Source organism: Lotus japonicus, chromosome 1, assembly GCF_012489685.1.
Source record: "Lotus japonicus ecotype B-129 chromosome 1, LjGifu_v1.2".
In the NCBI taxonomy this organism is placed as follows: domain Eukaryota; kingdom Viridiplantae; phylum Streptophyta; class Magnoliopsida; order Fabales; family Fabaceae; genus Lotus; species Lotus japonicus.
In genome coordinates, this window is record NC_080041.1 from 91,158,526 (window position 1) to 91,219,674 (window position 61,149).

At 35.7% G+C, this 61,149-nt stretch overlaps 11 protein-coding genes and 1 non-coding gene across 22 annotated transcripts in view; 2 read left to right on the forward strand and 10 right to left on the reverse strand.

The window, feature by feature from the left end:
• LOC130727714 (uncharacterized) overlaps nt 1–1,975 on the reverse strand; it is an 8,987-nt gene extending 7,012 nt beyond the window's left edge. Inside the window, exons 1-4 of the mRNA XM_057578939.1 lie at nt 1,469–1,975; nt 608–961; nt 353–493; nt 51–183 (exon numbers count right to left, since the gene is read on the reverse strand). Of these exons, the coding sequence (XP_057434922.1) occupies nt 51–183; nt 353–493; nt 608–961; nt 1,469–1,540 (700 nt within the window). The 5' untranslated portion in view covers nt 1,541–1,975. The remainder of the gene's footprint in view (nt 1–50; nt 184–352; nt 494–607; nt 962–1,468) is intronic.
• A 3,678-nt stretch (nt 1,976–5,653) lies between these two features.
• LOC130711785 (extensin-like) lies at nt 5,654–5,941 on the reverse strand. Its single transcript, XM_057561526.1, has one exon. The coding sequence runs from the start codon at nt 5,939–5,941 to the stop codon at nt 5,654–5,656; it is 288 nt and encodes a 95-aa protein (XP_057417509.1).
• Nucleotides 5,942–10,055: 4,114 nt separating this feature from the next.
• Nucleotides 10,056–13,435, reverse strand: LOC130727715 (uncharacterized). 2 transcript variants are annotated; one of them, XM_057578941.1, is made up of 6 exons: nt 13,005–13,435; nt 11,824–11,950; nt 11,273–11,412; nt 11,081–11,140; nt 10,912–10,980; nt 10,056–10,462 (listed from the first exon to the last, which is right to left on the reverse strand). In XM_057578941.1, the coding sequence occupies exons 1-6, from the start codon at nt 13,218–13,220 to the stop codon at nt 10,385–10,387; spliced, it is 690 nt and encodes a 229-aa protein (XP_057434924.1). In that variant the 5' UTR covers nt 13,221–13,435; the 3' UTR covers nt 10,056–10,384. The 2 variants fall into 2 exon arrangements, with proteins under 2 accessions (XP_057434924.1, XP_057434923.1); XM_057578940.1 differs by having other exon boundaries at nt 11,081–11,143; nt 13,005–13,433.
• Nucleotides 13,436–17,934: 4,499 nt separating this feature from the next.
• Nucleotides 17,935–19,870, forward strand: LOC130727717 (protein BRASSINAZOLE-RESISTANT 1). The gene is made up of 2 exons (XM_057578942.1): nt 17,935–18,317; nt 18,833–19,870. The coding sequence occupies exons 1-2, from the start codon at nt 18,078–18,080 to the stop codon at nt 19,550–19,552; spliced, it is 960 nt and encodes a 319-aa protein (XP_057434925.1). The 5' UTR covers nt 17,935–18,077; the 3' UTR covers nt 19,553–19,870.
• Nucleotides 19,871–21,074: 1,204 nt separating this feature from the next.
• Nucleotides 21,075–23,954, reverse strand: LOC130727718 (uncharacterized). 2 transcript variants are annotated; one of them, XM_057578944.1, is made up of 4 exons: nt 23,294–23,954; nt 22,149–22,297; nt 21,924–22,061; nt 21,075–21,652 (listed from the first exon to the last, which is right to left on the reverse strand). In XM_057578944.1, exons 1-4 carry the CDS (start codon nt 23,709–23,711, stop codon nt 21,320–21,322), a joined length of 1,038 nt encoding a protein of 345 aa, XP_057434927.1. In that variant the 5' UTR covers nt 23,712–23,954; the 3' UTR covers nt 21,075–21,319. The 2 variants fall into 2 exon arrangements, with proteins under 2 accessions (XP_057434927.1, XP_057434926.1); XM_057578943.1 differs by having other exon boundaries at nt 21,924–22,065; nt 22,153–22,297; nt 23,294–23,945.
• Nucleotides 23,955–25,801: 1,847 nt separating this feature from the next.
• Nucleotides 25,802–31,433, forward strand: LOC130727720 (lysophospholipid acyltransferase LPEAT1). 2 transcript variants are annotated; one of them, XM_057578949.1, is made up of 9 exons: nt 25,802–26,444; nt 26,923–27,042; nt 27,157–27,194; nt 27,482–27,546; nt 28,897–28,965; nt 29,085–29,218; nt 29,769–29,909; nt 30,554–30,617; nt 30,957–31,433. In XM_057578949.1, exons 1-9 carry the CDS (start codon nt 25,971–25,973, stop codon nt 30,974–30,976), a joined length of 1,125 nt encoding a protein of 374 aa, XP_057434932.1. In that variant the 5' UTR covers nt 25,802–25,970; the 3' UTR covers nt 30,977–31,433. The 2 variants fall into 2 exon arrangements, with proteins under 2 accessions (XP_057434932.1, XP_057434931.1); XM_057578948.1 differs by lacking the exon at nt 30,957–31,433 and having other exon boundaries at nt 30,554–30,955.
• Nucleotides 31,434–31,911: 478 nt separating this feature from the next.
• LOC130727719 (J domain-containing protein required for chloroplast accumulation response 1) lies at nt 31,912–37,098 on the reverse strand. Of its 2 annotated transcripts, XM_057578946.1 has the most exons (9): nt 36,462–37,093; nt 34,606–35,342; nt 34,164–34,489; nt 33,903–34,005; nt 33,346–33,410; nt 33,189–33,251; nt 33,026–33,103; nt 32,655–32,831; nt 31,912–32,262 (listed from the first exon to the last, which is right to left on the reverse strand). In XM_057578946.1, exons 1-9 carry the CDS (start codon nt 36,860–36,862, stop codon nt 32,224–32,226), a joined length of 1,989 nt encoding a protein of 662 aa, XP_057434929.1. In that variant the 5' UTR covers nt 36,863–37,093; the 3' UTR covers nt 31,912–32,223. The 2 variants fall into 2 exon arrangements, with proteins under 2 accessions (XP_057434929.1, XP_057434930.1); XM_057578947.1 differs by lacking the exon at nt 31,912–32,262 and having other exon boundaries at nt 32,829–32,903; nt 36,462–37,098.
• Nucleotides 37,099–38,308: 1,210 nt separating this feature from the next.
• Nucleotides 38,309–46,250, reverse strand: LOC130727721 (uncharacterized). Of its 2 annotated transcripts, XM_057578950.1 has the most exons (16): nt 46,083–46,249; nt 45,341–45,549; nt 44,352–44,488; nt 44,157–44,267; nt 43,952–44,053; nt 43,766–43,874; nt 43,472–43,672; nt 42,987–43,155; nt 42,814–42,895; nt 42,630–42,723; nt 42,072–42,168; nt 41,129–41,222; nt 39,851–39,923; nt 39,410–39,583; nt 39,174–39,296; nt 38,309–38,924 (listed from the first exon to the last, which is right to left on the reverse strand). In XM_057578950.1, exons 1-16 carry the CDS (start codon nt 46,093–46,095, stop codon nt 38,763–38,765), a joined length of 1,950 nt encoding a protein of 649 aa, XP_057434933.1. In that variant the 5' UTR covers nt 46,096–46,249; the 3' UTR covers nt 38,309–38,762. The 2 variants fall into 2 exon arrangements, with proteins under 2 accessions (XP_057434933.1, XP_057434934.1); XM_057578951.1 differs by lacking the exons at nt 38,309–38,924; nt 39,174–39,296 and having other exon boundaries at nt 39,856–39,923; nt 46,083–46,250.
• Nucleotides 46,251–46,813: 563 nt separating this feature from the next.
• On the reverse strand, nt 46,814–48,894 carry LOC130727722 (uncharacterized). Of its 6 annotated transcripts, none has more exons than XM_057578953.1 (2): nt 48,790–48,894; nt 46,814–47,718 (listed from the first exon to the last, which is right to left on the reverse strand). In XM_057578953.1, exon 2 carries the CDS (start codon nt 47,704–47,706, stop codon nt 47,431–47,433), a length of 276 nt encoding a protein of 91 aa, XP_057434936.1. In that variant the 5' UTR covers nt 47,707–47,718; nt 48,790–48,894; the 3' UTR covers nt 46,814–47,430. The 6 variants fall into 6 exon arrangements, with proteins under 6 accessions (XP_057434936.1, XP_057434940.1, XP_057434939.1 ...); XM_057578957.1 differs by having other exon boundaries at nt 46,814–47,707; nt 48,790–48,872; XM_057578956.1 differs by having other exon boundaries at nt 46,814–47,707; nt 48,568–48,838.
• LOC130734921 (small nucleolar RNA R32/R81/Z41) lies at nt 47,778–47,881 on the reverse strand. The gene has a single exon (XR_009018255.1). It is a non-coding gene; the product is annotated as a small nucleolar RNA R32/R81/Z41 (small nucleolar RNA).
• Nucleotides 48,895–50,266: 1,372 nt separating the features above from the next.
• LOC130727724 (uncharacterized) lies at nt 50,267–54,383 on the reverse strand. Its single transcript, XM_057578959.1, has 11 exons — nt 53,816–54,383; nt 53,689–53,743; nt 53,509–53,608; nt 53,201–53,426; nt 52,786–52,839; nt 52,560–52,702; nt 51,646–52,222; nt 51,385–51,502; nt 51,211–51,260; nt 50,876–51,019; nt 50,267–50,660 (listed from the first exon to the last, which is right to left on the reverse strand). Exons 1-11 carry the CDS (start codon nt 54,293–54,295, stop codon nt 50,433–50,435), a joined length of 2,175 nt encoding a protein of 724 aa, XP_057434942.1. The 5' UTR covers nt 54,296–54,383; the 3' UTR covers nt 50,267–50,432.
• Nucleotides 54,384–56,242: 1,859 nt separating this feature from the next.
• On the reverse strand, nt 56,243–57,296 carry LOC130732215 (transcription repressor OFP7-like). The gene has a single exon (XM_057584319.1). It carries the CDS (start codon nt 57,251–57,253, stop codon nt 56,438–56,440), a length of 816 nt encoding a protein of 271 aa, XP_057440302.1. The 5' UTR covers nt 57,254–57,296; the 3' UTR covers nt 56,243–56,437.
• Between the last annotated feature and the right edge of the window lie 3,853 nt (nt 57,297–61,149).

A 61,149-nucleotide genomic window follows, 5' to 3' on the forward strand; every position in this document is an offset into this window, starting at 1 on the left:
TTCATTTAAGTCTTACAAGAACTATAATGCATGCAACAAATAAAATGTACCCTCAATATATGCACGAGGAAGCTGCACGCCTCCATCTTGTCCACATGCAGAATACCCACTTAACCGCAAGTTCCCCTTGACAGGCTCTACAGCCAATGCTTGCCTAAACCAGCCAGCAGTCTGACCTAATGCCTGCAATCAGCCATCAAGGGTAAATATTTCCATCCAATCCTTGTGCAAATGACAATTTTAATATTATTAAAGTTCTAACAACACAACACTGTCCATTACCCAAAGAGAGCAACAGATGCAGAAAAGCAGTGTCAGCTTAGTAAATTATCAAAAGGATAAAATACTTGACCTTACGAAGGCGATTCTCTTTATCCTCTCTTGAGATATCTTCAAAAGTGCAGTTATACCAACAATCACCTAAGATTGGGGGGTTACCATGAGGATCACAAGAAGGGGAACCATGAAGAGAAGTCATGGGAGGCTCTCCCAGCTGTTATAGAAAATTATAGATTTAATTTTCATAAAATAATGGACAAATAGAATGCCAATGTTATGGCTAGATAATATAATTTTAAAAATTTATTTATTGATGTAAAACACTCACTTTGACAATATCACCAACTTTTTTACAATCTCTTTCAGTAGAGTGGCCAACAGCATCATAATTTAGATATATCCTAATAGGTTCCTTTGAATCCTTTTGAGGCCCTGATGATGTCGACGCTTCAAGTAATGCCCTGCCTTTAGGTTGAAGGGGCTTCAAGAGACCAGGCTCATAAGCCTGCGGGGTAATTGAATACACCTTGCGACCAGGTCGCTTCCTATGTTCAATAATCTGGTCATGGATGCAAGAGTGTGAGACAATATTCTCACTATTCCTTTCCAACCCTACCCGTTGAAGTTGGCCTCCGTAGGGCGTTGCAATGTGAGCTTTCACCAATGCCAAAACCAATAAAATCTGCAGCACAATGAAGAAATTTGGAACGGATCCAAATCGAGCAACCATAGTGTCTATAACCACATATGTAACGCATTCAACAAAACTTGAGAAACAACCCTCTACTTTTCCCCCACAAAGCAAGCAACATGTAAATCAAACACTGTTACTAAAATACTTCACTTGATAAGATATAAACAAATAGAAACACGTGAACCCTGCACCTATCTTTCTAAGAAAATACTAAATCTTTTTCCTAATTTATGGATATCAAATTTACTTAAATCTTAGCTCAGTAGATTGTCACCACTAAAAAAAGGGTAAAATATATATATCAAGTTCAAATATTTACTATCTTCATTAAATATTTTTCACTATCTTCAACTACAAATTATGAGAAACCAATCAATTATGAACATTTAATTGAGAAAATGACTAAACCCTAAACGAAAGAGTAAAACTTGAAGTACTAAAAGTAAGAAAGAAACAAGTAAGAAAAGGAAACCTATATGAAAGCAGAGAGTTTACCTCAAGAACAATTAAGGCAAATCGAAGCTTGCAATGAAATCCGGACAGCGTGCACCAAAACATTAGCTCCATGAAACACTGACGGCGCCGATTCCATCAAATTGCCGCCGCCGCCGGCGAGTTTTGTACCAGCTGAAAAACGCTGGAAAAACTTCGTGACCAGTGCATTTTGGAGGGAGAAAGAAGCAGCCTTTTAGGGTAACACTGGTTTTGATTTCAAAAGGGGTAGTAAATAAACAATGTTCAATGAGAAAGGTGAGAAAATTGAGGACTTCGATTTCTGAGAAGAAGCAGAAAAAGAGGTCTTGTGTTACTGTAAAGAGAGATTCAGAAAGAGGAAGAGAAGCTTTGGCAGCGGTTTCCGATGTCTGGAATGGAATGGAGAAGAAGAAGAAGAAGAAGAAGAGAGGAGAGAACAGTGAAATGGTGTCTGTGTGACAGTGAAGGGAAGAAGAGAAGAGAAAATATCAGAGAGAGAGAGAGAGAGAGATTGGTTGGGTGGTGAAGTGGGTGGACAACAACATGTCTTTTTAACCATTTTTGGTTTTTTTTTCTTCAATATGCAGAAAAAATAATATATAGTATTTATTATTTGTACAAAAAGTCTATTGAAGATTTTATCATCCTTTGAAGTACTTTTGGTTTAGCCTTTATTAGGAAATAAATTTTGTACAGATTTTGCTGGATATCATCATATAATAATAATTACAAATAATAATTACAAAGAGAGTATCTTATTCTTAAATAAAATCTTTAATCAAACCAAAAATTTCTTCAGTACAATCAATTTTAACTACTTTTTAAAAAGATATTGAATCAATCAAAATTATTAGTATCAATTACTTTTTAAATGAGTATTCCACTAATAAATGCTTAAAAAATTTTCACGGATCAATATTCAATAAATTGAGAGATTTATTATTTATAGATTATAATTGAATGAATTCTCTCTTTTTTTTAATCAGATGTACCCTCATCAGATAATCAAATCTAATTTGATTTGGTGTGGTAAAGGCTTAAGGCATTCTTATAGTGCGTAATCTTAAGGATTGAACTTTCGACCTCAGATGTTCAAACCATCATTTTTTACCGCTGCGACCAACACCATTAGATATTAAATCAATTTTGACCTAAAAAATAGATATTAAATCAATTCTCTACAAATAAAAATAATTTAAAAAATTTACATTTATTTTTTAAAATTTACATCTTCAAGTTAATTTTTATATCTACAAGATTGAAGTACCGTGCATGGAAAACTTGCTAGTTATCTTTATTGATATGTTTATGATAATTAATTATGCTACTTTTGATTATTATTTAATTTATAAAATTTAGCTTTTATTTTTGTCTCTATTTTTCCAACCTACTTGTACCAGACCATATTATTAGTGTCGATGTCCACAGGTTTGTCAACTATTCTCTATCAGTAATGATAATATACTACCCAATTTGCAAAACTTTTTTAATTGGCACCTAACACATGTATGCGTCTAATAATTATCTTTTCTTTAAAACACATTATCTTGATTAACATATGATTTTCAAAATTCTAACCAAATATGGAGGTAAAAAAATGCTTTTAAACAACAAAAGTTCAGAGAAGAGTCCAAAATTTCAACTCAATGAGAAAGCACCATAAACAAAAAAGGAAAAATGTGGGATTTCATATTCAAAACAAGATACCGTGACTGCAAATCTGCAATCCTTGTTAGACAAACTTGTAGTAAGTATCAATGACATTAATATTTCTCCGTGCTTTTACTTTTTCAAACTTTGGTGGCTTATCTTGCAAACAATATGAGATGATGACAGTTGGTCAGTTAATTAAACTATTATTTTGTCATGGGCAATTATCAGAACCAACAAACACAAAAACTAATACCTATAGAGTAGTTTAGCAGCAACATACACAATTTGCAAATATGAAAAGGACATTTATTTCAAAATATAGAACACTCATCAATTGCTTTGAGCCTTTGAAAATTGAAATAATTGATCCTCCTTATCCTTATTATTGAGAGTACTGATTAGTGTACATCATTATATTCGTGACACCGGCGACACATGAGATTTGTGTCACCGAGCTTGTAATTCTGAAGCTTGTATATATCTCTTCTTTAACTAATTTAATGATTGAAAACGAGTGAATTGGTAGGTTTTTTCCATCTTTTAAAAATGGAAAATGCTTTGTAGTATTACGATGGAAAGAAAAAACATTTGGCGTTGCAGCGAAGGGAAGTGTTGTTTTACTTCTATGGATATTTAAACTAGAGACTCCATAGCTGCCATTTTCAACGATAACATTAATAATGCATGACTATATTTTCACATGCAGGCGGCTCCAAAAATATTATGGTTCATGGTTTATCTAAATCCGACCCAACACAATATACAATGATTCAGTACATTGACTATATAAAATATTATGCGTACGAAACAATTAAGACATACAATACAAAGAGATATGCGACATGTTTTGGACCATTCAAGTCATTAACACATATAACTAAACATGATTATATATATATATATATGTATAAAAAACTCAAGATATATATATTTAATTGATTCCTACAACCCCATAATGTTGATTAGTGATGATGAAATTCTAAACAAGACAAACAAGATGGTCAAGTTGTGATATCTGGTGGGAGTTTACCTAGAACACAAATAGATCCAGGGTAGGAACGTGGATTTTACTCCTTAGTTAACAAGGTTTTCGATGCGACCAAATTAAAGTGAGAGATTGGACCTACCTAACTACTAGTAACATGTACCAAATCTTTGGAAGGATAATCGATAATGTTGACCCACATTTTTCCATAGATATATTATCTAACCAAAATTTGACCCCGGTAAAATAGGAATGTGCTGGCCTGATTAGGATTTTATTTTATTTTTTTACAAAAATGTGTCAAATGGTATAGGAAAATTATCTGCACAAACTAGGTATGGATATGCACTTCGTAATCGATTAATCCATTCACATACATTCTTGTCAAAAATTGATTTGTTGAATGCTGCTCTTTCTTTTTTTACAAATTAAATCTATCATACTAGTACCAATTAGGTGCTCTTTAGTTTTATGTATGCCATATTCAAGCATAATTTGATTCCTCCACCTAGTATTTTTTTCTTAAATCATAACTTATGATATATTATGTATTTTTTAACAAATTATTTTTTAGTAAATTATTATGTACACCCCTTATATTCTTTTTTGTTTTGTCGAAGTATAACCACTTGTTTTTGGCCAAGTATAACCACTTAAATTCTTCAATACCGCTAAGACGAGCTTGGCCCATGTGTAAACTTTTCATGGCTAATGGAAAGGATATTGTTTATTTTTAGGCCCATATCAATAGCGTGCACAATAACTTCTTTTTTTGTGCTTACAAGCATTTTTTTACGGGAGATCATCATGTTTGAATTGGAAACATCCACATTATGATACTGTTAACTCTCTTAGGGGAGTTTTTCTCATCCACAATACACGAACACAATGACTTGAGAACAAATAACAAATAGGGTGCACAAAAAACAAAAAGAAAAAAAAATAAATATACAAAAGTAATCACGGAATTTTCACCACCATATGTTTTATCATGCCCTCTTGGGCCAGACTGAGAATTTATATGTAAATGGGGGGCATTAATTAAGTGGACCAAGATATGGATTCAATAATTGGCAAACACCTTTGGCCCTTAATTAGCTGTTTTATTTGCTGTGGACCATTTAAGCTTCTATGAAAAAAAATCAATTGTTTTAAAAAAGGTCCACTTATTTAGGGAAAACGTTTGTCAAACATGCATATATCCTCACAAGTCACAACATACATTAGACATATACTATATAACTATATTAGTGCGGATATTTGAGGTGTTAATTTCAAAAAAAAAAAAAACGTTTGTCCACTACATTTAGGGTGTGGCAAAATCGATAGATACATAACAAAAACAAAACACTTTGAGGGAAAAAAGGACAAACCAATAACAATTAGCACCACATTACTGGGTAATGTTTTTGCTAGTACGTACAGAAAAGGTTACTCTGAGAAGAGTGGCAGTGGAAGAGAAAAATAGTACAGGTTACTCTCAACACATTACAAAATGCAAAATAATCTGAATTCTGAAGTGCTTTGAGCTATTCATTTGCCTGTTGAGAATGAGTAAGCGATATTAATCACCTTGGTGGTGGTGTTCGGAGCAAAGACCTTGGAGTTTTAGGAGAATAAGGAGGACTAGGTGGTGGTGGAGAGAAGAAGTAGAACGCCGATGAAAAAGACGGTGGTGGTGGAGCCTTAACATGCCTATGTTTTGGAGGTGCATGCTGGTGGCACCCAGGTGGTGGTGGTGGTGTCCACCGCTTAGAAGAAGAGCTCGTGGTGGGGTTGGAGGAGTAGACAAGAGCACATGAATTGGAGAATAACAATGCCAACAGAAACACAATCCACATTTGAAACCTACTCATCTTTTTTTGTTCACAAATTGTTACACCACACTTACAATGAATTACAGACGAAGATGATACTTCATACTTATAGAGATCAAAAGTGGTGATTAACAGTGCATTCCTTTCAAGTTTCAACTATAACTCAATTAACTAACCTATATTAAAGTGGATTGGGTTAGTTAATAATGCACTTACTCTGTTTTTGGCTTTGTTGGTGCCAAGGAGAAAGAAAAACAGAGTAATGATGAATGTCAAAGAAAGTAGTACCAACCCACCACCAAACTTTTTTGGCGTGTCTTGCTTCTTTCTCTTTTTGAGCAGGAAGTTGTTGAATTTTTCACCGGAGATTTACTGTGTCTAAGTGCTTCCACCGCTCCCTGTCCCCACTTACACACAGACCTTGGTCCTCTTTCTGCTCAACTTTCTAACCTGCTTCCACAATTTTAGGACAAATTATTTACTATTAAAGACTATTTTATTTCCATTCTTGATTAAACCATTGACTTTTGGACTTTAGACACTCATTAGCATTGACTTCGATGTTAGTATGTTTGGTGGGTAAACACTTAAAGGGTGAGTGTAGACCACTAGAGAGATAGGGCAAGATGAGACATAAGTGATAAATGTGATGGAATTGGAAGAAAGAGATAGAGAGATAAAAAAGGGTGTCCATATGTGTCTGTATATACTATTTGGATGTACATCAATCGTCACCTTAATTGAAAGTCTGACTTATATGATAAGAGTTTAATAGCAACCAAAAATCAATTAGTACTTGACTCGTCTTATTAATTTGGTTTAAGGTACCACATTAAACACCAAAGTCTATTAGTATTTGAATCGCTCATGATATTACCAACTACTTTAGAATACTATCAATAAATTACCAACGAGTTTAACTATCATTACATTACTGATAGTTTAAACAACCACTGCTTTACTAACGGTTTTTACTAACGCTAAGGCTGTCGATAATATAATTAGTATATATTTAATAAGAAGTTGGACCTATTCTCCTAAAGTGGGAGATCTAGTCAATCATCATTGTTCTAGGAGTGGACTCAATCAACCCTCTGACAACCTCACCTTAAGTGATCGTGTTTATCACGACCACAACCTCGTTAATTACCAAGACCCTCTCTAGGACGAACACCCTCTCTGATCATTGTTACCATCAAAGGGGCTTGTAGGACCATTTCCCCTATGATTTCTATAAGCATTCAAGGCTCCTATGTCACTTTACCGTGTGCCATCACGAGCTCCTCAACTCAGCAACATGCGTAGTCGTGGAGCTTAAGACCCAAGTCTCATTCACGAGAAACCCTCAACCATCAAATATTTGAGGATAGCCGGAAGCTCCACAAATATAATTCACCTTAATACCAGACACTAATTGCAATCCTCGAGACCCCTCCAATACTCTCACAAGTATAAAAGACTAGACTCAAACATGAAATAGGTACACACTTCTTATCACAAGTCTTAGAGAAATTTCCAAACTTTACAAGCCACTAACTTAGGCATCAAAGTGTCTTTGTAGGGACCCCTCACGAGCTTGACAACGATGGACGACCTTAGAACCCTTCACCCTTCCTCTCAAAGCTCACCCCAACCACTTCCTCGTCGAAGTTCGATTGTTCCTCTTCAATCAACACCCTCTTGGGCGATTTGACCAGATTAGTCCGATTAATGAGCAATTTACGTCAACATGAATGGCTTATTTGTCATGTGGGTTGCCGAAGACTATTGTAGCTTAGATATTTTGTATCTTTGAATAATTCAAGGCGTGAAAGTGCATTCCCCATGCACCCGACACTTGTAGCCACGTGGAACGGAGCAGTTACGCGATAGGCTAGGGTTACCATTGTATATAGGGGTGAATCTTTTCGCAAATGCGAGGGTTCAAACAGTCAGCACATGGATTAAGAAACATGCAACATAACATCATTGTATGTTACGAACATGTAAGTATTTCAAAAGTTCATAGTCACACATTGCCTAAGTGTTGAGTTTTATAGATTTATATACTAAACTTTATTTTGAAAGAGCCTAATAAAGGAAGCGATCATAGGCGGATGAAATTGGGCTTTTGACCCAAATGCATTACAAATCCTTCGATTATGGGCCTCACGAGACTCATGTTGTCATCTACGGTTAGCATCGGTTAGATGCATTAGTGCTGAAGTAGCTGTTGAGAAAAAAAAATAGTTGAAGTATTGATCTTTCCAATAGAAAAAGGAAAAGCAGTACATATTAATTTAAACTTATTTTAACAAGTTTAAAATAAATTTATAAATATGTGCTTATTAATATAATCACTTCATTTACCCAAACACATTTTACTATTGTCTTTTTGGTACATCAAATAGATAAATTGCACCCGTCAGAAATTGATTTGTGGACCTCCCCCACCCAACCTACATGCCTCATAGCTCTTACCACTTGAGCTAGCATTCGGGGACTTTATTATTGTCTTTCAAGGTTATCAATTTGATTCAATAACAAAATAACTTTTGTTTTTCTATTATAACAAAATAACTATAGTAGTTTTTTGTTCAAAAAAACTATAGTAGTTACTAACTTACTATAGTAGTTGTTTACTTCTTTTTTGTAATGGCAAAATAATTATTTCATCAAGCCTTGTATTTTAGCTCCACCACTGTGTGCGGAAACTGGAGTGAGTTCAAGCATGTTCAAACAAGTCTATGGCTACTTGTCTTTGCATATTTCAATGGGCCCCGTTTTGATCCGAAAATCCTTCGATATTGACTCAGTTGGGGTTGATGAGTGTGACCAATCAGGGATGGATATTTTTCATTAAGAAGGAGGAAGAAGATCAGATAATGTGTCAGCTTACTAGTCCCACCACTCATCCCTACCACCAGATTGAACTAGCTCGCATGAATTTGAATTCTTTCTACCCTATTTACATTCATTCAACTTGCTTATAAAAAAAAAAAAATCATTCAACTTCATAGCTGATTATTATGTTAAGCAGTAGTATATTCCAGTAACAACCAAGTCCACCATAATTGGTAGTTAATTATGTCTTTTAAACATGCGGACAAGTGTCCAATTCTCAATGCATTTGTCTCCTCTAAAATGTGAATGTGCATTTTAGAGGATAAAATACAAGAATAAGATTCCAATAGAAAGTGAGTGTCTGAGTTTGTAATGCAATGCATACATATTTGTGATAAATTATAAGGTTATTAAAATCTCCACAATTAATTTTTTAATCAACACATTAAAATCTCCACAACATATTTTATAATCATACATTTTTTAGTAGAACTAAATCATCTATAGAAAAAAAAACATTAATTGTCATAGATAAGACTGACTTTGGTAGTGTTGACATACTATTAGTTCTGAGTTCTAACTCTCACCTGATGTACAAGAAAAATAAAGTGTCATTTGTTTCCATCAACATTTTTAAAATTTGAATTTAAAATCATGTGAAGGCTGACACAGAGGCTTTGCATTTAGTACAAATCTGTAAATGCAAATTTAGAGGAAGCTATCTTCTCAATTCGTGCTCTGGCCATTGCATTTGGATATCACTTGTCCTTGTCTGTATTTTCTCCACAACGCTCTTTTTTGGGCAAAAGAAGAATCAGCTTTGTTGGATTAGATGAGGCTGAAGAGTGAAGAGAAAGATTTAAAAAAAAAAAAACTATTGAAAAAAAACGGAGAGAAAAACTGAATTTTTTTTGTAAAAAGTAGAAAGAAAATATGAGCTTAAAAAAGTAGGGCAGATTCTCTCCCAAATGAAAAAAAGGAGTGAAAGTACAAGTGCTTTATTAAATTTAAAGATCCGTTGATGTTCATTGTCAGATTGGTTATCCATTTCCAGTTTTGAAACAAAAGGGTATTTTGATCGAACAAAAGAAAAAGAGTATTTCACACAGGACATGTTCACATTTAAATTGCTCCAAACGTTTATTTAGAAACAAACCAAACAAGTTATATGGATTACGTGTATGCTATTATCCTATAAAAGAGTGAAAATATAAAAACAAATACAGAGAAGTAAAAAATCAACTGCTAAAAGTCTTGACCGGTCTCTGTAAGATGATTTAGAAATCAGAACTAACCCATTCACTTAATGGGGTGGTGGTAGAAACTAAAATTGGGAGAAACTAAAATATATATACACATTAAGACTAAGGTCTCTGAAAACCCACTTCCCGGGTCAGTGATACTTGAATGATCAAGCTTAGAAAAGAAAGCCATGGAGACTTCTTCCCTAACGTTCCAGTCACAAGGTCACATATATCTACAAAAGAGTAAGGAGCTCTATAGTCTATAACCTCCAACAACTAACCTACTACTATATCAGGAAGATACAAATCACTGATAGTTATGTTACATATACTAAGGGAAGTGGATACTAGATACATTATCTTGGTTAGCATAGAAAATATAACAAAATATCATCATTTTTAGCTTCACTCCATCTCATTTGCATACAGTCGTACTCTTGAGCCTCTTTGCAGCTTGGACAAACCCCATGATGACCTGCAACTCGTCGATTTGCTTCACGAGACACAATTTCAGATGATATTAGTAATAGCCAAATAAATTTTCCAAGTTCCACATCAAACTTCTTTAAGCTATTGAGCATATATACACACACACATACATCACTATTCACATTTAAAAGCAATGCCTCATCATTTAGGCAGATTTTAGTGCTTTGCCATGAACATAGTATAGAGAGTCTGATAAATAAGTTTACTTAGCAGAAGAGATTGGGACCAGATATAATAAGGTTCACCACTACAGAAAACTTCATGTATTTCAATGGAACAATTATAGCATGACAACAACACTAATACACTAATGAAACATAGATATATTAAGATAACAACTAAAGAAGACAACAGAATCATTCCTTAAATTACTTTAATGTTATTATAACAAATTCGTGTGCTCGCACAAAAATTGCTCCATTTCAACAATAACTAGTTGAGACAAACAAATACCTGAGACATGAAATGCCTCTGAACACCGTCTACTAGCTGCTCTTTTGATGGATTTGGGATGGCATCCACCTACAAACACATTTTAGAAATAAGTACAACTTTCAACACACTCACATACTGCTATAAGCATCTTAAAATTGTAACCAAACGATAAGTTTTAGGAATTTACTAGATTAAAATGTCGCCAATATCTCCACAAAGCAGCCATTTCAAGTTTGCTCAAGTCAACCTTCTACACAATATTTTAAAAATAATGTAAATAATTAAAATATCTATCAATAAGGAATAAATTATTGTCAGTGGGATGGGGAAATAAATTACAAAAAAGAAAAGAACAAAAACAAGAGTAAAGTTGATATACCATGGACCCATGAGTCATAGTAACGGACCCCTTAGACTGTGAATCACCAGAGAAGGACCTACTCATGGTCTTGTGAGATGATCCCAATGATCTATTCATTCTGTGCCTCGATTTATGGGTCTTCTGTGTGTCGTCCGATGCTGAGAAATCAAAGATAACACACAAAATAAGCAAAAGATTGAAATAGTGGTGGGGTCAATAAACATTAAAGAAGTAAGACACCAAAACTTTTAGAGATATGGTGGCAAAAGCAAAAGGGGAAGAAGACACAATGGATCCAATGTTACCAACTTCTATCACTTTGGAAACCCACGGACATGGAAGCCAAAACAAAAATTAATTAAATAATAGTAAAATATCTCAGTATTCCAATATATCCCTACCTTCCCAGCAACAATTACACAATCATATATAAAATTCCAGGAGAAAACAAAATAGTAAACCAGTTTGCCAGTCTTTATTGAGATTGTATGAAGATAAAACACAGGATCACACAATATCAATGTCAGTTAGTATTCAGGAAAGTTCGAAGCGGTGAAGTGTAGGCTCACCCATATCTGATCCATTCCATTGCACATTTTCAAATTCAAGATCATCATCTTCCTCATTGCCAGTGGGTGCTTCAATCACACTAAGAGCATTCCTCTGCAGCTTCACTTCAATTCCATTCGTAAGAACCTGCATTTTTTAATACCAATAACATTTATAAATAATGGTCTATCCAACAACAAATTCAAACCTAGTTTCAAGTAATCAAAGTTCATTAGCAAAACATAATTCAAATCCAAATCTCCCAAAAGAAAACCCCCAAACAAGTTTGTATAATAATTAATAAATAATTTCAGAATACACAGATTAAAAAAATGGTAGACAGGAGAATTGGTTGGAAAATAAAAGACATATCATAATTAAACCTTTAAAACTTGAATATTACAGATTCTGATTGAAGTAACACAAAGATAAGCTTCTTATCCACAACAGGAGTGAAATTCTATGCAATTCAATTACAGTATCAATACACATATCATTAAAACCTAAACATAATCAAAACATGCATGTAATTTATCACTGGAGAGGAAAACATGCAACAATCCCAAAAGAAATCTGGGTTGTTACAAAGAAATCAGCTTTAGTCAAAATAGGAAACAATGCCAAAAAGGGCATAAAACACTCAATTCAGAGCTCAAACAAAAAATTACCAGCACCAACCCATAGCAAAGATCATTCTAATTTGCTTCCATCGATGATTGAAACCAAACAACAAACAATGCTCTTCACAGAGCACCTAATGAAACACCAGATCCAGAAATGAAGCAAGACATGCAATGGGTAAAAGTAAAACCACAAGTAGTGATACAAAATTGAAACCCAAAACCCATTTAAAGCAACAAAATCTATTGAAACCACAACATTGATTTCAGAATCCAAATTAATAATGAATGATTATGGATAAGAAATCATGAAGTAGGGTTTAGAACACAGATTAAAAGTAAAACCCTGGTTCGAAAATTGGAAACCCTGAATCGATAGGGGCTTCAAAGCAATTAAATTTGATTAATAAAAACAGAAATAAATAAAATAAAATAAAATACCAAAATTGACATTGCTTTGAAATTTGAATCACTTGATTTCATGAAAATGCAAATTCAAAAAAAATAAAAACCCAAAATTAGAATGAGCAGAATTGAATTGAGAATTAGCAGAGGCATTTTGATGGCGGAGAGGAAATTACCAGCCAATGCCAACCACCGAGTCCAACGGCTTTCTTAACGACTCCTTGGAGACCAACGAGGACCGATTTGGTACGGTTATTGCCGGTAACAACCACCTTGGTGTGGCGAGGGAGGACGGAAAGCTCCTCCTCGCTGCTATCTCCGCAGCTCTGGTGTAACTGGGAGAAGGCACCACCACCATTGACGGAACTTTCCATTGCTGCTTCAACAAGCATTTTTCGAATTCAGAATGAACCGAAGCTGTAAAATCAAATGATGAAATTGCATTCGTCTTGAAGATCGTGCATTGCTGGTGATGAATGTGGGGGTTTGAGAGGGAAATTGAGAGAGGAGAGTGGAGAGAATTGGGGAATTCTGCGGGGAGAAAACACACACAGAGATGGAGAGAGAAGGGGAAGAGGGAGATGAGTGTGAGAGTGACTGGTTTCGTTTATTGGTGTGTTGGTATGAATCCCGACGAGAGGGAATGGGCCAATGAGGGAGTGACACGTCAGTGAGAGAGGGTGGGGCTGTTTCATCATGTAACTCTGTTTTCTTTCGTGTTTTCTTAATTATAAAGAAAATTGAAATAGTGTGTGCTGTCTACCATATTTCCGCCAAAATAAATAATATATGTGAAATTTTGAAATCATTTATTATGGTAGTACTGTGAACATGATGTAATAGTAATACCACCTGCGGGTCTGGTTTTCAGTTTTGAACTCTCCCCTCCAATTCTATTAGCCAAACAATTCACAATTCAAAAATTATTACATCAAATTCAAAAAAAAAAATTAAAAAATTATTACATCAAATGTAAATTAATTATTCACACCCATAATCATTGTAAATTAAATATTTTTTGCATCAACCACCATCCATCATACAGCCATGTGAAGTGGACATGTATATTTTGTCTCAACGGGAGCTTGTGTTGGGGAGACACCTATGTACTGAAGCGAACTATCCATAGCCTCCCCTCGAGTGATACTCGATAGTGAGAAAAGCGACCCACACCATCTAGCTAGTGTGATTGTCATCTCACTGAAGGGCATGTAGAAGGATGAAATCATTGAGTGCAAATCCACGAATGCAGACAAAATACCATTGTCCCCCATGGAGGAATCCAATCTATCAATAAGGTGAGTTCGGATCTCTCAACCACTTGTTGTATTTAGGGGTGCTCGTACTCAATGTCCTCCAACTTCTTTCCACGACTCATGCATTTAATAATCATTTGACCCACCGATATTTTATCATTTGGGTATAGCGTCAAGTGTCATATGACAACCACAATGTGACCATAATAGGATTTTGGCACCAACAGGTCGTAAGGCCCTCCAAAGAAGGACACAAATGGCGCTAGCAGCTCCTTCTGTGAAACTTCCACATTTGGCGGCGAATGTTGCTGATGCTCTTGCTACTTATGACGATGTGGGTGTTAATATATTTTTTAAAAAATTATTTCAAAAATTTCACTTTAATTCAAATTATCTAAAAATAGCTCATTTTTATTTGTTTTTTTCTTTTTCTCTTTCTAACTCCGGGTATATCCAAACAAAACACTCTTATCTTCCTTCCAATTGACACTGTCAATGTCAAGCAAATATATTTAAGGAAGTAGATAATTATATTTTATTCATTCAATAATAAAGTTAGTTGCATATTGTTTTTCTTTCTCCTCCTTCCATCTCCCGCCTTATCACATTGACTATATTATTTTCCCGCCATAAAGGAGTAACATGAGCCATGGATCACAAGATAAACCTTGTCGGTTGTGGCTAATCCAGCCTTTTGATTTTGTGAGACATGAACATGAAATGTCAACAACAAAGAGCATATAAAGTAGAAACTCAAGGAGATCGAGCACATATGTCCTGCTACTTGGTATTATATTGATCATGATCGTAATGAAATTGAAAATGAGGGCAACATAACCTTTTAGCCACCCATTACAATACATATCAATACAGAATTAGAGACCGAATCAGAGCAACAGCAAGATCTCAAGAAAGACCAATTAACCTCAATTTAACGGAATAAAATTACTTAATTATGCATGAACTATTTCATTACTAATATAAATGTAAATTTAACTAATTGTACCATGCTTCTTGCAATAAAATGTCGAGTTTTGTTTCATTTCAATTATCATTAGTAATTTTTTTGTTTTGAACAGTTATCATTAGTCATTAGTTGCCTATTGATATAACTTGGAAAATGTTATTTTCTATTAATGAGCTAATTAATTAGTATTTATTAAGGGATAAATTATTAGCAGTAGTTTACTTAATTATGCATTAGTAGTAAGTATGAGGTTTTAATGATGCATTTTTCTATTGTCGGTCATCCATTGAGGTGGAGTGATTTATCAGTATTGTCCCCGCTTGTTCTACTATACTTGTATTGGGTTGAAATACCCATTGTATTTCTTATCAATATACATTGCCTATAAAAAAATTAGTAGTAAGTATGAGGGTTAAATTAATTAATGATCAATTGATAACCTATATAAGTTATTATTCGTATATATTCAAAATTGTTGCGTAAATTAATTACTAATTGCATGTAAGTGGTTGAATATTTTTTTTTTGTCTTTAAGAATGAAAAAATGTTAGAAAAACCAAGGTTGTCAATCTCTAGAGATTACCTACTCTCGTGGAGGGAAGATAATCTCGTAACATAATATCGTAACGTAATCTCATAAGATTACCTCAGGTAAAAATAATACTTTTAATGCCATAATAATGATGAATTCACACCAATAGTACTAAAAATTATCTAAATCATCCAACAATGACAATTAAAGCTATACATAAAATTATCAAATATCAAAATCTAAGGTACGTAAGTCATAACAAATTAACAAAATATCAATAAAAATTATGATAAATGTAAGACAAGAACAAATTGGCCACTAAAAGTCATGTGAGTGGAATGAACAGTAGCGGTGAATGCAAGAATGAGGATTGATTTTGGTAAAAACCTTAAATTGGTGGGTAAATGTATGAAATGCCATTGTACTACTCATTTTTTTATATTTCAGACCAAGTAAGCTAATCTCGTAATCTCGTGGTAATGTCACGATATTACAAGAGATTAAAATATATCTACAGAGATCACTTGAGATATGAAAAAATTGTTATTACCCATTGCTAGCCTCATTTTTAGTACCTGATATCGTAATCTCGTAAGAGGTTAAGAAATATCTCTAGAGATTGACAACAATGAGAAAAATTGTGTGGCTGTTGTCCTCTTGAACATATGATTTTTCTAGGATTTGATCTTATAACCTCACCTTTAGAGGATCTAATTTGCTTGCTACAAGACCAACACTTCAAGTTAATTTTTTTCCAATAAACTATTTTTTATTTCAATTAAAAGTGTTTCAAAATGTGTTATTTTCTTATTTTCATACTTCAAAAGGTAAATCAATCAATATATAAATTTTCTACGCCACTAAATTATACATTTTCCAAAGACTTATAGTCCATAATAACAGCGGCGAAGTTAAGATTTTGTCAAGGGATAATCGAGATTAAATAAATGATGTGCGTGTTTGGATATACAATAGGAATTAAGTCGAATGTCGAAATTACATTGAACAAAAATTAAGAAAAATTGTTTCTATTAATTTGTTACTATATCCAAACATGAACTAAAATTATAAGATTTTGCTAGTAGGGGCTTGGCCATTCCATGTAAAAAAAGAAAAACTGATCTTGCTAGTAGCTTAGAGATATGTAGTGTGTGTTTGTTTTTCCGTTCAAACCATGTTAGCACACGTTCCAAGATAAAAACACACATTCCTAAGCATCAAACGTGAAAGGAGGGTAGGAGTTCAGTTGGGTGAAAGCTGGTTGAGGTTGGGTATCCAAACAGGCACGTACATGGTTCAAGCAATAATCAGAACAGCAACTAATTTTTGGCAAAAACTTCCAAAATCTTGGGGTGACCATGGCCCCACCCCCGTTCATAGCAAGCACCGATTTTTTTTCTTGAACATCACAAAGTATGTGAGTTATAGTGACATCCAATCACAGCTAATTAACGAATTTCTATTTACACAAGGCTTTAGGTTGAGTAATTTACTGTATTTGCTTAAGTAAGGCACTTCATTTTCTTTTTTAAAACTCACATTTTCCTAAGATGTTGTGTTGTGTATTAAGTATGAAACGGTACCAGTTTTAGTGGACATCAATCACATCATCATATTCATGCCTATGGCCAAACTCGTTCACGCGGAACCCGGTTCGGGTCTCCCCCACCATCCATCACCCTGCATTGCATTACAGTCTGAAACATAACGTGACACCTGATGGCGCGTATTCAATTTGTCCGCAAACGCAACCAACACCTTTTCAGCTTGAAATTTTTGACTCATTATTAAAGCTTTGAAAAAAAAAAGAGAAGCTGTAAAAAGATAAAGCTCCCAAACCAAACAAAACACAAAGCAAAAGCGTTTCCTCCCTCCATATATATTCCTCCACCCCATCGAAAATCGCGTTCTCTTTTTCCCCATGAATAATTACTAAACATTTTGGATGAATTTCGGTTTCATGACATGCCACCGAAACCATAGGTCGATGATCACAGAGATACTGACAAATCATTCACCAACACAATATTCATCAAACACGCAACCTTTCGAGAGTAAGACATATGTCCTTACCAACAGAGCGAACATGCGTTGTCAAGGCGAGTGGACACATGGGGCCCACACAGACTAATAATTAGGTGATCAGAAGGCAGTCCACATGTTATGCAAGGTCACCACGCGGCAAATCCCACTCTCCATGCTTTCTCTCATACCACACTCGCTTCCTTGATGAATCAACCACACACGTTACCATATCAACGGTGATGATGATGAGTGTCCACTGAAGATTCTGTCAGGCTGATCACATGTTATAACAACCGTAAAACCAGCTCTCATCTATTTCTTCTGCTAATTCAATTCTGAATCCTCTAGAAGAAAAAGTGAGGACTAAAACAGAACAGAGAACAGAGAAGCAGAACCAGAAGAGGACGAAGTAGAAGAAGAAGAAGCGCATTTCTCGTGTTTCGATCAGGTGCGACGCGCGCACACCGTAATGCCTTCGGACGGAGCAACTTCGGCGGCGACGAATCGGCGGAAGCCGTCGTGGAGGGAGAGGGAGAATAACCGGAGGAGGGAGCGGCGTCGGAGAGCCATCGCGGCGAAGATTTACACCGGGCTTAGGGCTCAGGGGAATTACAACTTGCCTAAGCACTGTGACAACAACGAGGTTCTGAAGGCTCTCTGTGCTGAAGCTGGTTGGACTGTTGAAGAAGATGGCACCACCTATCGCAAGGTACCTTTCTTCTTCCTTCAAACTTGTGTGTTGTTTGATGTTCGTGGAGATCTCGTTTTGCATTTTGATTAGCATTCACTGTTCGATTCAAATCTTCCTATAATTGTGTAGTTTCTGTTTTCACTGGATCGATCTGGTTTCTTGATTCTAGCTCCAATTAGCTTAATTAGTTGATTTCTTACATGATTAATCGTTGTTTCTTGTGTTGATTCTGTTCAAGAGAGAGATGAGAAGAAAGGACTGAATCAATTGTTGTTTAGTCCAATTAATGCTGCTACATGCAATTTGAGCATGATTAACATGTTTGAATCAATTTTGTTTTCAATCAATTCTGGAATTTTGAAGCAGAAGTTTCTACTCATAATTGCTTTTGGCTCAGAATCAATTGTAATCTCCAAAGATGCTAGAAATGTTGGAATCAGGAAGTGAAACTTGCTAAGAATTGATTAAGCATCTTTGATGATTGTTGTATATGTTTTAGGGTTTTGATCTGATGATTGATTATTTGTGAATAGGGATCTAATGCAGCAGCAGGAGGAGGTGCAGGTGACGGTGCAGGAACCTCCACCAGAAACACCCCATTCTCTTCACAAAATCCAAGTCCTCTTTCATCATCATTTCCCAGCCCAATCCCTTCCTACCAAGTTAGCCCCACCTCTTCGTCATTTCCAAGCCCTTCTCGTTTGGATGCCAGCAACCTCTATCCATACATGAGGAATGTGTTTCCGGCGTCTCTACCTCCTTTGAGAATATCAAACAGTGCCCCTGTGACGCCACCCCTGTCTTCCCCGACCTCGAGGAACAATCCGAAACCAATTCCTACATGGGACTCAATTGCCAAGGCATCCATGGCAGCAGCATCCTTCAATCATCCTCTGTTTGCTGCTTCTGCTCCTGCTAGCCCCTCGCACCGACACCTTTATACCCCGCCTACTATACCCGAATGTGATGAGTCTGACTCCTCCACTGTTGAGTCTGGTCAGTGGTTGAACTTCCAAGCGTTCGCGCCCTTCGCACCTTCTCCTCCATCTGGGATGCAAATGTCTCCAACTTTTAACTTTATTAAACCTGTGATGAGGCAGCAGCAAAACATGCCTGATAGCAGGGATCAAGAGATGAGAAGTTCAGAGGCAGATTTTGGGGTACAGGTGAAGCCTTGGGTTGGGGAGAGGATTCATGAGGTGGGGTTGGATGATTTGGAGCTCACTCTTGGAAGCGGGAAGGCGCCTAGTTAGGTAGCCTGCTTCCAGAATCTCTCCATGGGAGTTATGTGTGAGTGAGTTTGATGCCCGAAGATTGTCCATTCAATTGAAGGGTTCAAACACTCCACAGCGTAACGGATACCTTCGTTCAGCTCTCTGGGTTGAAGCAGCTAGTATTTATAATTCGAATGGAGATATATCAGATGTGATGAGAATTTTATGTTCAAAATTATGTCCAAACTCTCATTTATCTCTTTTTTCTTTCTTATATATTAAAATTACTTCAAATTGGAAGGATTTTAAACATCTAAAAAAATGACTGAGATTGTTATTATTTGATCATTAGAATTACTTCCATTGACTTTGTTATTTTTGTTGCTTCCTTTCCATTTGTTCACACAAAGGTTTCACAAGAACAAGCTAGTATGATTCAATCATAGGCTAATTTTAGAGAGGGCAGTGATGAGGATCCCTGAATTCTGGGTTTGGGCAGCCTTTATGCCGCCAACTTGAACTATGATCCTTGCTCCTTGATTGCCTAATTATGAGTGTAGTGATAGTGACAGTGGTGATCCAGGGAGGAGGAGTACTAATAGCTGGGGATTGTACAATCATCTGGGTTATTAACCATGATTGTTTTAATCCAGGTTTCGTTGGCTGTCATGATTCATGATAGGGCAGTCCTAGGTAAGGTTAGTGCCTTAGTGGGTCTGAAAACTAACCTCACCCTAGTATAGCAAAGCTGTGCTAGTCTTCTGAGAATGACTGATCGGCCAATAGCTCAATTGTACATTAAATGCACATGTTCAGTGTTGAGCTTGGCTTGGTAGTGACATTGGCAGGTTGAGAATTTACACAACTCAACCCCAAGCTTTGAGGCAGGGTAAGGTCACAAACCCTCAAAGCTGCTAGGGTGAAGAAGCTTTGATGATAATTGATAAGGTCTACCAGCTTAAAGTGCTTAATAATGATAAGATTGAACTGTGGGGGTTGGGTAGCAAAATGTCCCTGAATATTTCAAAATGTTCTGGAATGTAAAATGCCTACTAGTTGAAACAGACCAATTTAAAATGTTCAGGAATTTCTGTTTAGTAAAACAATGCAGTCGGATCCTGTCTGCAATAATGGATTCCAATAGAATTTTTCTGTCAGAAGCACAAAGCCCAATTTCCAAATAGTATAATTTTAGATAGAATTATGACAAGTCATCACTACTGACCATTTCTGGATTTTGCAGTATTTTATTTAACTTATCTTAGAATAAAAAAAGATTATATTTTAAAGCAATTTATTCTCAGCCTTTGTATGGGACGTGGAGAGGCTAGAAAATTGGCTGAGGAAAGCCATGAAAAGCATCAAGAAAAGACAAAGGACACTAGGCACATGTCCAAAAAAACCCTCTTGAATATGGAGGCTCCAACAGCCCTCCTCTCTTATTGAATAGGCTATGAACTCGTCATACTAACACTAGTATCATGTTCATGCTACTCTTCCAAAAAAAGTGTAACATCATAAAAACAATGGGACATGGAAGCATTAACAATTGTACATGATGTATGATAAAGTGGGAAATGTATTACAGAATAGAGAAACAGCAACTTAACAATAAGTGTCCCAAAAGAAACATGCAGCTTCACGTGGGAGCTTCAAAGAACAAGATAAGACCTATTATTTTATGGTTAGGTTAGGTGGCATTAACATACACACAGATTAAGAAACAATGAGCTTGTAGCCTAAAGTATATTAAGAGATAGTAGCACAATGGAGACCCCATGTCTTGGAACCTCTCCTCCAGTTGAGTCACTGAATCTTTGTCAAATTCACAGTTTCATTTTCTACCTTTTTCTCCTTAACCTCTGTTTTGAATTCGTTTTTGAGAGTCACATTGCTGCATTCATGGAACCTGAAACATGTTACTAGGTGATCATTTACGAGTCCTGCTACTTGCATGAATGAATAAACTACCGTTGGTCCCACACATTGGAAACCCCTCCGCATCATGTCCTTGCTAATGAGTTCTGCTTTTGGAGTCTTCACAGGTACTTGTCGTCCATACCGAAATTCATTTCTTATTGGTTTGTGGCTAACAAATCTCCAGCAATAATTGCTGAATGAACCAAACTCCTGCTGGACCTGTAAAAGGAAAAATCATGGCCATGTGAGTTTGGAATGCATTTATGTTGGCGGTTGACCCAATCAAGGTTATTTTCAATTTTTTCCTATCTTCAAATTTCAACTCACATAAATTTAAACATATTATTAGCATGTTTGGATCATATTTTCTTTCATCATAATCAATTATGAGACTCGTGAGAAGCTATTTATAGAAGCTTCTCCCGAGAATTGATTCCGGTCTCAAAATTAATTGTAAAGGGTTTCAACACAGCATTAGTTTTGAAGCTACCTTAAGTAATTGTTTAGCATTTTCGACAATGGCGCGGAGCTTTGGTTCTGATAACAATGGCTTGCCGTTTATTTTCGGTGTTAGCAACTCCTTCTCAGTAAACTGAGCAATTGACGATGGAGCAAAGTTTTCAAAAAGCTTCCTATAAGATATCAAATAATCATAGTCAAATAACATGTTAAGTGTCATGCTTTTAAAAAACTATTAGTAGATTTAGAGATGGACATGCCTGAACATGTCTCTGTGGCTAAGAATTGATGGCCAAGTGTGTTCTGCTAATGCTTGTGAGAAGACTAGAAGCTCAAATAGCTTTCTATCATCATGGACGACTGGAACACCCCATTCTTCATCATGGAAAGCACTATACAGTGGGTCTGTAAAGAATGAAATAGCATTTCTCAGTGAGGCAATCCTATCCAGTGGGGTAATATGCACATTGGCAGCATCCTTTGCCAAAAATGAAGTTTCCAATCCCATCCCATAAATAGAGTATATTACTATATTGGAAATTACGAACCAAAAAAATCTAGATATATGCATTTGGCTAAACTGGTTAATTGAGCATTTATGTCAATAAACATACCCATTATTTTTAAGCTAAGTTAAGAAACTAATTGAAATGAGAAGAAAATAGCATATGCATAAGCTCAAAACAATTTATAAGTATTATAAGCTATTTATATAACTTTTTATGTTATGATGTGAGATAAGCTCGCCTAATGGAAAAATAGCTTAATTAAGCGCTTATGGTCGCGCTTATAACATAAGCGCTTATTCATAAGCTATTTTAAATTTTTTATTGAAATAAATCGAAAATAAGCTAAGCTCAAAACAACTTATGGCCACCAAACACTCACATAAGCGCTTATGCTATCAGATAAGCTCAAATAAGCTTTTTCAAACGATGATCTCTTATGACATAAGCGTTTGTTCATAAGCTATTTGTTGAATAAGCTCAAAACAACTTATGGTAAATTTTTTACATAAGCTCAAAACAATTTATGATAAGTTGTTTACATAAGCTCTCCCAAACATTGACATAAGCGCTTATACGATCAGGATCAAATAAGCTTTTCTAAACAGGACCATACGCTGAGCTAGTGACTTTGAGATACCTTTAGTCAATATGAAAATAAGCTCCTCCAATAGGGCCATGAACACCAAACCAAAAGCCAAAATGTAAATTCATGAAAAAGGCACAAAGTGTAATTTAATAAAAGAAAAATACCTAAGATTAAATAGTATTTAATAGTACAATTTTTTAGAGGCATCGATTCACATTAAAAAATCATGGCAGCGGTGAGAGGTGAGTGGTTTAGACTTCAGAGTTCAGACATAAAAAAAAAAAGATACGGTGCAGGCCCAATTACCGGAATTAGGTGTGATCCAATCACACTTCTTGGGCGGTGCTGAGGCGTTGGAAGGCGGAGACACTGCAGCTGCATCCGGCACAACCCTCGCCGGCTTAAACCCAGTGCACCTCGCGTTCCTCCTCCTACTAGTTGCACTTGCATTTGAGGTCTTTGTTGTTGAGTTGACTTTTTTGACCGACATGGACTTACTGGAACATGAATCCGAGGAGCACGTGCTGTCCAAAGACACGTTGTTACATCGTACAACAATGGAGTCAGAGATTTCCTGCACTACCTGCTTTCTCAGACGTTGTTGTTGTTGTTGTTGTTGCGGATTTTTCTGCAGGTTCTCCTTCTCCTTCTTGCGTTTCGCGGCCTCTTCGATTCCGGTTCGCGGTTCAGCAGCCGGTTTAGAGAAAGAGTGAACTGCGGGCATTTTCGGTATTTGAAATGCAAGTTTTAGTTCACTGTCTTTGTTTTCGGTGTTTGGTTTGGCTGAAATATAGGGAAGGAAAATGGGGTAGGAGAAAAGAAAGCGTAGGCAAAGGGTCAGAGTCAGAGGCACACACACTTGTTGATGTGTTGTGTTGGGTAAACGTTAAGAATTGGGTGTGTGTGAGTGAATGTTGTGTTGGTGTGTTTGGAGAGTTGGTTACCGTTAAGGAAAAGAATCCAAAGACAAAAGCAAAGGCCACCACCATGTAATGGTGTTCGGTAACCAACGGCTATGTCACCATTCTACCCATCAACGACCATGTCCATCTACATCATTCCAGAATTCTCGCTCCAACATATGGGCCGGGCCTTCCCTTTTAATCCTTCTGGACGGCCCAAAATAAAAACAAAAAACCCTTCAAGTCATTGTCTTGTTATTGACCAAAAACAAAGTCATTGTCATGTTGTGAAGACTAGTTTCATGAGCATCCATTCAATGCCTATATACATATTAGAAGAAATGGTCCATAATTTTTTGTAAAACATGATGATTAGTTGACTATGAGCATTGACATGTAAGCTAAATAAAAATGTAACATTTTGATTAGACGATCGGACTCACGATAATAACATAAGTTTTCTTAACGTGCTTTTTTTTTTCTTCACCAATAAGCATTATAAGGAGATTATCTTTGAATCAATTACTCTTCGCCTCGCTGCCACAAATGTTATACAAGGGAGCTAACGAATTAAAGGTCAGCTATAATTTAGGTATGTAAATGGCATAAAGGCATTACTTAACAATGTAAATCACATAAAGGCATGCCAATCTTGGATAAAAAGTTAGTGATGTTACTATTCAAGTGAGATTTGGAATTAAAAGTATGGTCCATCAAGTCTTCAAAAAGACAACCTTTATTAGTAAATAACAACATGAAAGCTCACAAGAGGAACTACTAAACATATCCATAGTGAACCACTAAGAATCTCACAGAGAAAGAAGCTTTCTCAGTGATCTGAATATGAGATGTCAAGTAATTTTGTTATGATAATTAGGGGTGGGAATAGGCTAGGCCTAGGTAGGCTTTGCTTAAATAGGCTTAGCCTGTTTAAAAATCTTAAGGCCTGAGCCTGGCCTATGGCCTATCAAAGGCTTTTTTTTCGAGCCTGGTCTGGGCCTTCCGAAAGCCTGGCTTGGCCTGGCAGCCTGTTTAAAGACCCGTTTCACAACAAGAGTTTTACGTTTGTTAATAAATTTATCTGTAAAGAAGTTATCAAACTTATAAGCTAACGGGTTAAATTATACTAAAATAATATTTTCAACAATCAGACTTATAATATTATCAGCTAATAGGTCGTGATGAAACTAAACGAGATTATGTTGGTTTCTTAGAGTTGAAGAGTCAATTTAAAATCACACGCCATATTAAGATATTTAAATACGTCATATATTTATTTTTAAAAAGACTTATAACTTTGAATCGTTATATAAGTCAATTTGCTTAAATATACTAAAATCTCAATAAGTATATAATATCAAGATATTATTATAAATTTTTAATATATAGACATCATCAAGGGTAAAATATATTTATACTTATCATATTTACAATTTACCAAAAAATACTAATCATATTTACTTAAATAGGCTAGCCTGTAAGGCTTACAAGGCTTGTTGAATGGCCTGAGCCTGGCCTTTTTAACTAAATAGGCTTTTCAAAAAGCCTAAGCCTTGGCTATTTACCAATTTGGTCTGGCCTGGCCTGGGCCTGTGGTAGGCTAGGCCATAGGCCCCTACGAACGACCTGGCCTATTCCCACCCCTAATGATAATTGATAAAGACAAGATATGTTTTATTTTATGGTAAAGATCGATTTGTTTTATTATGATAATTAAGATGGTAGTATTTGTTACGTTAAGTATATCATGTACTGATTAATTTTATCCATAACGTTAGTAGATAATTTTATAGATAATGACACTTATGTATATTATATCAGTGTAAAAGTCAAATGTAAAACACATAAAATCAAACTATCCAAATATCAAAATGTTTCAAATTTAAAAATAATATTTATAAAATGAGATTTGAGAAGCATCTTTGAGATCTCATCTGCATAATCAAAAGCAAAACCAAGCTTTCGTGTTCCCAATCTCAGTTCTCTCTTTCTCTCTCTCTAATCAAAAACCCTAAATCTATCTCCACCATGAAAACGAAGACTAACCAGTAATCAACGCAATCATCCATCTACAATCAACTATGGAGTCAGAACTCAAAGACCTCAATTCCAAACCACCCAAACCCAACGGCAACGCCACCGTCCGCGACGATCGTCCTCTACTCAAGTCCGATTCGGTGTCGTCGGTGTCCTCCACCTCCGAGAGCGTGGAGGAGCTGGAGAAGAAATTCGCCGCGTACGTGAGGCACGATGTGTACGGAACCATGGGGCGAGGGGAGTTGGCGACCAAGGAGAAGCTCTTGCTGGGTTTCGCATTGGTTACTCTGCTTCCAATCAGAGTCATTCTCGCTTTCACTGTGTTGTGCTGTTATTACTTGATTTGTAGGGTTTGCACCATGTTTTCAGCTCCTAATCGTGAGGATGAGCAGCAAGAAGATTACGCTCACTTGGGTGGGTGGAGGAGGGCTGTTATTGTTGCCTGTGGAAGAGCACTCTCTAGGGTTATGCTTTTCATTTTCGGCTTTTATTGGATCACCCATTCTCACACCACTATGGTACTACTAACACCTTTAACATTCATTTGCTGCAATGCACTGTGTTTAAAATGATGCAACAAACTGAAATTGAATGCTATGCAATGTCATTCACTTCAGAATAGTAGCTTTGTCTATGATATAAATGAATAGGAACAAAATGTCATTATTTGCTTAGGATTGGATGGAATTTAGTGTGTGCTTCTCATTTTAATCGGTTAATAGCATGTTCGCTTTCACAGCGAAATGCTGAAGAATCACTTCAATTTAGAGTAGATTGACTAATAGTATCTTAGCTTTTTGATTAAACTGTGTATTGAATTTAATATACAAGTGGAGAGACAGTGTTGCTGTTTAGGATTGGATGGATTTTAGCAGTTACTAGATAACAAGCTGCTAGCCAGCTTATTTGAATATATTATTTTGCTATCAAAATGTTTTGTGTGTCTTGGCATTTGATTTTAGTTTTGCTTATTTCTTTTGCGTGCTTCAATTTAAGGAGGAAGACAAACGTCAGCCTGAAGAGGCGAGGAGACCGGGCGTAATAATATCTAATCACGTCTCATACTTGGATATTTTGTATCATATGTCTAATTCGTTCCCAAGTTTTGTTGCCAAGGTTTGTCATGTGACAATTTTTTTTCCCCAAAAAATAAATGGATCCAGTTCATATGTATGTTGCTGACTTTTTCTTTTTAATTTTTTGCTTCAATCTTGGATTTCATTGATGAAGAGATCAGTGGCTAAACTTCCTCTCGTTGGTCTCATCAGGTGTGTTGGATTTTGATTATTATGGGTTTCTCTTGTGGATTATTTGGATCATTGCAAACTTAAATCTTATTGATTCGTCCTAAGTTCTTTTGATCCTGAGGTGTTCTGCTCTTTATTGTTTTCTTAAATCTCATTTCAAAATTGAACCTTCGTATGAGTAGTGATTGACTTGTAGTTCATAAAATGATAATGTTGCATTTTATATGATTCAATGTGCAGTACCTTTCCATTATAAGGGATTATTCAAAACCTAAAGCTTATATATTTGGCATGTTTTTGTGTAACAGCAAGTGCCTTGGCTGTGTCTATGTTCAGCGGGAATCAAAGTCATCGGACTTCAAGGGTGTTTCAGGTGTGTAGATAATTGGTTTATGTGCACTCTGTATTAATTATGAAGCTGTACACAATATAAATAAAGTAAAAAAATGCTAAATCCCTTGTTTGCACCCTATTCCTCTGCCTTGTGTGGTTCTTCGGGTTATTTTTAGTTGCGTACTAAATGCATGAGGTCTTTTGCATCTTGTGTTTCTAAATTTTCTGTGGTTTAAGTGTTACCTCTAGATTGTTTATTGCAAGGTATGAATTGGATTACTCACTGTAAAATTTTGTACACCATTTGTAAAAAGAGAACGCCCAATCATTGGTGGTAATATATGAAGCACTAACGACACGGACACCGCGACAGCTAATATCCAAAAAATAGGATACCGGCACACCACATATTTATATATTAAAAAAAATTATTAATATAATGAATCTAAATTAAGAATTAAGAATTAAGATATATATATATATATATATATGTATGTATATATATATCCACTCTCTCAAATTCAATACAAGTTAATATTTATAACTTTCTCATGATGGTGAGCCTCCAAAAAATAACACTAGGATAGAGGCATTATTTCACAATGTACACTCTATTTCTTCACAAAAGAAAATCTTAAGAGAAGTTGATGATCCATATTTTTTAAAACAACTTAAGAGATTTGAAAATATATTTTATATGTTTGATTTTTGAATGAGTTTTATAATTTAAAATATATAAATGAGTTTGGTTTAAAATTTAAAACCAATATTTTATATGAAATGAATGTACTAGATGTGTCTAGCCAAGAAGAGGTGTTGGCTCAGTCTCTCGAGAAGTGTCTGAGCTGTGTCCAAGGAGTGTTCGAGTAAGAAAAAAACATTTTTAATAAGGACACTGTAAAAAAGGTTTCCAACACATGTGAAACAGGTCAGACGAGTGTTGGTGTTGGATGACTTCAATGTCCATAGGTGTCAGTGCTTCTTAGGTACTGGTAGTTAAGGAATTTAACTTGAGAAAAGTATCATTCAATCTGTTTGCTGATTGACATTGTTAATTCTCTGCATTGGTAACAGGCCAAAGTAAATAATCTTCATTTTTTTGCTAATTTTAATTGATTTCTTTTGGAAGTATTTGAATTTCCTTTTTGGCTTGTAGATATATTCATGCTATTTGTTGCCATTTAGAGATGCCCTGACGGTCTTCCTGTTATGCATATTCACATGTGTTAAGTCAGTTATACTAGGATCTTGATACCCTGTATAATAGAAATGATATTTTCTTAATGTTTGAACCAGTAGCTAGGTTTGACATTTATTCCATCTTTAACTCTGGGACTTAAAGGTTGGCGAAATCTCTGGGTAAGCTAACATGTGAGCTTTCTTTGTGCAGCTGTTGTCACTGAAAGAATTCGAGAAGCTTATCAAAATAAATCTGCTCCGCTAATGATGTTATTTCCAGGTTATTGTCTTTTATTTTGTTGTTTTCGTTTGCCCCAGGGGGTGGATCAGATCCATCTTTTTGTTATTAAATCGATGTTCTTGTGATCATTTAATTTAATGCTATTGTGTGTTCCACAGAAGGTACAACCACAAATGGAGATTACCTCCTTCCATTCAAGACTGGTGGTTTTTTGGCAAAGGCGCCAGTACTTCCTGTAATTATAAAATACCCTTACCAAAGATTTAGCCCTGCCTGGGATTCCATATCTGGGGTAAGTACTTGTATAGTAATCATGTTTCATGTTTTTTTATGAATTCTGATTATAAAAGCTACTCCCGCACCCATCATCTAAGCTGCACTGTTTTGTTAAATATTTTATATTTTGAGCCTAGAGTTGTACCTTAGATGCTAAAATTACTTGATTGTTATTGAATTGAGGTTTGATTTCATATTTGAAAATTGAGAAGAAAGCTAGTGGGCGGAACTCTTTACACTCGTGTTGGCTGCATTTGGCAGCTGGAACTTTTTAGTCATTACTGCAGTCTGCAAATGAATAGTACTAAAAAGCATTTCCTTCCCGCTTTTGTAAATCATAAAAGATTGTTGGTCCATTCCAGGAAAATGGAGACTAGCTTGCTTCAAAGTATACTGTCCTAACCATTTAAGTGAAGCAAGTTATTTCTGCTGTTGTCCTTTTTTTTGTGTAAAATGCTAATGGAGTTTATTTCCTCAAATCCTTTTGCTTATCTAATTTGGAGATATTGTCATCTTTAGCATTGTTTGTTTTTATCCTTAGTTTAATTTCACATTTATGTTGGCAGGTACGCCATGTGATATTTCTCTTATGCCAGTTTGTAAATAATATCGAGGTGATACGATTACCTGTATACTATCCCTCGCAGCAGGAAATGGATGATCCCAAAATATATGCCGATAATGTAAGAAGGTTGATGGCTACTGAGGTATTTATTCTGGCTTCTTAGTGGAAATTGACCCCATGATGTTTACTTACTGGAGAGTTAATTACATAGTTAGGAAGGATATGGGGGGTTAGCCTGTTCTATAGCTTGGGTTGATTCTTACTCGTATAAATTGAAACCGTGTAGGACTTGGCACAGATACACTACTCAATAATTCTACAAGAAAGTTATTTTTTATCATTCATTAAAGTTTTATGTTCATTTGAAACTGTTTATTTTCTACAACTTAAGAATTCTTACCTTATACTACTTTTCAAACAGAGAAAAATATGAAACTTTTTGTGTGGGTACTTGCGTGCATACATTACATACACATATACGCACTGATGTTTTGTTCAATTATTTAATTTTATCCCTTTTTTCATTTCCATCTTGCATAGCTGAATGGGGATAAATCTTGTACTTTGCCTTTTGGTGAATTTCAAAATCTTCAATTTGACTTTGCATTCTTTATTTTTATTCCATACCTGTATATAGCCTAAGTTACTTTGCCCCCATTTTATGTATTGACTATTATTTTGTGGAGGCAGTGCTTCCTTGAAGCAAAGGGGAGTAACATTTATCGTATTGGTAGCTGTCATTTCATTTCTGCTGCTGATACCAGCTTGATTATGTTCTGGTTGCAGGGTAATTTGACACTCTCCGATATTGGACTAGCGGAAAAACGAATATATCATGCTGCTCTCAATGGTAATAATAGCCTGCCTAGTGTTTTGCATCAGAAAGACGATTGATAATTTCATGGCCCCGGTCTCAAATGACATGTAGTTCAAGTCGAGTTTTAGATTCATGGCTCGCATGAGGGGTGTTTATAGCTAATGTTACAATCACCTAAACATCTGGATGCTACTTGTGTAATTTTATTGTGAATAGTGTGAACAATAATGTGTTTTAATTGCTGGTGAACTTTAATTGAGGCACACAACTCAAGAGTCAAAAGTTTTATTGTTTGTTGATTATGATAAATAACCTGACTCATTTGAGAAAAGCCATGTAACAATAGATCTGAATCTTCTGTTTCGTGTGCAGGTTTGTTTTCCCAATGCTAGTTCTTCGGATTCGTGGTCTGTATATTCATTGTGTGGTTCTATTTTTATCACGAAAAGGAAAAAGAAATTAATATAGGAAATTCTGTGCAGAACAAATGTTCACATTTGGAAGTGATGTATCTATGACTTCTGGAGCATTAATGTGTTTCAGAGTAGTGGTTCAATGTATCTACCCTTGTAGGATTAGTAGGATCCTCTCAAATATAGGGTGTTCTAAAATAACTTGCTGTTATTATTATTATTATTTCATGATGTTCATTAGTTAGAAGTAGAACAGGGTTAGGGCTGTGTTTGTTTTTCTTGTGGTGAGAAGGGCCAAAGCTCATCCGAAGTAAGCCAGTAACACTTCTTTTATAATGAACAGTACCACTCATTTAACTGTGTATTGTAGAGATAGTCTCACTTCAGAGAACATTATGAAAGAAGAAATAGAAGGGAAAAACTTCTTTCCTTTTTATCTTTGCTTGTCACAGAAATTAGAAAATCTACACCCCAGTGTTCTCTTTTGATTTGGATTGGTGTTGCTTTTGATGATGTAGGTGTCTCAGTTTGGATTTTTGGGCAGGTTAGGTTCTTTATGCAATTTCCTTGTTTTTTTTTTGGATTTTATCTCTACTTGCGAATGCCTTCCCTAATTTTCTGCCTGAACTTACAAATGTTACCCTGTAGTGAGTGGGAGTAGGGGTTTGGACTCTTTGGACGAAATTAGGAATAAGGGTTAACAATGTGAGTTGTATTTATAATCTTGTTAATTTATTCGTCTTGCCATGTGGCAAAACATAAATTTTGATACGATGATAAGATGATTTCACGACTTTGAATGGAAAAAGAGTTGCTATTTGGATCTAAATTTGCTAATAATGCATATTTAACCCGTATTTTACAATGTACATTCGTTCAAGAAAAAAAACAATGTACATCAAGAATGAACAATATATAGAATCACAAATCACAAATATAAAGAAAATGAGAGATAAAGCGGATACAAAGACTACAGCGTGAACTCAGTTTCTTGGCGTTCCCTGTACATGATATTTACTGTGCTTTATATGTTTAAAAGAAAGAAAGAATACTTGTGTATGCACACCTGAGAGGAAAATTACATATCTGTGGAATCAGTCATCTGTATTCTATTGCAACGAAATTTGCTACAGCTATATAAAGTAAACCTCACACTTCCAGTCCTCAAGATGGTATTGCACTTCCTCAACAAGAGCTTTTCCTTAATATTGGTTACTTGACAGAAATTATAGAGCACCGACATTATTGAATTGTGTCCAAGCTTCCTGCATAGAAAAATATAGACTAAGCAATTGGGTTTATGTAAAGAAAAGTATGGACTCCTTCCATCAAATGTGCTATAATATGATCGAAAAACGGTCTTTTAAATTCAATGTTTATTTTGTTGCTTGTGAACTTATTAGATGTCTGAAGCTTTTTATTCCTAAGAGGAGTGTGCTGTTATCTCATCAACTGCAACTAGATTTGGCGCATGGGAGTTTTTGGCATAGAAATCATCAAGCAAAAAGTTCATATTAGTGCTTCAGTATATTAGTTCATACTTGAAAAGTTACTTCAGTACTGAATAAAGAATTGTTTAGAAAGATTGTAGACTAGAGATAGCCAATGACATAGATAAAATGATTGCAATGCTAATAAGTTTCCACAAACATGTTACCTGTAAAATATCAAAAACTTTTTCTGCAGTGTATTTTTGGTCTGAAGTAGCACCCTTTTGCTGCAACTTATCTGGATGCAGACAGAGTAAAGCTCTTTGATAAGATCTTTTCACCGCATTCCCTTCAATTATATCAACAAGTGGCACAGGCTTCCAGCCAGACCCCGGCCAAAGCACCTTTATTCAAGATGAACATCATTTCAACAAGAGCAAGTACTTAGCATGGAGCCATGGACCTCAAAAGCTTAACTATATATATGGTTTTGAGTCATGAAAATGCTTTATATTTGTTGACAAGTAAGAAGAAGAAATGGAATTTTCAATCAAGTGGAGTAGGAATAGGGAGTAAATAACAATTTCCTTTTCCTTACGTGTTGTAATGTTGATAGCAGCGAGCGCATGTTTCCTTCCTTCCCTTTAGACCATTGTTGTATCTTGTTGTCAATCACCTAAATTGTATGGAGAAATATAAAAATCTTTTTTCTTCTATAACCTTGAAACAAAGAGAGCATGTGCAGGTAAGTTAAAAATTACTTGGAGTTGTTGTTTTTCTTGGTTTTGTAAGGCCTCGCCATCATCTTGGTCTAATACTTGTATCTGCAAAATCCATTCAGGAGGTTATCAACAATAGGCAAATTAAAGGCAAAAATTGAACACTTATGAACTTAATCATTTTAATAATGGAACATACCGTGAAATTATCATGGAAGGACTCGTCTTTATCTCCGATAACAGTGAATGAAATGTCTGGAATAGCTGATAACAAAATCAAGTTGTTCCATCACATATAATCAACTATTGAGCCTAAATCTTGTTAACGAAGCATTTAAAGTTGAACAATGATCAGACCAAATGTAAAGCCTTTTACAAGTGCCACATATGTATAATAATTAAGGTTTTCTACTTGGGATGAATAGCGGCCATATTCTTTATTGTATAAAACGGTTTCCCTTGTACCAAAATCAAATCCTTCCATATGTTGGACGTCACTATATGGTAAAGACAACTTTTTGAGGACAGATTCAAAAGATAATTGAGATCACATTATAAAAGTAATGGATGACCAGAGAAGAATTTTAAATAAAACATGCTGCATGATGCTTGCTATGTAACTATATTCTTATTCTTAGACGCAAGCCATGTATTACAGTTTACAAATAAAGAAGAACATCTTCATAATTCCAACTATGCCCAAGTTAAGTCAATTTTCAACTGATAGATACTGGAATTGGGTAACTAAGCAAATACCTGACGCTGAGATATCATCCTGCTGAGAGAAATTATTAGCAGAAACATTGGCGGTATCTGTGGCAGACTTCTCCGTCGTAGACTGTTCAGGATCATCTTCCACCTGGGAGAATTGAAAGAAATCTTAAACACCTTAGGTAAACTGTAGTGAAACTAGAATCAATGAAAATTCCCACTAAGGCGTATTCAAACTACAGGATATCCTTTTTTAAATGTGAGTTTTCTCTTCTAGTCATCATCTTCAGCTGTGACAACACTTACATTATTGTTTGTCCGAGAAGCTCGTCTCTGCTTGTATGAAGAACTCTGAAATCGAGATTTGGATTCAACTTTGGGTTTTGTTACAGGTTCTTGGTTGAAAATCTGAACAAAGTCTTTGACCTTTCCTTTAACTCGGCCTTTACCCATATTCTCACCTAAGCTTGATGAAACTTGGGAAGTAGCTTTACTATGTCCTCCATCTCTCAAGGAGAAACTCTTTCTTAATGGTTTCTTTGGATTCATGGTAACATCAAAAGTTGAAGACAACTTTTTTGTGCTTTTCGTCACGTGTTCTTCTCTTTCCCTGCTAGTCTTCTCACCATAATCTGATGCATGAAATTAAGCACAGAATCAAGGAACAATGAAGTAGTATATGTAGGTGAATACATAAATACAAAACAAAATTGATTCAGAGAGAGCAAAACGCTGAAGTTGGCTTTACCTTCCCTTTGATTGATCAGAGAATGTAAAGATTTGGATCCAAGCTTCTGAGTTCCAATTCCTGCTTCAGTTTTTCCATTGTAGTTCATCTCACTCATAGAATGAGTACTTGATTCTGCTTCAGTGACATTTTTACTAATAGTTTGAGCACTGCTTAATGTATCCGGTTGAGCATTGGAAGATACTATCTGTTCCACAATCTGGTCTGAATCAGTTGCAGAAGTAGTTGACACATTTTGTTTTCCGTTTTCTGTCAAAGAGGAACCATTATGTGGTACAGGATTATCATTTTCTGTGGTAATGTCACTGACCACCCAATCCTCAGTGCTTGAGCATCTCTCATGTTTAACCTTATCTTTCATCCTTGAGATTCTTTCTGTTCTAAGAGGCATAACCACCGGCACTACCCCTTTACTTGCCCATTTGTATATTGAGAAATGGAAGGTATTAGGAGAAACTTCAGTAACAGATGTTTCTTGTTTCATGTTGCTAATTCCTTTGTCTGCTTTATCAGATGTGCTCAGATTTGAAAACTCCTGTGATAGAATACTTTGCCTGTAAGGTGGTTTTATATCATTTTTCAACTCCTTGCGTTGGGGTGCCACGGTTGAAACTCTAGAGGAATGAGAATCTGGAGAAACTAATAGATTTGAAGCAGTGATACCATCGTTGATGTTTCTACTAGTTGGAGAGCCCAATCTTCGAAGATCCACCCCTTTTGTCAATTTGGCAGGAAGGCTGATGATCAGTTGAATTTGGTAGAGGTAAGGTAAGCATCAATGGCGAAGTGAAGATGAACAAGATTTTAAAGCAAAAAGAACAAAAAAACTCATCTTGCTGGGAAATAGATAAGAAGTTCTCAGTAATTAATAAGGAAAGAGACACCTTAATATGACTTTCATAAATAAAAAACTCATCACATCTCTAACTTAACCCATAAGATTATAACTCAATCTAGCTAGGTCAACAAATAAGATTATAAATCACTAGTCCACTTAAGTTAAACACGATTGACCGAAGTTAGTTAGGCAATTCTTTTTACTAAGGGTATGTTTTAGAGTTTTTAGGGAGGGAAGGGAAAATGAAAGCTTTCAGGGGAATGAAAAGAGAGGGGAAGTGGGGAACAGAGGGGAAAGGGAAGGTAAACGAGCCCTTGTTTGTCTGGAAGCTCAAAATTTGACCAAAACTCTCAAAATTTAGGGCAATTCCACAAAATAACTAGGATCTTGGAGGGCTGTAAATTTTTTATCAAACTCTTACCCCTTTTAAGAAAAACTCTCAAACAAGGGGAGAGCCTCCCATTTTCCTTCCAAAACTCAACTCTCAAACAAAATGAATTACCAAATTTGTCATTGAAAATGTAAGTGACAAACGAGTTAATCTTTAGAAAAACAAAATACCCCTGTTATCCCTAAATGTGTGAATTGTCGGTCAAATTAGTCAAAATACTCATGATGTACAATCAGATAAAACATTAACCGACATTTCACATAATTAGAGACTTTTGAATAAACATACAATCATCTTGTATGAAGATTGAAAAGTAATTTATAGCTTGGGCATAAATATTCAGTTGGAAAAGATATTTACTTTTTTCCTTTTCCCTGTATTTAACATTTTCGTATAATTTGTTTCATGCAAGATACTCGATAGACCAATTATTTATAAATTATTTTCTCATAAAATAATTAACATAATTTTATAAATAAAAATCTTTCAAAACAAATTATATATCCTAAAATTGCTTTTGTGTAACCAAAAAAATTGCTTTTGTAAATAATCTTCAAAGCTGAAATATGTGGAAGAGGGAAAAGCTATTTGGATAAGATGAAGAAGAAGAAGAAGAAGATGGAAAACCTGAAAACTGGAGGGAGAGAAAAAGCAAGAGGTTCAAGTGCGGCGGGGCTCAACACTGCGGCGGAACTGAACGGGTCAGCACCAGCAGAATCGCGCCTCTTCGGCGTTGAACACGCACTCCGACACTCATCTCCTCCGAATATATCGTCATAGAAATCATCGCTCTTGCTCGCGTAGTATCGCCTCCGGTTACTGCTTCCGTTATCCTCTCCGCCAAACACCGGTTTCTCTTCACCTTCTTCCCCGCTCACACCTTCGCTGTTAACCGTCGACCGCCGCGGCGGTCCCCCAAACACGTCGTTGAAATCCACGTCGGAATTCCTCTCCGACGGCCTCCGAATTAGGAGATTGTTATGCCCTAACACAATGCTCTCTCGTTGAGAAGAATTGAATGTCTCCATTGAACACAAAAGACAAAGTGATAATAAATGAAAGCAGTTCACAATCCAAAATCTGGCGGGAAATAGCAGAGCATTGATAGCAGAAGAAACAACAATGATTCAATGAATGGTGGCAAGGAGAAGAAGAAGACAATGGTGTGAGAAACCACAGAATATGAGTGAATGTGGATAGAGTTGCAGAATTTCAAAAGGATAAAACCAAATTCAAAAAACTAGTGATACTGATATCTCACTCACTCTACTCCTTGTGTTTTGATTTTGTGATGCTAATTAAACCTACTTTGTCTTTTTCTTTGGCCTAAAAGATGAATATAATATAATAAAATCACAGACATTTTTGAATTTTCAACTAATGGTAGGTGTTTAATTTTTCAATATTTTAGAGAAAATCAAACAAGTTAAAGTTTGGTTAAACACTTTTGGTTTTCTGCTTACCACTAATACTTGGGCAAGGAAAGATCCCAAAATGTGGTTTCAGACTGCAACAAGTACCAAACCATTGCAAGCGTAACCATTAATTGTGTCATGAAGTTCCAGCTGAATGCCCAAACCAACAAGTAACCAAACACCCAACATTTAAGATGGGAAGTAGGTTTCAAACAAATTTTAAGTTCTACTCCCTCCGGTCCTATTTATAAGTAACAAAAAAAAAAATTCACATAGTTTAAGAAATGTAGTTAAACTAGATAAAATGCATTAAATTTGTCTTAAATCAAAATAAACTTCCAAAATTACCCTTTGTTATTAGTGTTGGAAAGTGGGAAAGAGAGAGAATAATTAATGAGACACATTTTACAAGTTAGAATTAATAAAGGCATCATTGGAAAAAATTAATTAATATAGCTCAAACTTTCATTTGGTTCTTATAAAAATGACCAAGATTTTTCTTCTCTTTCATGCTTATAAATAGGACCGGAGGGAGTATTTTGTAAAGAGACAGGTACCAAAGAATTGACCCCAGGGAATAAAACGAGATGCATTGAAGACTAGTCTGGGATGTTTTGAAAGCTATTTCGAGAGGCATTTATGTGTCTGACTTGTTTTGTTGAGAATCTTATCATGCAGTCACTCACAATTTCACCACAAATTTAAGCCAAAATCAGGGAAAAGAACCTGCCCTGAACTTGAATTTGGAATTGCAGGGCAATTTTACCAAGAAGTACAATTTTACCGAACCTTTAAATTTTAAAATCAATGGCTCAGATTTGGATGGAGAACGAATGGAGAGGACCCAAATCCGTTTCTTAATGCATCAAACCAAATCGCAGTCCACAATTTCTTTTACAATTTTGGACAAACATGGGCAGAGATGCTCTAAATTTTCGGTAAGAAAGGAGCAATTTTTTTTTTCTTTAATCATAGTCGCCTAATGTCCTCTCCCTCCCCTTCTTAAAACTAACCTCAATGTCGCATGAAGACATTCAAATTCTAAAACGAATCAAAAAATGAACTAACAATAAACCAACTTTATTACGGTTAATTCAACTAGTTTGCAGTATTAAACATATAACTTTCCTGCTTTTCTCTGTATCGAGCACGCTAAGGTGATAAATTTCTGAAAACAAAATATACGACCCTCAGAGTGCAACGTAACTGCAATAGTGAAAGTATACTTAGGTCTAATAACTAGGTTTACTGTCTGAACTGCAATTGATCATTTGTTCCTATGTAGTTGAGAGGCACATTTCAGCAATAAACAAAGGACCTCTCGTCATGTAATCTCAGTCACATGCTGTATCTACAAAGTGTATACACATATAACTGCTTAGTGTTTACTCAAGGATCTCATTCGATGGGAAGTCGATGGGCGCATCTTTGAAAGCTAAACATTGAAGCCTAAATTTTTCAGCAGGCGCCAAACAAACTACCAAAACCATGCATATGCAATATCAATGAGAGTTCATGAACGGCAGGCATTAAATATTTGCCCCCTCATTGCATCAATCGGCATGTGCTCAAATGTGTAACGCTCAGGACCAAAATACACTCCTGTTCTCTCCAGAAGCGCAACACCTTCGTCCCTACCATATCTTGAAGCATATAGTCTCAGGTATTCGATGTCCTAAAAAAGGCATTAAAAAAGGAACTTGAGATCAGAATTTAAAAAGATAAACTACAAGCAACTTATGCCAGCACATGCCATGAAAATAGAGCTTCATGCAAGGAACATAGATTGGCAATCCATATAAAGTGTAAACAAAGAATACTGAGCTGAATCTATAGCATTTATACCAAGACAACTATTTCATCAAAATACATATATGCTGAGAATAACTTGCAAAATTACGGAGGGGGAACTTAAATACACTACCTGCAAGCCATGAAGTAGGCGCTCTAGTCTAAGAGAAGCCACTGGTTGATGAGAAGTTGAGAATACTTCACCAGGATAGTAGAGAACTCCATCTCCAGGTGGTAGGCCGTGCCTAAATTTTATCTGTGTTCGCAAAATGTATATTGGTCGTGGAAAAATAAATAATCCAGTATAACAAGTTCTAACAGCTCTATTATTTTCCAAAGTGAGATAGCATAAACAAGCTAGACAATCACCTCAGCACTGGCCACAGTTGCCTTTTCATAGCAGTTGGCGCCCCAGTACAAAAACCCGGTGCCACCCTCTTTCCATACGCGCCACATGACAGCACGATGTTGAGTGCCTCGCATTCCAAGATGCCAATTTGGATGAGGATCTGAAGGTCTTATACATACATATGTCCACCATTCCTGTAGCGAAACACTTTCCCCTAATGAGCAAATAAGAGTATATGCACCAGCATAACAGTAACATGCATTTTATTTCTATGTACCAACTATTAATCTTGTAGTGTAGGAAAAATAAATATAAACCAACTCTGTAGAAACTTACAACACGCCTCAAGAGGTTTTGTTCAACAAGCATTGATGAGGAAAAATAAATATCAACCCACTCAGTAGAAGTTTAGTGCACAAACCAAATTACAGAACTAAAGGGAATTTATTTTATAATATTACCTCACCATTCTCTGGTTGTATTTCAGCAACAACATCCTTGACCAGGTCCTCTCGATTTCCCAGAACCCATTCACTGCAAAGACATTCACTTTATTAGCATGCTAATGCTATTAGATAGCCCCACACAAATATTTGTTACTCAACTAATTATTTAGTTCAAAATAATTAGGCTGAGTTGTAGAGAGGGTTAGGCAGTGAAGTATATGAATAAGAGGAAGGGATTAGAGGGAAGCAATCTAGTCATTTGACAGAGAACTGGGGCCTTGTGCCCCGGAGGTGCAGACCCTCAAAGTTATTCTTCCTTCCTTCTTTAATTTTTTCACTAATCACCATTCTAAAAATTATTTTTTCGATAGGCACAAAAAATGGTACTTGAAATAAGCCCTTCAAGGTATCCTTATATCCTAAATAACACTAGTTCAGTAACCTAACTGAAATTCAAGTCACACTTTTTACTGAACCATTGCTCATGGTTATGTAAGTGAACCATGGATAAAGAAAGCATAAAAATATGGATGTGGTCAAAGTTGTAGCAGGGGATGCTTTGATCTTCTCGGAGGCACAAAATCGCACACCCAAATAACACAGCAGATTTAGATTATAAATTCCTTCAATAAAATTAAACAATGTATTGTATCTAAAAGGTTATGTGGGAGGGAAGTTTTGAAGGAAAGGGGAGTGGAGGAAATATTTTTATTTTCAAATAAATAGTATCTAATATGACAATTTTTTAAAATAAAAACTATGAAATTATAAATTAACATAAACTCTGAGAACTTGGGTTAGACCTAACCTCCCCTCCCCTATGAAACAAATCCAAAATGTTTTTAGTAGGAAAAAAAATGGAGTATCACTGAAAATTGTTTCCCAAACAAATCACATAAATTGATTTTCCGAAAATTGGTTCACAAAATAAATGTAGCCTCATCCACCCACAACTTCAAAATCATCAACAATTATTTTAGAAAGGGCAAGTGAGGATGTAAAGGAAGGATAATAAATCAAGATATTGAAAATTGTATTTGATATCAATACCAAGTTTATATCGCAAATGTACTCAGTAGGATTGCAAAAAGATCTTAACATGCAAGTCTGAAAGTATCAAAAGAAATTAATATTAACAACAAAAAACTATAATTAAATAATGATAAGAAGTCCCAAAAGATCATATTGAAACTCTTAAAGCCAAACAAACAGTATATACCTGGAAGTTAGGTGATAAAATAAAATGTACTAAACTCGATAGGTATACACTATACAGTCAGTATAGACCAGTACCTTGTACAATAAATTTGATTATGAGGACGCAGAAAACTTGGAACTTTTAAGAAAGCCTCAAAGGGAGTAGGTGCAAGAGGTGCATCGTTTGGACCTACATAAACAATAAGATACTTACATTGAGGAAAAAGAATAATCAATTGCAGAAGTTAAAATGAAAGGACTAGATGGAGAGAGTTAAGAAAATCAGAAGAAAAAAAAATTGAATTGATGGAATCATCAAATAATTTATGAAGCATTGCAGAAGCATGTCCCACAAATATCAGAAACATAGAGCAAAGGAAATAACCAAGAAAACCAATTTGTGATAGGGTATCCTATTACGAAAGGATACCCAATAAAACACTCTTTTCCCCAGGTACACACAATACTTCTTATTGTCAAGAATATAACAAAGATGAAATATTGTCAAGTACACTCTGAAGTCAAATTTTGCAAACCAAGAAGATCTAATGACAGAAAATATTAAATCCCAAGGACCTCTCACTAAACAATGTATACCATTCTACCGAAAATCTTATTATTAGGTTCTATCAGTTAAAAAAGAGAAAATATGGTTTTACATATAGTAATATAATAGATCAAAGATGGAAAATAATCAGCAAAAAGAAACTACAGTAATATCCCCAGAAAAACTATTAGATCAAATAATTGTAAGTTTGTAAATATAAATGAAGCCTGGATGATACAAGTTTCAGCTATCAAATCAACTGATTTACAATATATTTACAGCCAGCTGTTACAAAAATTAGAAATATTTGCAGTCCAAAATGTGAATTAGAAATCAACTAATCAGCAAAAAGTGCATATGCCAGCCAAATAAATCAAAGCCATTGCGAATGTGAGAAACAATTTCAATGACGTCAGAAGGGAGAACCATCATGTATTTAATGAATAAGATTGTAAAGGTTACATTAGAATAATTTAAGGTAGATAACCATACCACAATAATATGTCGTTAAGATACGAGCATCTGGAGCATAAGCATGAATCTCACTGGCCATACTGCGTACATTATCATATTGTTCCAAATTAAGTGGCTGGAAAGAAATATGAAAGTGAATTAGCTCATAAGGATCATAGTAAACTGGACTAGGTTCTTAGTTATGGACTTATGGCAGTGGATCCTTTCATGTGAAAATTTCTGTCTCTCTCTCCTTATAAACATTCATTAAGTTTGATAAGGCTCACTTATTTAATGTTTAGGAAAAGAGAGGAAGAAAATTTTTCCACATGATCTTGTTGTCATAGGAAAATCTCACAAGACAGCAACAATTATACCACCTATGACAATCAGAACACAATGAAACTACAAAAAAAATCAATTCAGCAGGAAAGCAAGAAAAATTGACCAATGATTACAGCAGGTCATATGCCTGATTTTATTATATAGTAGCACTATCCAATCCGGAGTAAGGAATAGATAACAATAGTACAAAACTAAGACGTCATCCTAGGGCAGACTTCTTATTTTAATGTAAATGGTAGCGAACGTTCATACCTCATCCCATAGGTAAAAGTAAGCTTTTCTCCAATGAGTCTTGGTTCTCAATATCTCAACTTGTTTCTGCAAGTAATCCTTCGCCGCATCATTACTGTGGCACATCAACAGGTGGGTTGAATCTCATCAGTTTTCATCGCAAAATATACCTGACAGAAGCGAACGGGGACAACTGACTGTATACCCGGAGACAACTTGTCTATATGGCACAGCATATGCTGCCAATCGTGGGTCTGAAAAATATTCATCTGACTTTGGATGATCCGCTGTAATGGCAAGAAGAGGGAAACATTCAGCAACGCTAGTATTTCTTCTTTCGGGACTGATTTGGTAACACTTAATGGCTTAGAAATATACCTGGCCATGGACATGTGTATGTCAAAACACGCATACCTTCAGCCCATTTGCAAAAATAGGGGCTGATTCTATATTGAAGAAGCCATTTGAAATGCTGCTCCAGTGCCTCATACCACTCAGCTGTCCCATTTTGAATGCCAAAGCGGTCTTCAATTACAGTATCAGATATCTAGAGTGGTAGAGTAAAGGAACAACAAAGTGTATAACAAATAAACTTCCCTTTTTTTAACAAAGATATGCAGCAAAAGTGCATCATTGACTGGAAAATGCGAAATAAGCAGTGCTAATTGAACAAGTGGCAATATAATATTCACTTCTTGAGTTAGTCAGCGGTGACTAGTGAGCAGTGAGCTTTTAGCAATTAGCATCTAATAACCCCGCTGAGACAACAAAATGCCAGATACATTTTCTACAAGCATTATAAAAAATAAAATACAAAGTAAAATAGGTTTGCTTGTCTGACATTTCATATGGGTAGAGGATACACCAATTACAGCAGGGAGAGAAGGAGTTTCAGGAAGTACAAATTCCCAAACAGTGAGATTTAACTTCACCCGTAGAGAGAGACTTGAAATGGCATCCTCCTCCATGACATCTACTGACCCATTATCTGAAAAGAATTCAGAAAATGATGGAGACAGAAGAATCCTTCTTAAAGATGTAGTTGCAGATTTCACCCTTTCAACCTAAAAATGAGATGGTTACATGAAAATCAATAGTAGTGCAATGATTAAAAAGAGTTTCAGAATGACAAAAGGTGATTTAAATAAACAACCTACCACTTCATTAAATGGTTTTCCATCGATGGGTTCAACAATGTCAAGGCAGCCCTTAAGCTCCGTATACAATTGATGCTTCTCAATCTTGTTCGAACTTTGAACAGGAGATCTGTATAATGGTCAAAGTTGACAAAGTTTGTAATATAAGATAAGAAGCAACTAAACTATTAAAAGAAAAAGGCTCACTCTGCATCTGATTTTATAGCAGTAATGACAATCTCTCCTTCATATTGTCCTGGAGGTTGAGCACTTGGAACATCAATGGATATCCAAAGAGCTGCAGTCTCCCTGAAAAAGAAAATAATGTAAAAAAAAAACTCAATAATCCAGCATCCACTGAACTCAGCACTAGAAGAAAAACTCCAAAAGTGAATACTAGTCTGACAAGTACCCCGGAAATAGGTTTATTTGACTAACTGGAAGGTCCAGGGGAACAAGAGCATCAGGTACACCCAAAACAGGCACCACTCGTCGCAACAGCAGTGACTGCCCAACAATCAGCCTGCCAATGCCGATGTTAGCATAGATTAAAAAAATCATACATTAGTTCCATGCAATGTAAAAAAATAAAATAAAAAAAACCAACCTGTCTCCAGAAGTGGAGCATAGGTCACTGCACTGAACCTGCACAGTCCCAGCAACCCCAGAACCACTCCATGAAACCTTAGGACGGATAGCTATCTGCACACTTTCCCTCTCATTTCTAGCTGCAAGCAGGTTTATCTACAAGATAAAGCAACAAGTTTAGTTTCAGACACAAAATAGCGAATGCTATAGAAATTTATGATTTCTTCAATCCATTAAGATTCTACAACTTCTTTATGCTTACACTCTAACCTCAAAGCTAAGGTAAAAAACTTTGGAGTTTCAAAAGTGAAAGTCATAAACGCATCTATTGAACAACGGTAATGATGAATGTTACGGAGACGAAAGCAACGAACCAATCTTATTGGTTAATTGTGCCGCACATGATGGGCAATACTGGATGTATTACGTCAAAGGGCCAAGGTGTGTCAGACACGTCATGTTCGTGGGTTTCGTCCGTGATTTTCATCGTCGCATATAGCAGTGCTTTGAACAAAATTCCAACCATGCCCTTCTTAGACTTAAAAATTAGAGTACTAAACTCATTTACTAGTTAACCATAATGGGTTGTTAATGGCGGATAGTGTAGCGTAGCGGCAAGCCCAAAAATCGCTATTTCGAGCGCGATTGCGGCGCTATAGCGGCAAATAGCGGTGAATCCCCAGGGCGCTACGCTATAGCTCTATTAACAAGCCTTACCATTTAAATAAAAGCTTTTGTGACTTAGGTAGTCGGCATAGCTGCAGAAGCATGCATCAAGTGTATGTAATTATATATAAAGGCAAAAGTAATTCTACTAGTATTTATTTATCACAAGTGATAAATTGGGAAAGTATTAGCATTCCAATTATCAATCATGCAATTCCAATTTGAAGACAACAGGCACTAGTCGGGTCAAGCTTACAGAAAACAAGGGGCAAATTTTAAAATAAACACCAAAATATTAGTTGCAAATGAGTAGGATTATAAGTATAAGATAAAAATACTAACAGGTTCAAATTGTCGAGGCATATCTTGAGGTCCGACATTTGCGGTGCTTGGCATGCTCCATACATGCACTAAATCCCTAGTTGAAATTTCTGTCGGGTCAACTGATCCCTTGAGATTCAAGCCATATGTGCCACCATCATTCCACCCATAAGCTGTGCCGCCTCCAGCAACACCTTCAACAGGTGGCACAACCACATCTTGCGGATTCCCTGCCAAATGCATCGCGACAACGCAATTAAATCGAAACACGTTAGCCGATTAATGTACTATCCGCAATCTCTTATTTCCAAAAAAGAACTGTCTCCTATATTCACACAGTACTATCAAATATGAGTATATGACAACAACACTTAAATTTCGAGCAACCTCATGGATCATAAAGATTGTTCACACATAGAAGATGATAAACCCTTTCGAACCTCATTGTACACTAGAGAGCTATCAGAATCAATAACCGCCATAGATCGGTTCGTTCTCTGAGGAAACAATACAACAAGAAATCTAATCGAGAAATAGCAAAACAAAAACCGCGGCAATTGTAAGCACAGTTCACAAAACGCTGAATCCATACGATTACACGCAAATTGAAGCATAGAAAACGAGAATTTTCGAAAACTCACAACAGGTGAAACTAGCAACACTATTGTTGTTTGATTGAGATTCTAAACGTGAAAATGATTTGCAAAACCGAGTAACCGTAGATTGAGAAAATGAAAGGAGGCATGGACGTGAGTGCACTAACCGCAGTTCTCCATCTCGCCGTCAGTGGTGGACGGTGGTTAGTCGAGTGTTACGGTGGTCGGAGAAGTGATCGCGTTTCGTTTCCGAGTAGAAGATTTTTTGTTTGTTTTTGTGTTTAGGATGGGAATTCTAATTAGGAAAGGAAACCAAGCAAGACAAGTAATGTTTATAGTAACTAGTGAGTCATGAGGCTTATATAAAAAAAAGGTGAGTCATGAATAGGACAAGTTATGCTTTATGCCCTCTTTCCCCTTCATTGAGTTATATTTTGTTAAGTTTCATTTTTAAAAACTTCTCTAAAAATTGACTCACCAAGAGTCTAATTTTATAATGAGTGTGATTCTCTGACATACCTTCCTTTAAACCTTTTATTTTGTCAATATACCCTCTTTTAAACCTGAATCTTTAAGTAAAAACATGTCTCAAACTTTTTAATTATCATTTACAATAGTCCTAAGAGAGGGACAAAAATGGCTAACATTACAAGACTAATAATTTACATTATAGTGTCTAAAAATGTTATTTACATTTAAATAACTCAATGACTTAAAAACGGAATTTTTTTAATGTAGGGATAGGGACTACATTGAAGATGGTGATGAACATTATCAACTAATTCCGAGTACTCACATTGTAATACTTTTTTATCTTATTGTTGAAGATAATGACTTGTCTTTATCCAATTCATAACGTAAATTACTCAATGCGTATAACCTGAAGCGTACCAAAACATCACACAAAACATTTAGACTTTAATTTGCAAACTTTTTGTCAACGCAAATAATTGAATTTAACTATTTGTTTAAGCCTTTCACATATACTGCATTCCACCATCTAGAGGTTGGTTCAGTACTACATTCTCGTTCCAATTAAGTCCACTTGAACAAGGTAGAAGCTGAAGATCGAGCATATGGGCACTTTTGGATAGAGTTCCTCTAGAAATCCATTCAAGCCTTGCACTTAGCCACTGACTATGGGATCACATATCCTCAGCTTCACCAATTGCTATGGCATGATCTCCAATGGATGCATGAATATATCATCTGGCCATGGATCCCTGGTTGTAATTTCAATACCATCTTACAACCTCTCTTTTAAGTCACCGCATTCTCCTCTCTTATGTCTTTGGGATGTCCCCCTGCCAAATCGATATCATAGAACCTTTCAATAGTAAGGTATCTTGGTTATCTCATGAAGGTTTTGATCAACCCACTCAGGAGAAGTGGGATATTTCTATCCCTTGGATAGATAGTTGCAAAGGTTACATACACATTAGACAAGCATTCAGTTCATAAAACAATGAAGCCTTTAGAATAGAATTGCGAAAAAAAAAAATTAAAGTGATTATTTCAAGTGATGTATCGAGGGGGGAGTTGGCCTTTTTTGAGAAAGGAGAGAGAGTACTCTGCAGCGTCAATCAGGTCAGCAATGTTGTGAGTTGAGCGTTCATCAGAACCCACCCAGAACATTGCCCGCACCTCTGCTTTCTTCGCCATTCTTGCCGCGAAGGTGAGCGGCAAATCAGGGGAATTCAAGCTTCGCAGTACCTGACGATACAGCGATAGAACTCGGGCCCTGTTATTATGCAACTCCTCTGCTGTCGCCCATATCAAACCCTTTGCCATTCTACACTACTCCTGCAACAGCAAAATAGTATCAATTAAAAAATTAAAAAGAATAAAAAAACATTGAGACGAGACGAATCAGAAAGAACGTAGCATGACAAGTTCGATCATATCAAACACATAATGTTTGATGATCACGCATTCTTTTTAATTTTTGCTTTCATCATGTTCGTCTTCCTCTGTTCACATAAAGTAAATATCTTCAGGACTACTAAAAATCTTCTAATCAACTCTAAATTCCAAATAATTTTAGACATAGATGAACATAGTATTGAGGGGTGTTTTCTACTAAAAAGTAGTTGTGAGAAGCACATATGAAGGGATATAATAAGGCAGTTACCACAACTAGGAATATATGCCAATTCCTCAGAATCTAGAATCTAGAATAAAACACAGACTGGGTACAGCAGGTCAAGACTCAAGTGTATTTGCATAGAAACATTTACAATTCACAAGCATGAGGAAATTTTAAGATCAACAACCAATGAAATTTAATGGAAAAAGGTTGCACATCTCAATTTTGTGCTATGAGCTGGAATCCAAGAAATCAGAACAATCATAAGCTGAATTATGAAAGTTATGTGGCATCTCAAGTCTTGTTATTTGCAAACAACTTTCTTCAGGGATAGATGGTGCAACAGAAACTAAACAAAAACAGGAGCATGGCACAAGCAGAGAGAAACTCCATCCATTGTTACAATGGTAACCAATGTCAGGCATAACCACACGAACTAGTCCAAAACTTCAATAAATTTGCGCAAGCGAAATGGAAAATGCAATAACATTATTGCTATTGTAATACACTTTCATGGCCATACACACAAATCACACAGGCACTTAACAGTTAAACGATGAACCAACCGGGACTTCTCAACAGAGAAGCAGAAACTTGCACTTAATCAAATGTGACCTCTGAAGCACGGATACCGCTCAACCCATGCGTATCCCCGTGTCGACACGCGTCGGACACGCCGGAAAAAAGCCTGATACGGCGGGACGCACGGATACGGATAGCGCGACGTTTCGGACACGGCGGAGCAGGGGAAGGAGAAAGAAGAAAGTGGGAGAGGGAGAAAAAGGCACCTGGTAGTTGACGGCTGCTGCTGATGATGAACAGTGGCAGAGGCCAGAAGTAAAAGAAAGGATACATAATTAGGGTTTGGTATTTGGGCTATTCCTAAAAAAGAGTTGGGGCCCAAATAGGCTGTGTTTTTTAAAGTGGGTTGTTTCTTTTAAAACATTTTCAAATTGGGTAAACAAAAAAACACTAGGTAAATATTTTAAACTTGTTTAGTTTTTGAAAAAAATAACTATAATATTTAGTTAATATATTTATTATAAAAAGTGTGGCCATATGTTCCAATATTTTAAAAAAAAAAGACACTTATTCTATTAGAAAAAAAAAGTAAGTTAATGTATCCTATATCCTACTTTTGATAATATGTTACATGACATATTCTCTATATTTTTTGAGTGTTTTATATATATATATATATATATATGTCGTATCCCCGTATCCTACTCTTTTGATTTTAGCCGTATCGCCGTATCCGTGTCCGTATCGTATCCGTATCCGTGTCCGTGCTTCATAGAATGTGACAGAGAACAGCATACAAAAAGTAAAAGCAAGTAAGAATCATGGAGAATGAAAATCATGAGTGAAGGGTTACCTGAGTAATAATCGTTTTGCAATCGAGTAAGCTAAAGTTCAAAAAACAAAGGTGAATCGCTAAGTGATGGAATGATTGAACAATTGCAAGGTTTGTTAAAGGAAAATCAGGGTTTGTGAATTTGGGAAAAGCTGATTAGGTTAGAAGAGGAGCGTTTAATCAGCTGGTTAGGTTCGAAGACTGAACTCGCAGGTTGCGCCGTCGCACTCCACCGCCGCCGGAGCTAACGCGGATCGCACTCGCGGAGGTTTGAGTTGAGAGGAGGCTACAGTTGCAGGTCTCTCACTAGCAGGGTGAAACAATTAGGGTTAAGATAGGGACGATGTTTGGGTAAGTGCCTGCTAAGGGTTAAAATATTGCGGGGTGTTTTAGTAATTTCATTAAACGGGTACCCGCCTGCCTATACCCGCTCCCGCCCAAGTAATGTATTGGACTATTGGTTATTTATTTCTTAAAAAATAACATTGATAACTATTAATAAAATGTATAATCTATTATATTGAAATTTTTAAAAGAATATTTTGATTTAGGTAATTAAATTTTTTAATAGAAGGAAATAGATAATTCTAACCCTAACCTTTAAACTATTGATTGATGAAATTCTTAAATTTTGTAATATATCAAGTGTTAAAAAGTGTAATTTATTTAGTCATTCAAGACATTGTCATATGGAAAAGGATTTGAAAAACATAGTAGAATAGAACTTATGCACTGACTATTTTAGTCACTCTTTGATAAAAAAAAGATACATCACTTAAGCTTGCAACTAGTATAAAACAATAATCAAATACTTTGCTTAATAAGTTAATTTTGTTTCTATAATTCATTTTTTATTACATATATTAAATTAATTTTTTTTATAAAAGTAAAAGGTTAATATATACTAATAATAGGAACAATGAAAATATCAATAGCTTATATCAATGTAGCGGGAAAAATACTAAATGTTGATAATCTCTTAAATTATTTGAGGAATCGAAACATATCGGATGATAATTTAAGGTTGAAACATAAAAGACCAAAATTTCCCATCATACATTAAACCCTTTCATCCGTCTAAATAGGCTTTTTCGCTAACTTGAATGCATCAAATATCGTTGATTCCTTTTGTTGAACTCTGGCATTCTGGACACAGCGCTCTGTATGAAGTGAAGACTTCCTTAATATCTCAAAAAGCGATACATTGGACTTTGGAGGTTCGGAATCTAAAGGAGTATATTTGTTCTGGGTATTTCTTTGGAACTTTGCAGAAGCAGTTTTTGGTGGTTGACTCTCCCTTTGAATCTGCAGGTTACAACAGAACAAATTAACAATGAACTTAGCATGGTAGAGTCATCTATCAACTTTGGTATGCAGAAGCTAAGCTGCTCACAGGAGTAGTTTCTCAGAATTTATTCACTTTAGAATCAACTATATAAAAGAAATTTCAAACATGCACTAATTCTGAAGCCAAATTAATTCTAAAGAGGAGTTCCAGTCAGTAGGTTATCTAAAATTACCGTATCTGATGAGTCCTCTGAAATCGACAATGAGGTCCTACTGTTGCTGTCGTCTCGCCCGAATATATAAGCTCGGGCCTTGCTTGGTCCATGCTTTTTAGAAGAGGGCATAAAATGATTTGAAGCCCGGCCAACAAAAGATGACTGAAATATTTACAATAAGAGAATTAAGAAAGGGCAACTTATACATAGCTCATCACAATTGTATTGCTGATGAAAATGTATTCCTTTGATTCAGGTCTGTATTGAACTCATGAAAATATGCTGTGAAAAGGAGTGTTTCATCAAGTTAAATAGCTCCATTTGTTCTCCATTAGGAGTTCAGACTGACATACCTTTGATGATATATTTATGCTTTGTCCAATGCGTGGCATATCAAATATAGCTGCGGCATAAATTAACAGCAGAAACTATTAGTACTCTCACAATCTAGGAGCCTGATTGATGTGCATTCCATAGGTTTTGTTAACTGCACAATTTGGTGAAAAACTGAAAATAATAGATCTTACAAGGAGGTGGTCTTCCTTTTCTCTTGGGATCAGGAACAATGTTTAATTTCTTTATGAGACTGAAAACTTCCTTGCTACTTTCATCCTCAGCTGGCGAAAAGAACTTAGTTTCCTTTTCCTGTTGCACATTAGAAGATTCAGAAAACAGTGGAAACTAATTTTTATTTCATAACATAGGTGCAAAGATGGAAATCAGTAAAAATAAAGTGACAGTAAACTTCAGTGCACATTTATTTAAGTTGCTGAGAAGTGAGAACTCACAGCTTTGTAAAAGAGGCACTCTTTAGTTAGTCTCTCCTCAGCTTCCTCATCATCAGATGATACATATGCCTCTTCTTTATGAGAAAACATATGAGGCAGCATCTGCTTTGCCTTTTTGAGGTTGATTTTCGCAGATTCTGATGGAGCAATGTGGTCTTCAACTTCATCACCAGATTCATATTCACTTTCTTTGCTTTCCTCGTCTTCCTCTTCAATTGATATAGGTTCTTTCAGTTTTGAACCACAATTAAGTTTTTGGAGTAGATTATCCATTCCAGCCATATCCTGTTGTTCAAGCCACTGCTGGTGGAGTTGGTCACGCTTTTCTCTATCAACTGGCTTCTCTTCAAATTGAGTTGCTGTCATTGCATTAAGTTCCTCAAGAGATTCATCATCTTCACCTTCTTCTTCATTATCTTGCAAACATTGCAAGTCATTATCACTGTCATCTTCCTCTTCAGCTTCTTCATCAACAAAAGCCCTAACAGGGTCACCGCTGGGAGGTGAATTCAAGCCAACTGATCCGCGTAAAGGTGGAGCTATGTTCTCCTTGTCATTGTCTTCATCATCAGAAGAGCTGGAGAAAATAAGAGGTTGTCAATTTAACTTTAAGAACAAGGTATGGCAAAAGTAACCAAACCTCCACAATGGTAAAATGACATGGTCATAATTTGTCAAAGAAAAACAGTGATGAATTGTCATAATTTAACTTTAAAACACCAACTGTTAATTGACTTGTTTCAATATGCGTGTATTTAATCCAAAGTAACAAAACATGTGATTAAGCTCATCCCAAAGTAAGAATGTGAGTTTCATATTAGCATTAGCTATAATGACAAGAGTGATGAATGGTGATAAATAGTCAGTGCCATTTAATCTGAAGAAAACAAGGGGAGAAAGCTTTAAACACTTACATGTCATCATCAGGAGGAGCAGAGTCAAGTTCTAGGTTCATTGAGAGCATAGATGGGGCAAACACTTGTTCTGGAGTGTTATCAAGCTTCTCATTTACAGTCTCTTCTTTAGTATCACTAATTTGAGAATCAGAAAAGAGTTCCTAGAAATCAAAGACAAACAAGAAATCAGTATAAAATATCCACAGTTGCAGGGAATCATCTTAATAAGTGGCTGATAGAAAACCTGAGTATCATCAATAGGAGCTCGAAATGCACGCTCGGATTCTGAAGCCATAGCCTGAAATTCAGCAGAGACAGTGATTTAGATAGCAATGTCATCTCAAGTAACATGAGCCAAGCCCACATCTCTCTATTCTAAACTATTAAAAAAACACATATTTGGGGAGAAAAACACCAATTTAGTAAATATCTTATATGCATTGCCACTCAAGAATTTCAAATGTTCCCATGTATACACTACCATCATATTTCTCAATACAAATATTACTGATAGCAGATTCAGCTACCACACTCTAAGCACAAAACCAAAACTATCAAATCAGAGTTTTCTACTATTTTTGGGCAGAAGAAATTCCCAAATATAATTGTGAAACATTCTGGAATACACTTCCAAACAAAAGTTTACAATTTTGACTAACCACAGGAGAAGGAGTGCTTTTGGGGATTGGAGAATCTGCAGCTTCATCAGATCCACCACTATGTGAAGTGTTTAAATCGTCATTGGCACCTACAGGGCAAGAAGCTAGTGTTTCTTCCTGGTCAGAATTTTCAACCTTCTCAGGTATGTCCTCACGCAGAAGGGGACGCTCAGAATCATCATCCACCACATTCCTATCAGTATCATCATCAAAAGAAGCACTAAACCTGCAAAACAAGTACGCATTAGCGCATCGCCTAAGGTAAAAACCGAACAGCTAAAACAAAACATTGATGCAAATTCACCTACTTTTTCATGATCTCTGATTTCCTCTTCCGGATTTTATCCAATACCGACGAAATTGGCTTCTGAACCAGAGGAATGGGTTTAAAAGACGCATCTCTAGATTCTAATCAAACCAAGATGAACAGTATTAGTTACTAGAAACTCTAAACAAAGCAAAACAAAATAACCCTAAAATGTCCATACCTCGAAGAAGCCTCTGAGACTCAGCTCGAAGGTGCTTCAGATTTTCCCTTCTTTCCTGTTAAATCAAGCAAAATTAGCAAATCATAGAACAAATTATCAGCATAATTTCATAGAAACACACACGAACCTTCTCAGTCTTTCTCTTACTGGAGGTTGCTTCTTTAGGGTTTTTCTCACTGCCATCACCACCGTCGTCGATTCTCTTCTTTTTCTTCATCTTATGCTCTTTGTTCTCTGAAACGACATCTGAACTAGGTCGTTTCTTCTCCGATTCGTGAGTGTTCAGATCCCCAATTTCTTCCCCCTTCTCCGTAACCGTAACCGTAACCGTAACCTCTTCGTCGGCAACAGAATCAAACTCCAAAGCCCTCCTCGCACCCAAACCATTTTCCTCGACGGCAACGTTTCCGTCGCCGAGGCTCTCAGGTTCGGGTACAGATCTGAGGTTCAACTCCTCCTCCACGGGCTCGGGGATTTCCGATTCGGTAGGGAAGGTGGGAGGAGAGAGATATTCAGGTGCGGTGGTTGCTTTCTTCAACCGCTTGAGCTTTCGCGCGTGGACGACGGGAGAAGAAGGTAGAAGATCGAAATCGCCTTCGATCTCCATGTCTGATTCTGATTTGGCTCTGGAGAACAGACTCCAATAATCTCATCAAATAAACACGGACAATGAAAATGGCGGTAAATGCTTTCGAAAAATTCTATATACGCGCCATGGAAAATTCACTGCTTATGTTTTCAGGCTTTAACCATTTTGGTATAAAAATTTAGATTAATTATAATGCATTGACAGCCATCCAATCGTTTTGTGACACATATAACCAAACTCTAAAAAGTAAAAACAATTGAACTTTTATTTTATTATTTGACAAAGTACAATAATATGTGTATAAAAAAATATTACGCTGACAATAAAAAAAATTATAAAAAATTATCGGATGCTTTATTATTAAACTTAACTTTTTAACATATTAAAAAAATTTGAGAAGAAAAATGGAGATCGGGACACTTGAATTTATACGGGTGGTCGAGCAGTGAAGGAGCCACCTGATCTCACCAGTGGCTCCTGGTCAATCAATGAAAGAATAACAACGTTCAAAGAGAAGTTGTTTGGTGTGAATGCGAAAGATGTTGGTCCAAAAGAGCCACAAAACCTAATCAAGCAGAGAGGGTATGGAAATGGAACAGGAGGAGGGGAACGGGTTGTTTCCAAAATTTGATTTTGATGAGAAGGAGTATAAGCGCATTTGCAACCATAGGAGGATTGCTTGGTGGTCAAACTCACAGGCAACACACATTGGGTATACAACTTTATGTGATAATCTTAAATTGCTTCATAATGAGTTTGAAATTATTTACATCTTTCATGACTATTTTGTTGGTGAAGTTTGATAGCACGAGATTGAGATAAACAATATCATGGGCTCCTGACTCATTTTTTTTACCGTTACTTAGTTGTCAAACCATGAACACTATACTTTGTCGTGACGAATTTGGAAATTGGTAAATTAGTACAATGGTGGTCTGTATTCGCATCACGAGGTCAGGGATGCAATTCTATAATGAAAGCATATGGTTAACTCTATATAACAATGACGGGGGGCAGGCTTATTAAGGTCGATCTGGAAACAATGGACATGCAAGGAAGGTGGTTTGCTCGCGTTTGTGTAAAGATTCATCACAACATCTCGAAGGTGGGAATTTTATGTCTTTGCGCGCGATACTTGGTATGATATATAAATAATACCATGGACTTTCACCACTCATGTTCCTCGTGCGGATGCTATGACCACCTGGCCAAAAACATGGCGACTGTCACCGTCCCGAATTAGTGATTCTTTGGCCATGTGTGCCCCTCGAGTTTATGGCATTTCATTAGGTCCTCGCAGTTTCAAAGGGCTTAAACCCGGCCTTGCAACAATACACCAAAACTAGGTGCAAAGAACCAACTAGACTAACCCAGTGGATAAATTAGGAATACAAAAACAAAAACAACAATTGGACCTGCAATCCATAATGATGTACCAGAAAATACAACATTTTTGTTACTCGACCAACCATCAGGAGAAGCAAATACTGGTACAATCTATCTTGATGGAATTTTTCCTTGTGTTGAGTGGTATAGAAGGGATTTATCTAGAGTAAGATAAGAGTTGAAGTAAGAAATATATTCTAAAAGCTAATAAAGGGTATCCTGAGCAGAATGAAAGGTTGACGACATATATGCCAAAAAGTCGAGAAAGGAAAATAATAGAAAGAATAAAGAAGCAAACACTGTGATAGATGATATCATGTAATTGGAATGTCGAAATTGTTTGGATGTTTGAAAATTCAGAATTGCTCTGACTATGTTTAGAAGAATTTAGTTGAACTTATCTTATAACATAAACACTTATGAAAATTGTTTGAGTGAATACTCGTAAATAACTTAAGTCATTTTGAACTTATATTTTTGTAAACAACTAAGATTAGCTTATAAATAAGCTTTTGTGATAAACGCTTTAAACAATGAGGGTTTATACCCAAAGAAACCCCTAATGTAAAATCCAAAATGTACAATGAGCAATCTTGGCTAAGTTCATATAACCAAAGTTTGCGTGTCTTTATAAGAAATAAAATCACACCAACCCTTTACATGATTTAATCCTCTTTCTAAAAAAAAACCAAAACAAAATCAAACTTTTTTGTATAATCTCACGCCTGATAAAATGAAAAGAAATAAAACTTCATGAAATAATAAATAAATAAACTAGTCTTCCAAATCCGTTTTAACACCACCATTCTTGAGACTTTTCACAGATGCAGGGTTCCAAATGAACATTTGCTGCCAGATCTCCATGAAAGCTCGCACAATCATCTCATGATATCTCCGAGAGTTCAAAGCCAGGAAACTCTGCAATAACTGCTCCAGATCCTCCGCCGCAGATATCTCCATCTCCGTTATCATCTCTACCATCGATTTCCTGAAGTCATCGTACGGCTCCTTCGACGTCTTCTTCACCACCGCAAACCTCTCTTTCACCGACGACGACGCCGACGATGACGATCTCTTCATCATCGTCGATTCAGGTAATCTCCTAATCCGATTCTCCAATCTCACACCCTGAACCTTCTTCACGCTGCTAATTTTCCAGTTATTAGTCAAATCTCTGTTAGAATTCTCCGTTTTATTAAGATCGTGACTGAAATCATCTGAGAAACTTGTTAAGCAAGAGATTAGCGACTCGCTCTCTTCTTCATTGATGCTATCAATCGCGAAATTGCTCCTCTTCGAGGGAACGCTTGAGGTGCTTTTTCGGCCTCTGGTTATTGCATTGTGATGAGAGCGCGAGGAATTTGATGATGACGACGACACGTGGTGGCTGTGGTGGTGTTCCGGTGAGGCTGGCGGCGGAGCAGGGTGGTGGTGGTGGCGTGATTGGTGTGATTTGGGGTTGACTGGGGAAAGACGGTAAATGGCGGGAAGAGGGTTTATAGGGAAAGTGCTAAGGTCGTGTTTGGATCGGCACATTTGAAGTGAAGGGATTGTGAATTTCAGCTTGAAGCGTTTACTATTACTAGCCATTGTTGCTGCTACGCTATTCTATGAAATTAAACCTTTAATAAAATGGCAGTGACTGTGTAACGCTAACAAAGGATTGAAGTTTATTTATAAAGGGAAGTATTAAATTAAAATGAAAGAAAGGCCGGCATGAAAAGTCTAAGGAGTTAGGACAAATTAAACGAAAGACACATGAGTGAGTTATTTTTTATTCAACCCACATTATCATCAACTGAAACAATCTTGTTCGAGCCGGTTAGGATTATTATAAATGAGAAAGTTATTCCTATCAAGTATTTAAGAGTGCGGCAAAGACTCATGATTATCGACTATGAGATGTCTAATTAACATCGAAAAAAGAAAACTGACCTAGTTGATATACATACTTGTTGGTAATTTTGAAAGGTTTTTGTAAGAGAAGATTTTGGTATAGGTATGAAAGTTTTTTAGTAGTAAAGTGGAATTTGAAATTCTATTTTGTACTTAAAAGATTGCTCGTGGAAATGTCAGGTGTTTTGAATTGGTATTCTAATAAATAATACATTTTAGGCTAAATTATTTAAAATCCTCCCGACATGTTGGGTCATTGAAGGAAAAAGGAAAATGTTACTTACACACCTCAAAAAGAGGTGGAAGAAGTAGAATGAGAAGAGAGATAGGAAGAAAATAAAAAGTAAGAGAGAGAAAGTACGAGATGTGATAGATGATAAGAGGAGAAAGATATAAATAAAAATAGGTGGAAATGAAGTGTTTAAAAAATGAGGTGTATATATATCATTGTTGGCCATTGAAATCTTTTATCTAAATTAACTCTCAAAGGGAGTTAGGTGACACATACCATGAGGACAAGCACATAAGTGCAAGAATCACAACTTCTTAGAACTTCTCTTATCAATTAAAAAGCGGAAACTGTGATTGTGTAATTCATTGAATAAATTAGACAATTCCTTCATTCATATGTAATTTATGGGAGTCGGTTGAATTTTTTTTTACATTGGAAAGATAAATGATTTTTTTCAGGATCGATCTCTAGGTCTTCCCTTTCCCAACTCATATGATATGCCTCTTAGCTCTTACGACTTAAGCTATCATTTTGGGGTAGTCGATTGTAATTTTAAAAGTAATTGTTTAACTTTAAATTATGATCGAAATTCAATCCTCTAGTGGATTTTTATTCTAAATTGTAAAAACAATTCATTAAAAAAGCATTATGTGAGAGTTATATTCCTACAAGAAATGGTCCTAGTTTCTATTTTTAACCCAACAATATTATCCACTGAAACAATCTTATTCGAGCCTAATATAATCACTTTAAATGAGAGTTATATTCCTATCAAGTATTTGACAATGCGGCAAGACTCACAACTATCAACTATGAGATGTCTGGTTAACGTCATAAAAACTAACTACCATAATTAACATACATGCTTGTCAATAATTTTGAAAGGTTGTTGTAAGAGAAGATTTTGTTATTGGACAGAGTTTTATGAAAGTTTTTTAATAGGAAAGTGGAATTTGAAATTCTATTTTGTACTTAAAAGATTTATTATGGAATGTCAGGTTTTTAAATTGTTATTCTAATAAATAATACATTTTAGGCTAAATTATTTAAAATCCTCTCAACTAATATGTTAGTCATTGAAATCTTTTATCTAAATTAACTTTGAAAGGGAGTTAGGTGACACATACCATGAGGACAAGCACATAAGTGCAAGAATCACATTTTCTTAGAACTTCTCCTTAACAATTAAAAAATGGAAACTGTGTGATTGCCTAATTTATTGAATAACTTAGACAATTCATTCATTTATATGTAATTCATGGGAGTCGGTTGTAATATTAAAAGTGGTCGTTTAAATTCTGATTGAAAATCAATTATCGAAATTAGTGTTTTTTAAGGGTCTGTTTGGATTGGGGGAGGGGGGAGGAGTGGAGTGGAAGGAGGTGGGTTCCATTGTTTGTTTTATTTAAAATAGGATGGAAGGGAGTGGTAAGTAATGATCCAAGTTCCATCATGCTCCATTGGTTTCCTTCAGATTTCCTCCCCCCAAAATTGGATGGAAAGGACTAGAAAGAAAACTGATCATGTAATTGAATCATGAAAATACTATTTTATCCTTGATAACCTCCCTCCATGCCTCCACTTTGTGCACCTTAATCTTCAACTGCTTCCCATTTTGTTCCTGTTGCTCGTTCTGTTCCAATTATTTTCCTTGTTGCAATTATTTGTTTCGTTCTCGTTCCTTTTGCTTGTTTCTGAATGTTTTGTTCTTTCACTGAATGTGTTTGTGTCAATTATGTTTTTTTTTTGTCAATGTGAATTCTCATTTTAAATGCAGTTTTATTCAAGTGTATTGCTTCACATTTGAATGCAGCTAATAATTTTTTATTTCATACGTCATTTTGGCACCTTGGTCACAAATTTTGTTTTGTTAATTTTTGATGTTTCGTTTATTGTTCTTCATCTTATAATATTGCTATATATTTCATTCCTTTGCTGTTGTGTTCTTATTGGTTTTTTTCGCTCCTTCTGATATTTCTCAACAACTATATAGCAGATGGATGATGAAGAAAAAAATGAATAAGAGAATTGACATTTTTTTTTACTTTTGGTGTAGATTAGAAAATGACCATCAGATGGCTAGCTATGTAGACAATAGACGTGAAGAAAATTATAGTTCATAAAAAAAAGTTATAAGAATAAAAAAGGGTAATATAGGAATAAAGAATTCATAATTCATTCCGCTTCGTCAATTATCCAAACAATTGAAGGGTTAATTTGTTCCGCTCCGTCGTCAAACATCCAAACAAAGGAATGAAATTTTCATTTCATTCCGTTCCGCTCCGCTCTGTTCCATTATATTTCATTCCGTTCCGCTCCATTATGTACCACTACTTCAAACATAGCCTAATTTAACTTCATCATACCTGAGTCAAAATTGTAAAAATAATTTATTAAAGAAAATATTAAGTACGGCTTAGCTAACGTGTAATGATCTATACAAAAATGTAGATATGAAACTGCCGAAATTTAAAGTTAAAAAAACATGGTAAATTATGTGGTATCCATAATTTTTTTTTGTGTAGTACCCTATGTGATATTTTAAGCTATAATTTTGTTAAAAAAATGTGAAAGGATTTATTATTGCAATTTTAAAAAGGTTAATAATCGACTTAATGAATTAATAACATAGACTTTTTAAGCTTGTTTATGTTATATAATACACAATATGAAAATTAAGGTTTTTAGTTCAACTTGCAATTCTGAGAGATTATCCAAATTCCTTTCATGTCAGGATCTTCTTCCTTCATACTCCACTCATATTAAACCTCTAAATCTTTCCCCATCCTCTTCCTTTAGGTTTGAATTGTATGTTTTCTATTGCTATATATCATTTTAGGGTACCACGCCTTGATCTGGATTAAGGTACTACAACAAGCACAAACAAACATTAGAACATTTCCATCCTTAATTGTCTAATTTGGGTTGTTTAGCACTATTAATATGAGCTACCATTGAAAAAAAAGATATGAGCTCAAAGTGCCATATAGAATATAAGCAATCTATACAACCTAGCTATACAATGCTTCACTTCACTCAAATTAATCTGAGTTGCTTAACTCAATTAATATGATGCGTTAGTGTGTGTTTGGGACTTGACGAAATCCAAGCTTTCACGTTTATTCTCTTGAACTATATTTTCCAAGCACAACATATTACCAAATCACACTGTATTAAGATAGTAGTTTTCCTTAAAAAAAAAGATAACGGTTGAAAATTTGTAAAGGTATAAACTCAAACGGACAGACAAATTAATACTAGTACGAATTAGAAATAATATATATTGGGATTAAGAAGAAAAAACAAGGTGTGTCCAGCGATAGGTTGACAAGTTCAATACAGCATATCCCCCCAACGG

Coding starts and splice junctions, on each gene's coding strand:
- LOC130711785 (XM_057561526.1), bottom strand. CDS start 5,941: ATGAGTAGGTTTCAAATGTGGATTGTGTTTCTGTTGGCATTGTTATTC.
- LOC130727715 (XM_057578940.1), bottom strand. CDS start 13,220: ATGCTTGTTGAAGCAGCAATGGAAAGTTCCGTCAATGGTGGTGGTGCC. Junction 11,413..11,823: donor ATGGAATGGATCAGATATGG/GTGAGCCTACAC, acceptor TTGATTTCTCAG/CATCGGACGACACACAGAAG. Junction 11,144..11,272: donor CTATGACTCATGGGTCCATG/GTATATCAACTT, acceptor AATATTGTGTAG/AAGGTTGACTTGAGCAAACT.
- LOC130727717 (XM_057578942.1), top strand. CDS start 18,078: ATGCCTTCGGACGGAGCAACTTCGGCGGCGACGAATCGGCGGAAGCCG. Junction 18,318..18,832: donor ATGGCACCACCTATCGCAAG/GTACCTTTCTTC, acceptor ATTTGTGAATAG/GGATCTAATGCAGCAGCAGG.
- LOC130727718 (XM_057578944.1), bottom strand. CDS start 23,711: ATGCCCGCAGTTCACTCTTTCTCTAAACCGGCTGCTGAACCGCGAACC. Junction 22,298..23,293: donor TTGGATCACACCTAATTCCG/GTAATTGGGCCT, acceptor CATTCTTTACAG/ACCCACTGTATAGTGCTTTC. Junction 21,653..21,923: donor ATGCTAAACAATTACTTAAG/GTAGCTTCAAAA, acceptor TTCCTTTTACAG/GTCCAGCAGGAGTTTGGTTC.
- LOC130727720 (XM_057578948.1), top strand. CDS start 25,971: ATGGAGTCAGAACTCAAAGACCTCAATTCCAAACCACCCAAACCCAAC. Junction 27,043..27,156: donor TCCCAAGTTTTGTTGCCAAG/GTTTGTCATGTG, acceptor TCATTGATGAAG/AGATCAGTGGCTAAACTTCC. Junction 27,195..27,481: donor CCTCTCGTTGGTCTCATCAG/GTGTGTTGGATT, acceptor TTTGTGTAACAG/CAAGTGCCTTGGCTGTGTCT.
- LOC130727719 (XM_057578946.1), bottom strand. CDS start 36,862: ATGGAGACATTCAATTCTTCTCAACGAGAGAGCATTGTGTTAGGGCAT. Junction 34,006..34,163: donor CTTCTCGGACAAACAATAAT/GTAAGTGTTGTC, acceptor CAATTCTCCCAG/GTGGAAGATGATCCTGAACA. Junction 32,263..32,654: donor AAGTTTTTGATATTTTACAG/GTAACATGTTTG, acceptor TTTTCTATGCAG/GAAGCTTGGACACAATTCAA.
- LOC130727721 (XM_057578950.1), bottom strand. Junction 43,875..43,951: donor GCTATAAAATCAGATGCAGA/GTGAGCCTTTTT, acceptor ACCATTATACAG/ATCTCCTGTTCAAAGTTCGA. Junction 41,223..42,071: donor CTTAACGACATATTATTGTG/GTATGGTTATCT, acceptor TTGTTTATGTAG/GTCCAAACGATGCACCTCTT.
- LOC130727722 (XM_057578953.1), bottom strand. CDS start 47,706: ATGGCAAAGGGTTTGATATGGGCGACAGCAGAGGAGTTGCATAATAAC.
- LOC130727724 (XM_057578959.1), bottom strand. CDS start 54,295: ATGGAGATCGAAGGCGATTTCGATCTTCTACCTTCTTCTCCCGTCGTC. Junction 52,840..53,200: donor AAAGCACTCCTTCTCCTGTG/GTTAGTCAAAAT, acceptor GCTGAATTTCAG/GCTATGGCTTCAGAATCCGA. Junction 51,261..51,384: donor AAAAGGAAGACCACCTCCTT/GTAAGATCTATT, acceptor TTTATGCCGCAG/CTATATTTGATATGCCACGC.
- LOC130732215 (XM_057584319.1), bottom strand. CDS start 57,253: ATGGCTAGTAATAGTAAACGCTTCAAGCTGAAATTCACAATCCCTTCA.